This window comes from Pagrus pagrus (assembly GCF_965226575.1).
Source record: "Pagrus pagrus genome assembly, chromosome: 13".
NCBI lineage: Eukaryota > Metazoa > Chordata > Actinopteri > Spariformes > Sparidae > Pagrus > Pagrus pagrus.
The window spans coordinates 23,517,241-23,569,191 of record NC_140197.1 but is presented as its reverse complement, the minus strand read 5'-3'; the positions used below and the strand labels follow the sequence as shown (position 1 = coordinate 23,569,191).

Here is a 51,951-nt window from a genome sequence, read left to right as displayed (position 1 = left end):
TTAGGAATTACAAGCAGTAATTGTGTCGTACAGTCTTGTATTGCATAATTAAATTAATCTTGAATCTTAAATAAAAATGATATATAAAAAAAAGCCTGGATCTGTTCCTTTATTTCAGATCCACACCAAAAGTTATTGGGGTCTATTCTGGGCCCAGACCCATCGTCCATCCAAGTTTTGTGGACATCGGTTTTGTATTTTTTGTGTAATCCTGCTGACAAACCAACCAACCAACACATTTAGACAGGTGAAAACATAAACTCCATGGCGGAGGTAATAGCAGGAGTCTCACAGCCTGAGGAAAAAAGCTGCTCTGTAGTCTGGCGGCGGGGCAGCGGATACTCCTGTATCTCTCGCCAGGTGGCAGCAGTTGAACAGACTGACGCTAGGGTGGCTGTTGGTGGCATGCAATCTCATTTCCTACCCAGGTTTCTGTTGACTGCCCCACGTATCCTGCATTTCAGATGAAAGAGAAAGAAGCAATAAGGTTGTGTTCACAGTCACTGATTTTTGTATTAACGTGATGACGGTAAAAGACAGGGAGAGTCATGAGTAGTATTTTAAATTAGGTTCTACACTAATTCAAAGTGTGACACCGGGAAGAAAGACTTCTCAGTGTGACTGAGGGCTTTTTTTCTGTCTGCACTGCGTTATTTCACCTAACCAAACATCAAAGTTTGCTCTAAGCTGTCAGAAAGTCTTTTGGCGTGGGTGTGTTTGAGAAAAGAGGCAAGACAAAGAGAGAGAGAGAGAGAGAGAGAGAGAGAGAGAGAGCTTTTGTTATTACATTAATTATTGCTTCACTCAGAGCCAGGGCACAGCAGATAGCACAGTGACTGCTGAAGGGAACAAAAGCCAAGTCAAAAGTTTTTCTGGTGTGTAGCTGCGGCTCTGCTGTCAAAAATAAACAGAAACACAATGTCTTCGTGGGGCGGTGTGTGCAGTGAGCTGTGATCTGATCCGTCTGTCTCCCAACACAGAAAACACAGAACAGTTGAGAGGATTGCTGAAGGAGGGAACACACACACACACACACACACACACACCCATACATTCAAATGTCTCCCTCTGAGCCACCCACCTTTCATCCTCCATGTGATACCCCAGGTGCTGGTACACTGCTGCTAAAAATGAACACTAAAACTGGAGAGGAAACACATTGATCTCTCTGTGATTTAGAGACAGGGGGAACGACGGGAGGATGAGACGAAGAAAATGAGTCCCATGCGGCATGAGACAGTTCCCAGCCGTGACAGCGGTCGTCATGGTGCAGTCACAGGACCAGACCTCCTTTCACCCTCCACAGAAATTGATCCTGATTGTTCATATGTGGTTTCGCCTCACAGATATACAGACACTTGAATGCAGGCAGTTTCCCATGAAACGTCTATCATGTCTCATACCCACAAAAAAGCCACAATAAAACCACACACGCACATCTGATAAAGGCTCAAATGAATTTTCCACCTAAATATCAATAGTTTTGGTCAATGTCAACTAGATTTATTTAAATCAGATTGCTGAAGTTTCTTATTATTCTCAGATAAACCTTCAAAAGTAATTTTGCACAGAAAGAGGACTGTTGATTTCATTCATATCACTTACATTGGAAGTGTGATAGGAAGTGATCTCTTCCTACGTCAATGTACATCCCAATGTGCACTTAACTATTGTTTAAAGAGCAGGAAACACTGTATTTAAGCCTCTAAAGTTTGATTTAAGTTACTGTCAAGAACCTCTTTTCACGGTTCCAGTAAAAGTGAGGAACTTTGCCCTGGTGAACTGAAGGAAAAAGAAAGAAATCACAACATCTGATATAACATTTAAAGCAATTTTTACAAACACTGCAAAGTGGTGTTTTGAAAGAAAAGTGGAAATAATCCAACACAGAAAGAAATAACGCTTGGACTGACCGTAAAATAACTGAAAAAGAAAAAATACAGCTCTTTTCCTTCTCATGTCCACAACGAGCAGCTGCAGAAGAGCTTCGTCCAGGTGTTTTAATGTCAAATGTTTCCAGTGTTGGACTTTAGTAGGAAAAGAACAGCTGTTAAGAATAAAGTTAAAGCAGCTACAAGAAATGTATTGTTAGTTGACTTTTGCTACCCCTGTGGACAAAAGTGGTATAAACACCACTGCCAGCTGTATTAAGATCTTGATCTGGCTTGCACGTGTATTAGACTCAAACATATTTATTAATGCTATTTTACGTTTATAAACAGCTGTTTGCAGGATGCAGGGCGCTGGGGTAATGTATCTATTTGTGGCTCTGCGAGATCAGTTACTGTAACATGACAACACAACATTTTGTTTTCAGAATCTTACCCGGCAGTGGCACTGATGTAAAAGTAACCAAAAGACATACATTTTTCTGATTATCGAAATCAGACTGCAGATAAAATAAATCAATTAAGTGACTAAGTTATCAAATAGCTGGAGTGGAGTGAAATTTAAAAAAAATATTTGCCTCCAAACTGAGTGGAAGTAAAGTAGCAGAAAATGGAAATACTCAAATACAAGCACTGATGGAATGTAACAAAGTACATTTGATCGAGTACTATACATAAGTACAATTTTGAGGTACTTGTACTTTACTTGACCGTTTTCATTTTAAGGTAAGGTTTTGGAGGCAAATATTGTACTTTTTACTCGACTTCATTAATTTAATAGCTCTAGTTACTGGTTACTTTTCAGATTACATGCTGCATCAGAGCAAAATGAATACATGGTTAAATTAACTTAATTCCAGTAATCAGACAAATGCTGAATATCAGATCTGATAATTGGCCAGGCCAATAATCAATAGACCCATAGTATACAGTATATACATACATGTAAAGTTACAAGTACCTCAAACTAGTACTTAAGTGGTGACAGGCATTAAGAAACAGCCAGTCATCATGCTGATGGTCCTGTTTGCTTATATAGGTCATAAACAGGCATCAGTATTAAATTCAGACTGTTTCATAAACAGTCAACAGTTCCTTGTAATGATCGCTGACTTTCAGTTTAGCTGCTTGTGCTCACTGTCACACTTTAATGGTTTACTGGGACACTTGAATGCAGCAGAGCAATCACTAATGTTAATAGTAACACCTGTGCCTTTCCTGCAGTGTAGCCCAATTTACTTAAATTATTCAGAATATGGATTACAGGCCTGAGTTGCTTTGTGTTTGGAAAAGGCTGAAGTCTTACAGGAGAACAAGCGATTCCTTCAATCTTCTGATTCCTTTCATAAAAAAATAATCAATGTATTCCAGCCTGGGAGCTGGTAGTTTGCCCTTTTTGCTTCTGACTGAAGAAAATCAATTAGTCTCACTGAACAGCTGATAGGTCCTGAAAGCTGCAACCAGCTGAGCTCTGGGATCAGAGGGAGGACTCATTACAGCTGGCTCAATGCTGCCATCTGCTGCACCAACAATGCTTCACAACCGTTACCCAGCAAAGTTTAACACCAGAGAGAAAACCAGACAAGTCTTAATAATATAGGTATATATTTATTCATACGTACATATTCATTTATATCGGTTAATTGTAAAAAAAAAAAAAAAAAAAAAAAAAAAGAAAAGAAAAAAAAGGAAAAGATTTACAGTAATTATATGAACTACAGTCATTGTCAAAATTGTTTTTGAAATTTCTCAGGTGTCAATCTACCATGTACACACTGTAGATTCACCTCTTGCCCTCCGTCCTAATCCTCAACCTTACTCCAGTGTGTGGGACCGAACATGTACGAAACAAAGTGGTCTGGAGCGTCGTAGCTCCACTTCTGTGTAAACTGGTGGGAGGTCAGACAGGAAGGACACAAAGGTGTTTGATACTGTGAGGAAAAAAAAAGCTGACTTTGCTTTGTAGAGCCTGTAGTGTATTTTGTACCATGAAAAGACTGATGACAGGTTATTTCTTTTGTACGTATAAAACCATCAGGAGCAGGTTGAGTATTATTACCTGTAATCCATTCAAAGTGTTGGCCTTAAAAGCACATGTTGATAGCTGCACTGGTGACTCAGTGCATGAAGAGGGCAAGCAGGTGTTACAACCTGGCTCACAGTCTAAATCCTACGACTTTTCCTTTTTCCTCCAGTTAAACGTCTTAACCCGCGAGCACAGTGACAGAGTACATTAGATATCTCCGCCATTTTGACTCTTAGTTGTTCCCTAATCCCTCAGAAACCCCCAGTCAAACAAAACAGATCAGACTGGATTACACTGGATTCATCTCAGCTCGTATTATCCTGCCTGCCGTAACTGTCAAATCACAAACTGAACGGATTCATCGCTCAGCGTTTTGCCTGTTGGCGTGCGTCTTAAACCAGAACGGGGACATTTGAGAGTGATCAACATTCCACGCTGGGTTTACCCATTTCTGTCTCGTTTGATGTGTTTGGGCAGGCTGCGTTATGGGGAGGGGGGATTTGGAAAGGCAAGGCATAAAAATTAAGGAGGGGAAAGCAGGGAAAAATCTGATTCTGCTAAACAGCCATCCTGAGGACTTATCCTTGATGGAAACATTCAATAAGTAGAACCTACATCATACATACATGTCAACATGAACTCCTCCTTAACTCACATAAAAAAAAAAGAAAAAAAAAAAATCCAACTCAAATTTGAACATTTATTACAATTGCACTGGCGCCAAACACTTCCCCTGGACAAAGGCTACACTCTGGACATTTAGTAACAATAAACTCTTAATAAAAACACAAACACCATCAGATCAAAACCGAGGACTGGAAGAGGACTCAAACTCAACTTGGAGACACTGAACTCGTGACTTCAAACACAAAGCAGGCGCAATCCAAACCACACCAAAACAGAAAAGCAAAAGAAGAGAAAAGGTCTGAGTTCCAGAGAAAATCAGAAAGAAAAGCAGTAAAAGACACATTTATAAAATGAAATGGGGAAGAAAAAGAGACACAGAATAAAGCAGGTGCAAGTGCAGGAGAAGATAATCCATAAGAAAAGGCTTCAATACTTCATAGGGCGGGGCTGTAGTCCATTATAGCCCTCCGTTGTGACAAAAATGTCCATCATATCTGTCAGCAGGCCAGAATTGTGCACTCCAGATTCGGTTGACTTCCTTTTGCAGTGACTCCACCAGTCTGATCCAGACTTTACCACCGGCAGCGTCGCTGGTCCCAGACAGACAGAGGAGGTCACAGGTGGCAAGGGTGCAAACATGCTGCCGCTATGTCCCCTGCAAGGCCTCGTAGGAGTTGAGGAGTCGCCGATGTCCTCTCACCGCCGCACTTGGTTCACCAGTTCCGCGTCATCAGAACCGTCACCGATGCGAAAAACAAGAGCAACTAAATGAAATCAAACTAACTGAAAAATAGACGTACTTTGATTGTTTTCAGTTGGCTTTTTCTTTCCATTGTCCAGGTCTGACAGCATGAATTCACGTAGTGATGTCAGACTTTTTTTTTTCCTTCTTCTTCTTCTTCTTCTTCTGTCAATTGAGTGTCTTAACAACTTTTCTGTTTGTTGACATGAGGCTTCACAGGCCAGCATCAGTTCTGCCATCAAACTCCAGATCAAGTCCCGGCTCGTTTTGACCGTCCAAAGCTCCAGCACATATTTTAAACACACAAGCATGTGTGAGCTTCGCCATAATTCCCTCAGAAAGACAGCGATGTCTGCCCCATCTCATCTCCTCCTCTGTTGTTTAGCTGGCTTCGACTCTTGGACTCCACAGTCCTCACATATTTACAATTAGATTTTAAAAAACTAGAGGTGTTACATGCAACATTTGGCATCTTCTCGAGTCCCCACGTGTGAGTCTTAATTGGTGTCCATTTTTTAGAAAAATATTAAACTTTGTCTTTTTTTTTTTTCTTCGGTACGTTGAAGCTTCTGATTGTAACAGAGAGACAGAGAGAGGTGAGGGTACAGGTGTCGCAAGCTCAGTGTGTGCATGTGAGTGAAGGTTTGTATCTATGTTGTTAGTGAAATGCCAGCCTTAAATTCTGATGGCCGTTTTTGTAAAGTGTCTCATCATTGCTTGACTGTAAGTGCAAATAGCTGCAGGTTTACTTAAAAAAATGTTTAAAAAAAAAATCATCACAAAATGGGCTTTCTGCTGCTTGTGTTGGGGGTGTCGGCAGTTTACTGGTTGCATTGCTGCCCCCTTTTTTATTTTAAATAAACAGCCTGCAGAACAAAGCTAACACAGGTCTCACTCAAGTGCAGTTGCCATCTAGAGGTAGCTGTTAAGTGACCTTCAATATGGAGGGAAGTATGTGTGAGACGTTAAGAGGAATTTTCCAGCCTTTTCGATTTTCAGTTTCGAGGCTATAACTGTAATCTGTGTCAAAATGCTATGCAAGTAAAGAGTACAGCTCCCCTCGTTTGATATTAACGTGTATTTCAATTGATGAAGATTTAACAGTGCTGATCACATCCGATTTATTTTATCCACCGAACACAGACCAGGAATGTTCTGACATTCAAGAGTCAACCTGTGTGTGTGAGCTTTTCTGTGCATGTACTGTTTGGTGTGGTGGAGAGATTCGGGAATGTTTTCTGGGAGAAGTTACCCCGAGTTCCTGTAGCGTTATTTGGCTCTCTCCCTCTCTCTGCAGCTCCAAAGGGTGGGGGGGGGGACACACAAACCAGCATGTACTCTGTGACAGGGGGCCGGAAGGGGGACAGCAGGTCTGGGGTCAAGTGACGGGCTGTGGGGAACGTGTACGAGGGGAAACGGGGGGGAGGAGAGGTGGGGGTTGTTGTCTTTACATCATAGCAGGACACAGCAGCGGCAAAACCTCTGACGGCTCCCCCCGACTGAGGGGGGTGGAGTGACGGGAGCGAAGTATGCATGCACTTTGATGTTAGGCAGATGGGTCTGTGGAGAGGAAAGAAGGGAAAATACACAGAAATGTGTTAATAGATCATACTAATACATAAGTGGCTATAATTTGCTGAAACGTGCAAGTTTTACTGAAAATGTCATGAAATCATGTCACATGTCAATAAATGCAAGTCACTGACAACAAACTCATGAACCCGGTCAGACTGTGCTAGATGAAACACGTTCTCTCTGTTCACTCGCTGTTGTCGAGCAGTCAGTTTGTATTTTCACACCTTTGTTTTGATTCATCACTTCTTGTGGGTGGAGTTGTGACATTAATTTGGCCAAAATGTATGAATCTTTGACATCTTTCCAGAAAATCCTCCTCTCATGCTTCCTTAAATTGGGCTAATAGGACATATGCACTCCCTGTTTTGATTTAAAAAGCCTCAGAGCTACAGTACTACTGGGGGGCCAAAAGCTACACTGCAACAGTCAAGGGGCTCTTCTCATTTCACTATTTTTTGCCTGCTTTGTCTCCTTTCTACTGCCTTTGACCCAGAAATCAATTAGCATGCCATATTGACGGATGTTTCAATACCTAAAATGCATCTGACAAAGAGAGGAGCGAGAACAGAAGGAGGCTCGCCAGAGGAGCTATGAGCGAGAATGCTTAAGGTGTATCCTTTGCAGAAGCCTTTTCGGCACATGTGACATGTTATGTGTTGAAAACTTGTATGTTGAAGTAAATGTAATATATATCTAATATATACTGTCATGAACACTGTTACATTCATCTGTCAGATAGCATAGCAGTAGGCAATAACAAGACAGATGATGCAGCTGGTCCACATCATATTCAAAATGAAGTTTCTTTAAAATTTGGCTCCGAAGCACAGATGTTATTTTGTTAAATGCCCGTTGTCTTGACTCTATCCTCCATTTCCTTCCATGTGGTAAGGACTAAGACACTAGGAGAGGAGGTGAGGAAAGGAATCGAGGATATACAAACGAGAAGAGGTCGAGCTTGTACACAAGTATTGTTGTAAGCAAGTGGCAGCACCGTTACACCATGTGAAATCTAATGTGAGGTTCAATTTAAAACCCCTTGGACTCCTCAGAAAGTTTGTTAATTTACAGCCACGTGACATCTAACATCACTGTGGTGAGTTTGTATTTTCAACAGACTTCCATTAAGGACCTAAAGGTGCCTTGTGGAGTTTTCTCCAAAAGAAAAATAAAGTTTTGTTTACATTCCGAGTTCACCAGAACGCATTGTGTGTGTCCGTGACGTTGAACAAACACACTGAATTAATCATCTTCCTTGTGACGTTTGCAAAACTGATTTTTACAAAATTTGAAAGCTGCATTGTTCACATCTGTGATATCTGGCTCACAGTATTCTTCTGTATTTCTCTGCATTTTACCGCCACCTGTTGGCATCAGTGTGATAGCATAAGACAATAGGCAGCAATATGTATTGTGTTACCCCTCTATATAAGGAGTGACGAGCTGTTTTGAGGTAAAGGTCTAGTTTGCTTTAATAACATTTCACACATCTAGCCTCCGGTGTCATTCGTGATCCATGAACACAGTTTTGCACAAAAAAGGCATATTCTAAGTGAACAAAATGGATGTTTACAGCTCATTCTTCAAATGAATCACTGCTTACTCACTGTTGTCAGCCTACACAACTCACCCTTAGTCTCTTGATGCCGGCGCGGGTGATCTGCTGGCAGTCGTAGAGCTCGATGCGATCCAGACTATGGCAGCTCTTCAGGTGCTCCAATGAGGCATCTGTGATCAGGGGGCAGTTGTCCAGCTCGATCACCTCCAGACGGTCGTGAGCACAGGGGCCGCTGCCGAGGTGTCTGATGCCATCATCAGTGATCAGCTCACAGTGAGACAGGCTCTACAGTAACACAGTAGTAGCTCCATTACTCCGCTGTCGGCTACATCACGCTGCTGCTTCGTGCTTGTAAATGCTACAGGAGAAGAATATGTTCAAGTGGCAGGCACACACTCACCAGGACTTGCAAACGAGGGCAGTGGATAGACAGCTGGATGAGCGTCCCATCTGTGATCTGATGCAAAAATAAAAACAGACAAATGTCATAACCGCAGTCTCCACACAACAGTATTTTTCCGTAGCTGTGATTGTTTATTTACCTGCACACATTCTTCTAAATCCATTTTCTCAAGCTCATGACAATTCTGAAAGAGACAATAAACAGAACTATGTGATCTATTGTGGGTGAGTGGAGAAATATTTTGTTTTTCAACATGTTTCGGGATGAAAAAACGTGATCGCATGCAGCCAAGAGGCAGATGCCACACTCACCCTTGCTAATGTAGTGAAGCCCACGTCTGTAAGCTGAGAGCAACGGGCCACTTCTAATATTCTGAAAGGAGACAGGAAGGAGCAGAGACTTAGATGATAGCACCAATTACAGTTGGTCACTGGATGAAAGTTGAACTAAATCTACAGTAGCAAAGTGTGAGGTAACATGTATTAATTTCTCTCTGACAATCTTCATTATTTACCTAATGTTTACTGCAAGATTAAATTGAATTATTTAAATCACAATATGGAGTCTTACAATCTAGTTGTACAAGAAATCAAAAATGTGTGTGAGAACAACATTTGTTTCCAATTAAGTCTGCATTTGACCAATTTCAGAAGAAGTCTAAAAACAAGGTGCAACATCTGTCTGCCAGAATGAAGACAGTCAATCAATCAGAGAACTTGAATCCAAGTTAAATACATTGCTCAGGATGAGGTAGATAACGAATCGCAGTAATTAATCTTCATGTTCAGACAAAATGGAGAGTTGAGGGTTTGCGGGGTCTATGAAGTGGTGCACAGTGAATTTCAGAGTGAGGATGTGTGTGTGCAGGTGTGTAAACTCACCTGAGGCGAGGACAGTTCTGTCCTAGGGCGTGCAGGATGGCGTCTGTGATATTGGCACAGCCCGACACACACAGGGACTGCAGGCGGTGACAACCCCGGCAAATTGTGATGAGGCCCTCATCTGTGATCTGCTGCTCACAGAGAAGAGAAAGTGTGTGTTTGGAGAAGATAACGTGTACTCTGAAAAGGAAAAGTGAAACCTTTGACCAGGTTTCCTGAATGTTTTACCAAAGGGAATGTTAATTTTTCCAGGTACATCTGATTAATCGGGGAAAAAACACGATCACTGATTTGCTCTTTGCTCTCACCAGATACGGAATAGATGTATTATTTTTGTGGGTAGATTAGATTAATCAATGATTAAATAGCACAGAGTCTTTTTGAAGGTGAAAATGTGTTGCTTGCTTTAAAATATGTTTTAAATTGAGGTGTGCACTTTTTTTGTTTTCTGTCTTTTCTTGGATATATAAGCTTATACTTTAGATGTAACTTTGAGTAAGATTAGTCTCATCTTATCACTATGTTTGAAGGGAATTAACATACTGTTAATAAAAAAAGAAAGTGTGTATTAGAGTGTGTGTGGTTTCCACGTTCAATTATTCACGTATCACTATGATGCTCAGCTAATGAGATCAATTTCTTGTCCCTGGATTTTCTGTTTTTAGTGTTTACTTTGTGGGGATCAGACCAAGAAAGAAGGGGCGAGAAGGAGCTGGCAAGAGAAAAGTAAGAGGAGACATCGGCAGTGTTACAAAGAGGAGGAACAACTCGGACAAGATGAGAAGTTAAGTTCCTGAGGTTTGAGAAGATGAAGAGATGGAGATGGTGGATGAAAATTTATTTCATTTTATTCATTTGGAGAAAAAAATCTGCATTGTGTGAGCAGACTTCACAGACTATTGGCTATTTATGCTGGGCATCCACAGTGGACCTTGAGCTGAAGAGCACAATGTGTACTTGCTGCTTACTAGCCTGGAAAGTAACCCACTGTGTGTGTATACTTTTATACCAGAAGTCCAGATTCAGGAGGTTTATCATGTTTACACAGAGACATTCCACTTAAACCAAATGAAATGTGCCCACAAAGTGTCTTTAAAATTGCACAACATTAACCTCATCTCCCAGCCTTGTTTTTTACTTACTGAGCATGTCTGCAAGTTGAGTGTGACCAGCTCTGGACAGTGAGCCCCGATATGTTTCAAAGCCTCATCCTCGAGCTGCGGAGGAGATTGACAGAGGAAAGAAAACAATCATCTGATATCAAGCTACACTCATCACATGTATCTGTGACATCATGCTTGTGTTTTAACACTATACAGTTGACTGATGATGCAACAGGATGGTGTTTTAAGACGACTTTTACATGTACGGTGTCTGGCACGTCTTTCCACAGAGACGTTGTAAAGGAAATCATGCATTTTAAGGTTGTGGTCGCAGCAGCTGTGCTCTATTTTCAAAGAAAAGAAGAGGAACTTGGTAGTTCCTATGAAGAGTGATGCAAGAAAACACTGCCAACTGCATAAGTGCAGCGTTGAGCAATAAGAAATGTGCACTTGAGAAAATTAAGTTGCTTTCAGGTTTATCCAATTAAGACTAAATAATCTGCAACTCATTCACTAAGCACTTACACCATCAACATCTCCAGCTCATACTAAGGTGTTAACTGTACCTGTGTGCATCCCTTGAGGAAAAGGCCTTTGAGTCCAGGACAGGAGCGCACCAGCGCCTGGATACCATCCTTGGTGACCTGATCACACCAGGAGATGTTGAGCTGCTCCAGCAGAGGACAACCCTCACTGACAGGAGGAAAATTGGACATGGATGAGTGAGAGGTGGGGGGAAAAAATACAAAAAACACTGAAGTACGCCATAATTGAAAGAAGAACACAGCAATGTAAGAGAGTAAATCAGAGAGTGATAATAGCTGGCATCTGAGGGTGCTAAGTAAGGATCCTTTACCTGAGAGCTTTGAGTGACAGGTTGGTGATTGAGGTACAGGAGGCAAGGTCCAGGTGCTTCAGCTTTGGACAGAACTTACTGAGGCTATTACACGTGCTGCAGAAGAGAGAGACAATGAGGGTTTTGAAGGTTTCGGAGAGGCCTTCTGATAGACTGGCATCCCAGAACTATGCACGTACCTATCTGTGATCTTGGTGCAGCCGTTCAAACTAAGAAGCTCGATGTTTCTGCAGTTCTGCGAGAAAGTCCTACAGAAAAAATTAACATTAATATGATATTAGTCACTGAACTTGCACGTCTCTCACTGACCCAGGGTCTGAACAAGAAGTAGAGTTTCTACGAGGTCACTTCCTCACCTCAGGGCGCTATCACCCACACCCAGGCAACCCCGCAGACTCAGCTTCCTAAGGAACCCCCCGCATCGCTTTGAGATGTTCTCCACCACTCGGCCCTGCAACAGAAACAATCCACTCAACCTGCTGTATTTGCATCTACACCTTGATCTAAAGCAATGACGGCTGAGGAGTTAGGTGTAAGGGGAAGGGAGACACCCTTTACTCACCTCGATGTCCCTCTGAAAGTCAAAGAGGTCGATTCGTTGCCAGTTGCTGCCGTCCAACGCAAGAACATTCCAGGACTGAGAGCAGGGAGGAAGAAGGAGGAAGAAGCAGACGTTTAGAGTCAAATTTTTCTCAGATAAACAACATACACACACTTAAACACACAGACAAACATGTACAGTCACGCACACATGCATACACACGCCTTGTGAACACAGACTCACCCGTGAGACCTGGGCACAGCGACAGAGTGTCACCACATCCAGAAAGGAGAAGATTCTGGAAGACAGACAGGGATGGTTTAGAGACCCTGATCCCCGCTGCCAGAAGCTTCCTCTTTACATTAAACTTTGCCCTCAACTCAGTCCTGCGCCTGCCTCCACTCACAGCACAGGGGTGCGAGTACATCAGCTAATATTGTCTTTGACTGTCAGCAGGATAGATGTGTTTACTCTGTTTGCGGGATAGTCGTGTTTACTCAAAGTGGGGTCCTAGTGAGGAAGACACGCAATCAGCGTCTACGGAGCAGAGCTGGAAACTCACTATAAGTTGCCTCAATGCAGCAAAGATTGTATTAGGGTTGAAGCTGGGATGCAGCGCAGCCTGCCAGCCTCACAAATCAGGGGGCTGAACCTGGCCAAGCAGCAAAGAGTCAGCAGCCGCAGCACAGACAGCTCGGCTGGCAAGGCCGGGGCATGAGTTATGGCCTTCATTTTCTGTTTGCTCAGGGGCTCTTTAATTTTTTTTTTGCCTGAAATCAATTTGAATGCTTTATAGCCTCAGGCATCTGTTTTTAATTACAGTTTTAGCAGGAACAGAGTAGGGTGGGGAACGAGGGGAAATTGGCATCCTTGTGGTTAGTTTAGTTTAGTTGAACTATTTGCTAAAGGGCAAGTGAGCGTATAAGCGTATGATCGTGAGATACTCAATGTGTGTGTTTGCTGGTAGCAAAGGTAAGGAGGGTGGTGCAAGGCCAACTGTGCCTTTGTGTATGATTGAAAGTGCTGATCAGGAGCGAAGGCGGGGAGGTGAATGTTGAGTGTGCAACATGCCATTTTTGCTTGCAAAAAAAAAAAAGCCCTGCAGACAGTCTGATTGAAGTGTTTTGAAATGTCACTCACCGTAGCAACAGCTCCTTAGGCAGCTTCTTATTGATGACCGCCTCATCGCTGTTTGTGAACATCTGAAAGGGTGCAGAGGATAATATTAGTCCTGGCAGCCCGTTTCAACTGGGCCTCCCCCTTCATCCACTCACCTCACTCAAGGACGGCCCCAGCATATAAGCAAGGATAAATGATCGTAATCTCATCAGCTGAGATGGATTCAATGTCAAGTCATTCAAGAAGATAAAGCAGCGCACGAGACTGGATTTTGTGTCTTCTGAGCAAAATAAGCAGGATAGGACTTTGTACTGAGCAGTTGTGTTATCTTTTCCGCATGCATATTCTCTCTTTACTTCCTGTGTTGTTGTTTTCACTGATTAATTCACATCAGTACCGAGAACGAACACAGGAATAAGTTACAGTATCTCGTGACGAATCGCTTCGGCTTCTGCAAACAGCTAATGGATTTCCACACAAGTAATTGCATGCTGTGTGAGTGCAAATTCTAGCCTCAGCACACAAAGAGACAATAAATGAGCATTTATTAAGATCCAGCTACTTAGATACACACACACACATATACACACACTTATCGACTCCAGGGTTCCCATAATTTGTGGGAAGTCATACTCTGCTAAATTATAAAATGCATTGTGTTTGGCGAATGAAGCAACATCTGGCCCAAACCATTTCCCTCCATAGATTTAGAAAGATAAATCTGGACCAGGGACAGGGTAATTGAGGGGTGGGGGCTTTAGCATGTAAATAAAAAGTGCAGGAAGGCACATGTTATTTACAAGAGGCAAACATCTGTGACAAGATCAACAAGGAATTTGCAAGTCCTTATTTTCACTTCCTTACAGGTACAAACACTGAAGCCTCTACAATCCCGAAATAACTGAAACGTTTATGTGCTGCATTTAAACAAAAGAAGTGGAGGATAAGGGAGTATGCTATGTGCTATTTTGATTATGGCTGTCCATCCCTAAAACCACATCCATGGTGGCTTTTTAGGTCAATAGATTTTGAGGGACTTATACACTTAAGCAAACCTATTCATCAGCTCACAAAAACAAACTGACAGGTCTGCCTGTTTAAAAATCCAGTCAGCTCTGGGTCAAAGCCTCTCTATGTCTCTCTGATAAACATACAAACTCCACACACACACAAACACACACACACAGCTGTCTATGCAGGGGCTGCCTGCCAGCGCAGACGTGTAAAATTTTGAGGGAGTAAGAAGGGACAGACATTTCGCATTTGGATTTGGGGCAAATTGACTCTGACAGCTCGCCTTCAACGGCGTTACTTTCTGGCCAAATAATCCAGGGCCATTTCCAAAGAACCAGATGCGCATGGTCAACGGGCATACACTGTCCCCTTTTGTGCTCGAACATAAAATGAACCTGATGCTGCATGAATGTGAGCATTATGTTTTCTCCACTGGTCAGCTATAGTCAGTGAAGCAGGCCTGGCAGGAGGTAAAAGCCGGGTGAGCTGTAACCTCCAGCTAGAGATTATTGTAAGGCAAAACAAAAAGCCATAATATTTTTAGAAAACTTTTTTTTTTTAAATGTCGTTCCCTAAAAAAGACCGGACCCTCTGATTAATTTTGGCTTAGCTTGGCACTTGTAACTTGGATGTATTAATTAGTCTAAATCAGTGTAGGGTATTTATTTTAAACTGGGATAACTGAGATTTGTAGTACAAAAGAAACAAGCCAGGTATTAACTGATTATTGTGTTGCCTTCAGTTTAAACAGCTTCAACAACTCTTACATCACAACACCCAATTATAGTGATAATGTCAACCACAACATAGTTATTATTTAAATATTCATTTTAATTGGGAAATAGAATTAGGGGTCATTAATGCTTGTCTACTTTTCAGAGTGCTGTGGTCTTTTGTTTGGAGCTGGTATACAACAGATCACTATCTACTGCAGAGCAGTAAAGCCAGACAGCATCTGAGAGAACATTTGTGGCGAGGCCTGTCAAAGTAAAACTCACTTACAGGCGACGCAGCAACTCAGCTTGAAAGCTGTGCATTTCTGATGACCCAGAGTAACCATTTCATCTTTGGTCTCAGGTTTCTTACAATTAGCCTTCTGGTCCAACTCTGGGTTTTGTAGATAAATCAATGTGAGTGTATTAACATTTGGAAGTAAGCTAATAACCTGTATGGTGTTTTTTATCCTATATCATTTCTTTGTAACTCTGACTGCACGATAGGGTTAAAAACATAATCATATTGCGACTGTTTGACAGATGATTGCGATATGAGTCATGACAAGTGGAAATGGACATTACTGCATCACAAACTTCCAGAATGAGCATTAGGAATACGATACATAGGCTATTGACTTTTGACTTCCAGTATCTTTATGTCTTGAAGAATTTCTGGTGTGAAACGGGTGATGACTCTGTAAATCTATATACAGTGTCAAACTTAGCTGTAACTAACGATTATTTTTATTGTAATCTTTCAATTATTTTCTCGATTAAGCTAGTTTAGTCTTCAAACTGTTTGAAAATAGTGAAAAATATCAAATGTGTTTCACAAAGCCCAAAGATGACATCTTTAACTATCTTGTGTTGTTCACAGCCCGGAGATATTCAGTTTACTGTAACAGAGGAGTAAAGAAACCAGGAAATGTTCACATTAAAGGAGCTGGCTTTTGCTTCCTCAAAAAATGCTCAAACGAATTAGTAATTAATTAATGAATTATTGATTATCAAAACAGTTGGTGATACATTTGGTAGTTGACATCTAATCAATTATTAATATGTTGCACCTGTTGTCAAAATATACACAAATAAACCCAATTTGAAATAAAACTTGTGATAGACAACTTGAAAGGATAACTGGTAATAATTCCCTTTTAAGTTAAAAGATGTAGCACAGGTAGATACACGATCTGTCTATATTACAGTTTGATTCATTTAAATCACTACTGTTAACCAGCCTTTCCCAGTGTAATATTTATACAGAACTGTATTCTTCTGATATATCTTATATTTTCTATCTTTCTATCTTCTGCACTATTATAGTCTTAGATTCTGCTTTCCTCACTTTCACTTTACCTCAGTGATTTCTCTTTCGTCCATATTGTTTGGACATTGTCGGAGGCGGCCTCAGAACAAGAGTTTCATTGCCAACGACTGCATTACCGTTATTGGTCTGCATATGACAAATAACCCACTTACCCACTCAACAAGCCCCCCCCGCCCCCCCCCAAAAAACAAAACGTTCACTTTTATTTTGAAGGCAATATCACGCCACTTCCGGCATCCTCCCGTCCAAAAACCCCGTTAGCTTGACGAGCAGCTCTCCCGCAGCTGTCGGGCCAGAAGGTAACGGCTTGAATCTTTTGAGTCGTCAGCTGTTGCACCGTTAAAAATAAATAAAACCACACACAAATCCCACGCTATCTGGGGATTAAACAACACCGAGTGCTCAGGCTACACGGCCCAATGTCACCGGCGATATGTAACATCTGAGAGCAAGTTTTCACCAAAATATTGAGCTCCGCTCGCGGCTGCGACACAAAGTTTATGCTAAATGCTGCAGAGCAACAACACCTGAATCTCCTGTATGTACATGCGGGCCTCCTGCTGTCAGTACAGGACACGGTGTGTGTCACATTATGGCAGCTCGGGCCTATTTGTTGATAGTTCCGTGCTAATACGGGGGGGGGGTGCATGTAGCAGTCACAACCCGAGGCCCCCGCAGCCGCAGCGGCCGTGGATATGCACAACAACCCGGCTCGTCAGGCAACCAAACAAAAGTGGTGTTGAGGAAAAAAAAAAAAACAGCCCAGCAGATATGAGGTCGATCATAAAACAGCTGTAGCTTCTTCATACAGAGAAGTCGATACAGTCCCGTTGCTGATAGATATGCTAATGTGAGCCCGAGCTGTCCTCGGCGTGCTGCATGTAGCCTCTTTGTTTTGACGGCGCAAAGGGAAACGGGGACAACACTTTAGGACCTTTAACGAAACCTCAGGTTATTGACGAACAGCCGCGACAGACTTAGTGGAAAAATATCGACTTGTTTCCTCAACGAAACAAGCGCCAGGCCCGGGCTATAGGTTGTCTGAACAAAACAACAGCGTTTGACCTAATCCCAAACACTGACTGCGGAAGCTGCATCAACAGCCTCACCATAAGCGCAGTTTTACAATAAATACAGCGACAGACACCACGCAGGCCCGCGTCCTAACGATGTTAACAGTTACGTTGAATGTCTGACATTAACTGTCAAGTTATTATTGGTGGTTAACTCACCTCAAACCGGCTCCGCGACACACCGTTTACCTCCTTCCCCATGTCGGACGCTGGTTACCGACTCAATGAATCCGGTGTAGGCGAAGTAAAATGCAGATACGGGCCCTCTTCCTGCCGATTCCTCTCCTCGACTATCATGCTACCGTCCTCTCGGTAGCTCCTGCGGGTGCGATGTCGTTGTTTTTCGCCCTGTAACACAAACGGCAAGACCTCTTGTTTCTGATTAAAAAAAAAAAATGTGGGCTACAGGCAGCAGCCAGCCAATAAGCCAGGTCTCTTATCTGCTCCGCTCGGTTCGCCCTCACCTCCTCCTCCTCCTCCCCCTGTACAGCTTTCCATCCATCCACACAATAGCCCGACAGGAATAGGATCTGGCAGCCTAAAATGGAGCTGGTACGACGCCTACATCACTTAGAAATAATAAATATAACGAAATTATGCTGAGGCATGTATTGTCCAAACATAAACGACGGCCTTGGGCTGCTTAGGCCTACTTGTTGGCTGGTCCTTTAACCAAAGACAACCCAAATATCAAAGTGGGGTGTCATCTTTTGACCTGTCTTCACGGCTGGATATTAAATGTATTTTAAAAAAAGTTTGAGGCCAGGTTATGGGAGATTTTGACACCGCCAAATAAGATATGTGAGTGTAGATATACTTGTCGCTTCCCTCTTATATCCTACTGAAACAACACATATCCTAGCCTGTCTTAGCTGCATGTCTCTTGAGTTGTTGCCACTTGAAGGCCCTGTCATTGAAATGTGGGCCAAAACCGTTCATAATTACTCGTAACAGTAAGATTCGTGTAACATAACAGCCACACAAGTGGAGGCGATCCCCTTTTATGACACGTTAACCATTTAAATGCGCATTAATTGTATTTTATAGCATTTAAAATGCTCAAACATATGTTGTAACTTTGTTAGTGCTGTAGGAAACGCCACTTCCTTGTTTTTCGTTGACCACGCCCCAGTTAGACAGCGGATCCAATCAGAATCCAGGACAGCTGTTCGTCATACTGCGTAATCATAATGGGAACAAGCTCGACAGAAGTCAGTTTAATGTATTAAATATAAATTCAGTGTCTCTGGAATGCAATGTATTTTTTTCATGTATTCATTGGATTCAGCTGACACGTCTCATTGAAATCCATCAAACAGCCAATTTGGATGTTGTCACCATGTTGTTTATTTATTTGCCTTCTACAGTCTTAAAAATGACTTTTCCATAGGCAAGCAGTTAGCTGGTGAATCCAGTGCATAGTAAGATGTCATACACTTCATATCCTTTTGGCTGGCTATTGTATATTCCTTGTTCAACTAATCTATGTTTTAGTGCATGAAAAAAAAAAAATTATGAATTTGATATTACACTATTTATCACCTTAATGTCAAGTCTGACTTAAACCTCCTGACTTGTGTCTCAATATTTGATACCAGCTGAAGGAGATGTTTTTGTCACATAAAAGTAGCCTCTATATACGGCTGGATTAAGGTGCTATAGGATGCCAGGATACAAATGGAAATGTAGGCCCTTTATAAACCAACACTCCTATTCTGCTATCTGCATTAATAATTAGCTGGCCCCAGATTTGCTGTGGCATAATTGTATCACATAATTTGGGAACATGCAATGTGATCAAATAAGTCACATTTAGACACAGGGGTCCTTCTCGAAACAGCTCTCAGATTGACGTAGTAAAGCAGGACCTACTGTAAAAGCCCAGCTGATATTGTGCTTTTGTGTTGCATATTCCGAAATAAATGTCAATTTAATTAGCCACATGACACACAGCAAACACGGGGCCTTCAAGGCCCTGAGGCAGTTGGCCACTTTGCCTGTTAGTGATCCAGCTTTGCCTCCTCGATGCTTGAAATTAAAAATCCACCATGATCCCGAAACTTCCTTATTTTGTCAGACGTACGGTTTGTGTTTATACTAATTTTAAGGTGTCATACTGTGATACCTGACTGGTTAAAACCAATGTTTTTCCTTGTGCAGATTGATGCAGCTCTCAGTTTGCGTCCTGGCGCGCTACCACGAGTGCAGTAGGCGGGCTTTGTCCTGTGATAGGTCGTTGCTAAGATACGTCCAAGATTGACAGCGTTCCGGTTTCCGGTTCATTCGGCTGTGCGCAGTAGTTGCTAGTCACAGGAGCCACAATGGCGTTTGTAGTCTCCTTCAGATAGGGCTGTGGATGATATTAAATCCACTAGCATCGCCCTAAATATAGGCCTGGTTGATTCCCAGAGCCATTGATAATAAACTGGAACATCTACTGCACACGAAAATACTATGATTTCTAATCATCATTGAATTTATAGGGGATAAAACTTACATTAAAGGGAACATGTAAACAGTACCAACCGGGTCAAGTTTTCATTTTGTTCGAGAAACGAGCGTCTTTTAATGAAGGCATTTGCTTGTTTCTGAATGCTAAGACCGTAATTCTGTGGAATAAAAGCACCTTTACTTAACTTGGCACTGGACAAGGACACCTTTCACAAAGGGACTTTTTTCTTTTTCACGAGTCAGCTCGCTAGCCGCCGAGCATTAGCTAGCGGTGCTAGCTAAATTGAGACGGAGACGACACCACAATGCTCCGGTGTTCGGTTGGGACCTTTTCCATTAACTGACGAATTCTAAGTACATACTCTACAGCACGGGGACCCCCGCGTGGCGTTGTTCTGCTTTGACGAACTATGTTGGCGATCTCAATGGAATGAATCGGCATTGAGGAGGACTGGACGTGAGCGGCCTGGTGTGTTTATTTTGTGTATTTTCTCGCCCTGTTTCTGCTTAGTAACACATTTGCTCTGGCATTTGGAGTAGCTACTGTTTTCCTGTGAATGAATTGCCTGGACCTCCGAGGCCCAGCCGCAGGAGAGGTACCGACGCCGGCGTGAGGGATGCCTGGGTCGGACCGACACCATGGGACCAAGAGGAAGCCGGAATCTAGCAACAGTGGTATGCCACACCAGACCCAGGCCCCGAGTCATACCTCTGCGGGAGACAAGACGAGCAAAGACGGTAAAGTGCAGTTAAAATCTTCAATGTCCTCTTCGTCTTCAAAACGTAAACGGCATAAATCAACCAAACATAATCGAGAATCCTCGGCGGCACTGGGCCCCGAATATTTTACCCTCGGCGATACGGCGCCACCTGGCGTCAACACGGTGAAGCCTCTGGTGGAGTACGATGATATCAGCTCGGACTCGGACACTTTCTCGGACCCGCCGTCCTCCAGGCCCTCCGAGAGGGGGGGTGGGGACCGACTGGAGCCATCACCCGACTACGATGGGGACGATATCGACAGAGAGGCAGGCGGGAGAGAGAACAAGGGGCACAGGCACTCCCGAAAAAAGTCCAAGGACCCTAACAAAGTTAGAGACTCTGGGAATGGGGAACGTGGGTACAAGAAAAAGAGCAGCAAAGACCGCGAGAAAGGGACTGCTGGAAAGAGCAAGGAGAAGGCTGCCTCATCAGGCCAATCATCCAAGGTCCAGCCGGAGGCTGACTCTAAACGTGGGGAGCTTGTGCTCTCCTCACAGGTACAGCCTGCAGCCAGTGTAGGTAGCACTACTTCCTCCACATCTTCATCTCGCAGCAAGGAGAGCAGCCGCTCAGGGAAGTCTCGCAAAGACAGGCAGCAGCGGAGAGACGGCCGAGGTGAGGGCGGCCGCAGCTCCTCTCAAAGGAGCCGAACAGACAGGAGCCACCGCAGGTCCTCCAAGAGCCACAAGTCGAGCCCTAAAGGCAAGTCTTCAAGTAGAGGCAGCCCCCGCAGGAAAGGCACCAGCTCAGCCCTCTCGCCCAGTCCCAGAAGAGGAGCTGGCAGCGAGAGTCCACAGGGCAGTGGGTGTGGGCAGCAGGGGGATGACAGCTACTCCAGGCGCAGGGCGGCCCAGCAGAGCCCCAGTCCCTATGGGGACATGTCTCGCCGCAGCAGACAGAGATCAGACAGCCCCTACGGTAGCAGACACAGGTCCTCCAGCTATGAGCGGGACAGCAGCCCTTACTCAAGGAGACGCTCCATCAGCCCTTATGGGAACCGCAGGTCCTCCAGCACCAGCCCCATGTCTCGGTGAGTCTATGCTTCAGGGCGCCCTTAATATCTTGGAAAGTCTTTTGGGGGATATGTTCTGAGATGTTAGATAGCTTACACCCACATACTAGCAGAGGTGGTGTTAAATATCAGAAGAGAATAATAATTTATCATCAAGCTATCTATGGTAGTTATTTTTGTGTGTCCTGACAACAAATCCTGATTTTTATGATCCTGGTTATTATCTATTTGGCTATTAAATTAAACAAACATAAGACATCTGTATTGTCAGTTAAAATAAGTCACACCTGTTGAACTTGAAGAGCCCTTCTCCAGTCAGCTGGCTGTAGGAGACAGGATGTAGATGTTCTCCATCTTGAGTTTCCATTGCATAACATAGAGAAAAACCTGTGGCTAGGAAACTTAAAGCATTGGGATAATGTCACGACCTTTAGTGATTGAAAAACTGCCAGCATTGGCTACCATAAAGTGGGTCAGGCACAGCAGCCCTGGTATGAGCCTTTCATGTAATTGGATACTTTTGCATGGTTGATTTAAATGTGAGTTGCACAAATGTAGATATAAGCCACTGTTCTCTTCAAAGGCAAATTAAACTGTGGTGGTGAGAGCATATAACATGACATTATAGATACCATAAGTTATATTTTCATCTTTGCCATGTTAGGTTGAAAGAATAGGATTGCACCTGATGAGTTAAAAAATAAACTGCAGGTGGCAGATTATATAAGCAGAACCTTGTAAAGTCTGTGGAATTGTCTTCAGAAGCGGATAAATTATTTTGGTTAAATGGTCTGACTATTCTAGTTGTTCTTGTATTTATTTTGAGGAAAACTTGGTGTCCATCTGTGACTGGAATGAAGTCAATGCCAATGTAAACTAGGAAAGACAAGGAACAGGTTGTATCCAATCAGATCGAAAGTTTTAGATCCAATTTGTCCCTTAGTTTCAAGAGCAAAAGTTGTTGTCACTGCTGGTGTACGTATTTTTCTATATTAACTGCTGTTTCATTTCAAATCAGAAAGCCCACATGGTTTTGTTTCAATTCTACACTACTCAAAATTAGTTAGGGATATTGGGATATGGGTGCATATGGGCATTGATGTACATTAAAAGTCAAATTAAATGTGTCACATTATTTTTGGGGACCAAAAATGTTCACAAAATAAAAATTCAGGTATGTCACAGAATAAACAATCAAGTGAAACACTAAAATATCTCTAACTGAGTTTGAGTAGTGAAATGTGATCAGCGGCCATTTTCTTTTGTGATACATACGTTTTTTTTCTGCATACTTGTCTCTGTTTACCATGTTTTATCCTCCCTGGCTTCAGGAAGAGGGAGCAGAATCTAAAATGTTCATAGCATTGTTTATTTGCTTTATTTAGACGCTCTGGCCGTTCCAGGAGTCGCTCCCCTCTGCACTACTCATCTTCTCGCCGCTCCTCCTCTCGTTCCCGTAACAAGAGGCATACTTCCTCTAGTGTAGCTGGGGGCAGCTCCCACAGCAGCCGGCCAGCTAGCCGCTCCCCTCCCTCCTCTCGCCTGCCACTTAACTCCAGCCTCGGAGCAGAGCTGAGCCGAAGGAAGAAGGAACGCCAGGCTGCTGAGGCAGCTGCTCGTGCCAGTGGCGGTACTTCTCCTCTTCCACCGGCACGTAAACCTGCCGGTTCCTCTGCACGGCCCTCTAAAGCCGAGGCCCCACAGCCAGAAAGAGACTCTGCAGCAGTAGCAGAGCCTCCACCCCCTCCACCTGTACTGTTACCCCAGGATGCTCCCAGTGGTGAAAATCAGGTTTCTGCACCTCTACCTTCCTCTTCCATCTCTTGTCCGACACCACCTCCTCCTCAGCCCTCTCCTCCCGTGCCACCCGGTCCAGCCACCCAGGTTCCACCACCGCCACCTCAGGCAGAAATAGCTATTCAGCCTCCAATGCCCTCAAACACAACACATGCCAAGTCGCCAGCTCTGCTTCCTACACGCAGCCCCGTCCGCCAGACCCCGCTTCACAAGACGTCGACTCTGCCTCCCCTGCCTTTACCACCCGCACTGCTGGGAAACGCTCAGGACAGGTGAGGACCCTCAACAGGGATACACATTGATAGTATATGTCACATTGCACATTATTCTAAATGCATGTTCACCTTTTGTATGGAGTGAAAGTCACATTAAACTTTCATCCATGCTATTAGTGACTTTTCAATTAGCTTTCACACCAGCATAAATACACCATCTTTAAAGACTTTTCCAAATCAGAGTTAGTGTTGTCAGTTTGCTTACAGTCTGCAATTGGCACAGATTTTCCTTTTGGATTATTGTATGCCAGCTTGTGTATGGCATGCCTCTGTAGTCAACATTACCAAAAAGATATTAGGTAAAAAGCACCTGATAACTTTGATTATAGATTATCACATGTGCAAAGCTCCTTAGGCTCACATTCTTCTGTGTCCTACCCATAGATTTGAATGTTGTTTTCTGCACAGTTGTTTTACAACAAACTGAGCTGGTCAAAAACATGGTGATCTGGGGTAAACAGCCAAGTGAATGTAAAAGTACATGTCTAATTCCTCTTCTGTCTCTTTAATTGAATACAATTTTATCTAAAACATTTTTTTTGATTTCGCAACCTCAGTCCAAAGAAGTCCACCCCGCCTCAGAGGTCATCTAGAAAAGAGAAGGAAATTCGCAGTCGGACATCGATTATCGACCTTCCTTTACCGCCCACCCTGCACGGAGTTGACTCCTCACCCCCACAGTCCCCTATCCGCCAGGCTCCGTCGCTACCGCAGCCAGCCCTTAAGAAGAGACCAAAGTCAGTTTCTTTTTATTTTACTCGCCCACTTCCAATTTTCCTCTTCTTAATCCCACATTAATTCTAATCTGTTTTTATTTTTGATGGTTTACAGGATTTGCTGCCCGCGATATGGCGAGCGCAAACACAACCTGAGTGACTGGGGTAAACGCTGTGTAGATAAATTCGATATAATCGGCATCATAGGTGAAGGCACCTACGGCCAAGTGTACAAGGCCAAGGACAAAGACACAGGTAAGAGAATATTACCTGGACTTCTGTCACTGTAGTTCTCACATGTGTTTTATGTTTAAATAAGCAGAGACTGAATTCGCATTTTGACTGGTTTTCTAAATACTTTCCTCAACTTGCCAGGTGAACTAGTGGCTCTGAAGAAAGTGCGCTTAGACAATGAAAAGGAGGGTTTCCCCATCACAGCCATTAGAGAGATCAAGATATTGCGGCAGCTCAAACACCGCAGTGTTGTCAACATGAAGGAGATCGTCACCGACAAGCAGGATGCACTCGACTTTAAAAAGGACAAAGGTAAGAGGGTTGGAAATTATCTGGACTTGGTAATAGGGGAAAATAATTGTAAGCATATGGAGCACAAAATGTTGCTCCACTGCTATCTGTCTGGAACTTTCTAAGCTGAAAAATACTTTGCACATCTATTACGTAAGACAGGTGCGTAGGAGCGGGAGGAGAAGACCTGAAGTTGCAAGCTTCTCTAGCTTCATGTAACCATATAGTATTTTTACTCTCACCAAGGAAGTTGTTTTATTTAACTAGACCTCTCACAAGATGGCCTCTCTTTTCAACAAACTATTTGCCTGATGAAGATCTAGTACAGAAACATCGCAAGTAAATGTGTTATTGCAAGTGTTGGTGTGCAACTTCTGTAAGAAACTTCAGGCTATAAACAGTGACACAAGGAAATATTGTCCATCAGCTGCGTCATAGATGCTCTGGCCCTCTGTCAGTCAAAACTCATTTAACACAATATATATTTTCTAGAAGTTCTTTTATTGCTTGCAAGCAAGAGGTCACACAGCAGCTGCGCATAGATGTTAACTGAAGAGAGGCAGTCTTTCTTCAGCTTTTATAGTAGTAGACACAATTGTAGCAGTCACAATGTTACATCTGGACTCACTTAAAATGACACTCCCATTATCTCCGCATCCACTTTCTCCACTGATTAACGTAATTTTAACATGCACGTACATCCCAAACGTTTCATACATCAACCTTTGTCAGAACACATATACACAGGAGGGGTTACACAGAAAGGTTACAAAAATACTCTTCAGGATGAACTCCTTGGACAAAAGTCTGTTGTCTTATCTATGTTAGGTTTTTCAACCCTCTCTATCACATATGCTCTGAAACCATATAACTGTCACAGGATGTGAACCATGGGAGGCCCATAGACACAATGTTTTCACTCTTAACACATCTTCTATACTCGTTAAGTTTCATATGCAAGAATAACATATCAAAATAACAGAGGGACATTTGGGAATTTCCCTCACAATTTTAATGTACGGAGAAGCAAATTTGAAGACATGTAAAATTCTCTGATCTGGTCTTGCATAAGTAGCGATCCTCTCGTCACACCACCACTTCTCTAATCCCCAGAAACGCAGTTAATGTGCGTAAAGTTGTTTCTGATTTGTGATTACATGTTCCCTCTGTTTTTAGGTGCTTTTTACCTGGTGTTTGAGTACATGGACCATGACTTGATGGGCCTGCTGGAGTCGGGCCTGGTCCAGTTCTCCCATGAGCACATTCGCAGCTTCATGCGCCAGCTGATGGAGGGTCTGGACTACTGCCATAAGAACAACTTCCTTCACAGAGACATCAAATGCTCTAACATACTGCTCAACAACAGGTAAGCTGTTGATCAGGAACAGTTGTTTTAGGTGAATTTTGATGCGTCTGTATCACCTAAAGGTTGTTTGATCTACTTTTTTATTCATGTGTTTGTTTACTTTAGCAATTCTGATCCACTTAGACAAATCCACATTAACAGCACCAGCTATAATGCAGCATTATTCACATCAACAACTTGGAACATCACTGCAGATGGTTTAAATGCAGCAGTAGTCTGTAAATACTGTAAACTGAAGACCCAAAGCATTCAAACACTAACTTTAATGATCGCAAGGCAAGTGTTTTTCGAGGTGCATCAGCAGCAATGCTAATTACTTTGCTACTAATTTTATTGGGTGCTTCAAATAAGAGCAATGGAGGAGTAAAGCAACTTCTCCCAGATGGTTGCTCAGTATAATTCTGCATTCCAGTCTACAAACAGTATGGAATGCAAGGGAAACTTAGTAATGACTTGGATGCTAATAGAAATGAGCTAAAACTATGGATTTTGCTGTGCGAAGGGGAATTTTGAGCCATGCTGTAGTTTACTCTCACTCACTGCCCTGCTACTGTACAACTGACTGTAAATAGACACTTGAAGTTTGGACTTTAATTACCCCACATGTCCTGACAATTGCTGAATTTTACCAATCACTTCATTGATTTGGCTTTTTCCCTGTCCAGAGTGCATTTTCATTAGGTTACAATGTTGGTGAATTTATGCTTGTATCAGTACTCCTGAATCAGACATAAAAGAAACGATGCATTTGGATGTACCCTGTAATAATTCCAAGTTTCATAATTTGTGTTGTTTAGATGAAAACTAGTTATTACTAGTCACAGGCAGACAAGCAGAGCCACATTTTTGTACTAAAGGTTAGATACCATAGTTCTCAAGAAGTAGTAGTTCTTCATAGAGCATGAAGGACCGCAACCTTTACTATTACTACTGCTATTGTCCTTTTAATCTGTTGATAATTTTCCTAATTAATCAATTAATTGTTTGGTCTTTAAATGGTCAGTAAATGGTGAGAAATGTTAATCTGTGTTTCCCAAAAGCCCAAGATGATGATTTTGTCACCACCCTCAGATATTCATGGAAGAGTAAAGAAACTGGAAAATATTCATATTTAAGAAGTTGGAAACACGGAATTTTGACTTGTTCTTCTTAAAGAACAAGTCAAAATGATTATCAAAGCATTTACCGATTAATTTAATAGGTGAACAACTAATTAATTCTTGCACTTTGAATGCTATCTTACCCCTGATTGTGTTGCTCCTAATCTTGGATGTTTGTTATCTGCTTCTTCCTACAGAGGTCAGATCAAACTGGCTGACTTTGGTTTGGCCCGGCTTTACAATTCAGAGGAAAGGTAAGACGAGAGTGTTTGTCATCAACATATTTTCCTGTGAGACGTATGCAATATATAGGGACCTCCCGCTTGTGTCTGTAATTTAAATGTATGATTAAATATGTTTATGATGATTGACGCAGTAATTAAACTCCACCATGAGTATGGATTTTCCTCTTCAATTACAATGACATGACACTAGATGGCAGTGTCCATCACATTGTTGTTCTGCAGAGAGATCCCACTTAGTGAAAGCTGAAAGCTTGTGTTTGGACACTCGGGGGCGTAGATGCTCTATGAATCTCTACCAAGCCTCACCATCCTCTCTTTCTTCGCCCCCAGTCGGCCGTACACTAACAAAGTAATCACACTATGGTACCGCCCCCCTGAACTCCTGTTGGGAGAGGAGAGATACTCTCCAGCCATTGATGTATGGAGCTGTGGGTGAGTATAACACTGTCACAGTAGCACCTTTTATCTATTCCTACTTATTTCCTCTTTTACATACCCACTCAGGTATTCTGTAATTTTCTCATGTAGAGTAGGTGTCATGAATTCATGTAGATCTGGACTCTTGGTTTTTCCTTTCATTCAGATGTGACTAGTTGCTTTAACACTACATGTTTTTTGGAAATCAGCATTAAATCTCACATTTACATCACTTAATAAATATATAAATAATTAATTTGAAAACATCAGAAGCTAAAAGCTGCCGTCCCACCACTCTGTCTTAATTGACACAAACATTTTATATAGTTTCATGTATCTATCCTTGAATTTATTTTCCTCAAAATGAGTCAAGCTAGTCTAGCGCTATATATAATACATGTATTATTATTATTATTATTATAGTCAAGCAAAAGTCTGACAACACAAATCTTTAAACCTACCAATGAGCCCTAACATTCATTTTACTTTATACCTGCACTTACCTGAATGTAGATTAACCTAACTCACACCAATAACCATATTCTTACATAAAACCTGCAAATGTGTTTCCAACATTATCAGCCAACTGGATGTTTGCAGCACTGAGTCTGTTACATTTGAATCCTGAAGCACCAAGAGACCAATTCAGCTCAGTCAGGCGTGAGATACTCGATGTTCTTTATACATGTGTGCTATGCTACCAAATTTGAACCTGGTTTATCGTAGATAAATAAGATTGTTCATAATTTTCCACATAGCTTCCACACTCCCTTTTTGTATGCTTGTGTCAGAATCAGAGAAAAAACATCTTTTTTTATAGTATGTGTTGTAAATGTATCCTGTTAAAAAAATAGGAGCATTTATGATCACAGTTATAATCCTGTCTGACAGAGATATTCTCCTTCTATTCTGTCATGGCTCAGGTGTATTTTGGGAGAGCTCTTTACCAAGAGGCCTATATTCCAGGCTAACCAGGAGCTTCTACAGTTGGAGCTTATCAGGTAGGCTGCCCTTTCCTAAACACAACACCTCAAGTATAACCACTGCTGCAACCTCCACACCCCCATTTCTGTTTTTTCATCACTGACCCCATCTTTGCCTCCCTCTGTCATTTCCTCCAGCCGTCTGTGTGGGAGTCCCTGTCCTGCAGTCTGGCCTGATGTCATTAAACTTCCTCTCTTCAACACCATGAAACCCAAGAAGCAGTACAGACGTCGCCTGCGGGAAGAATTTGCTGTGTATGTTGTCATGTTGCACTTATCCCAGAGTAGCTGTGCTCATCCCTTTGTATGTTCCTACAGTTGAAACGTCTCTCTCCTTCTACGCAGTTTACCTGCTTCTGCTCTGGACTTGCTGGACAGAATGCTGACCCTCGATCCTGCACGACGCTGTACAGCTGAGCACGCTCTCAACAGTGACTTCCTGTGTGACGTCGAGCCCAGCAGGATGCAGCCGCCAGAGTCAGTAGCCCCATGGCCTCTGCTTGTACCCTTCATCTATAATAGTACAAGATATCAATCTCTTGTTGTTGTGAGAGAGTTTTAAATGCACAATGTGAATGTTTTTTAATGCTCTTAGATCTTAATTGTGAAAAAAGGTCCAGTGTTTTGGATTTAGGGGCAGAAATTGAAATAAAATATTCATAAATGTTTTTATTAGTGTATAATGATCTGAAACATAGAATTGTTGTGTTTAACTTCTGTTTGATTACAGATTTGTAATTCATGGTTGTGCTATAATTATCACTGCCCTCTGCCTCTCCAGTCTTCCTCACCACCAGGACTGCCATGAGCTGTGGAGTAAGAAGAGGCGGCGTGCGCGTCAGAGTGGGGTGCCCGAGGATGTGCCTGTTCCCAAAGTGCCCCGAAAGGAAGTGACAGGGACCTCCAGTGGTGAGAACAGCCGGCCCCAAACCAGCCCGGCTGGAGCCCCGCCTCCTCCTCCAGGAAAACCGCCTTCCACAGCCAACTTAGAGCGTGAGTTGTCAGGTAACAGCTGCCTCACACACGCACTGGAGCAGAAACTCACATGAACATAAGGAGGGTTTTGTGTAAAATGTTTAAATATTGTGTGTGAATGTGTGTGTTCAGGCCTGGGAGTTGCTGCAGAACAGTTGAACCAGGCAGAGTTGGCAGTGCTGCTGAACCTCCTCCAAGGACAGACGGACCTCAGCCTTCCCCAGGTTGCCCAGCTCCTCAACCTCTCCAACCCAGAGACTCTCAGCCAGTCGTTGTCTGCCCTCAGTGAGGCCTCTGACCACCAGGGGGCTCCAGATGACCAGGCCCAGTCGGCTCCCAGGTCCCAGCCCCCAGAGCCGCCTCCTGAACCCCAGGAACTCTCACCGACACCCGGAGACCCGCCACTTAGCCAGGAAGACCAGGCCAACCTGCTGGCTCTCATTTTAGGCCACATCATCAAGCCCCAAACCGAGGAGCAAGGCGATGAGAGCAATGGCGTCCAATCAGAGGAGGCACTCACACGCGATTCGTCTGCCTCTACTACTGATCGCAAGGGCAAGTCCGGGTTTAGTCTCTAGAGGGTGGAAAAAAGGTGGAACTAGGTTCAGGTGGAAATCACTGGGGACTGCGAGAATGAGGAGAGCAGGGCAGAGAACAAATGGATGCTGACTGAGTTTTGGTACTCAAAATTCCTGTATACTCAATTTAATTAAACTTTAGACTGCCTGATAAAATCAACAAAATTATCAAATTAATTAAATAAATTAGGCTATTAGATGTATCATGCGTCCCCCTCCCTTTCCTCAATCCCTGACATTCCTTAAACACAAACTCACCATCCTCCTACTGGAAAATGCAAAAGCAAAACCCTACAAAATGTCTCTGGAGCGTTCTTCGTCATGTGACTCTGGTAACCACCAGGCAAAGGTTTGTTGCACGTGGACATCTCTCACTGGTGTACTCGATAAACCAGAAGGAAGTTTAGTATTTTTCATTTCAGTAAAAGAAAAAGGTTCACACTGTATTCCCTTCCACGTTTCTCCCTCTTCCTTGTTTCTTTCTCACAGTCTTTGTTTCTGTATCTGTCTCATCTCCACATATGTTTTTTCTTCCTCACTTCATTTTTCATTTTAAAGCAGGTGTCATGAATTCTTCACAGCAAGTGATGTTGCTTTAAACAGTCTGTAATGTCAGCCTTTTTATGAAGAAAGTCTAATAAATTATCAAGTGGAAAATAAATGTTTTGAATCTTTAGACCTCACCTGCATGTGTTTCTTTTAAGTTTGGTTTGTCACACATTTCTTTTTGATTTTAACTGTTCACACTGACTCAGATATTAGTTCAAAAATGTGATTAGCAAGTTGAATAAAACTGTTCACAATGCTGCTGACGCTGAAATGGTAATAGTCCTGTTTTCTTCTGGTTATTTCTTCAGTCAAGGCCACTGAAAACCTTATTGCCTTGGTTTGCCTTACGCTACTGTAGATTGGAAAACTAAAACAACAACCTGGTTCAGTAATTTTGTCCTGACTATTGTAATTCTTAAAATTCTCCTCAATAAGTCACCCTATCTGTTCATCCAACTGTACATGCCCTTTCCAAGTGTTTTCTCACCTAGTTCCTGCATTTTTCCTTTTGTTCAATGTGGTTGTTTTGAGGAAAAACAAATACAGCTGCATCCATTTTGCATACATTACATTAGTTAACAGAACTGGTTAAAAAAAGCAGTATTTAATACACATTCTTTACAGTGACAACTATTTAAATAAAACCATTTTTACCCTTTTCTAAGGCTAACCATTTACTGTACCTGAACAGGTACATGATTGTAGATTTTTCACAGGCCAGGAATATCTTTGTTTGAAGAAGTATTTGCTGTACCTTATCTACGCAATTCCCTTAGGTTAACAAAGTTAACTTAATTGCAACAATACTGACATAAATGCTGATGTAATGATATGGAAATATACCGGTTACCCTTAAAGATACACAAGTGTTCTGCCTCCCCCTAGTGGTGACAGTAGGAACGTTAACATTGTGTAACTCCATGTCAGGCCCATGAGACGGGCACTTTCTGTAACAGCACATGAGATGTACAGAAGCAGATGATAAATGAGATTACGGGGTAATTTTATAGACAGTCACATGTTTAACATTATATTCCAAATATGCCTTGTTAGCTAACGTTTTGTCCTGTGTCCTGTCTGGCCCCCTCAGATGGTGCAGCATCAAAAAGAAAACAACTTGGGGACAACCAGGTGCCCCCGTCTGGTGAGCAGCGTCCACCCTCTCCACCGGGGCCACCTCCATCAGCTCTCCTCCTAGGAAATGCCCAGCAGGCCGGGTCTGAAACCCAACCCAGCCAGGACATCAGCCCTGCCGTGGCAGCCGCCTTGCTCCAGCTCATCTCTCAGCAGGATTCGGAAGCTGGGGCCCCTCAGCGCAGCAAGGACCCCTCTCCTGCTGTGGATGCTCCGGCTCGAGGACAGCCCCCTCCACCTTGGGTTGCAGACTCCCCGCCTAAACCCTCAGCTGCAGCTGAGGCCCCAGCAGGACTGGTGACTACTGCTTCTACCACTGCAGCACAGTTCCCGAAGGATCAGGACCTCCGTTTTTCCCACGGAGCTGCCCGCTGACCCTCAATCCCCAGAGACAGACCTAGGTATTGTGGGATGGCTCCACCTTCCTGGCCTGAAGGGAAAGGTAGAGGAAGAATGCAGAGGAACACCTGCAGATTAGGACTCACTGGACCATGAGCAGGTAGCTAAAGATGAATCAAAGATATTGAAAATGAATGTCTGAAAGAAAGAGATTAAGGGCCTTTTCAGGTCATGAACATCACTAACCACTGAACAAGCTGTCGTGTTCTCTTAGATGGAGTGTTTGGACCTTTACCAGTCCAATTAGGGACAGTCACCACCTGCAATCCCTTGCTCCTCCCTGTCGACTGAAGGTCCTGACTTGAATGAAGTTTAGCTTCCAAAGTGAGTGCCAGCAACTGACGCTCAATTTAGAAAGCCGCTGTGATCTTTTCTTTCCAAAACAAACGATTGTCATGTCCACTGCAGTGCCCACTTCTAATTATCAGTGTTTTGGTGAATGACGTCCTCCACTCTGTCATGGAGAGGAGGTGGAAGATTACCTGAAGCTAAAATATTATGTGTGGGTATATTTGAGGCAATGAGTGCACTGATAAGAACACTACAGGATCATGAGTTTCTTATTAAACCTTCCATGCTGGTTAGTCCCCCCTGTTTTCAGCCTTGTGCCTCTTTCGTGACTCCAGCGACCCCTGAATGATCCCGTGGGTTACGCTTTTGCTTTGGATGGCACCTACAACAGTGTACATCTGCTGGACTGAATTTTCTTAATTTCACCCAAAGGCTGTTCCATATTCTGTCAGCCCAACTGAACTGCGATGTGCTATCGACTCACATGAAGGTTTCCCTTCCTTTACATAAAGCAAATCTCTGTGTCGTAACAAGCCTAAGCCTGTACTGCTCACCTTCCTGTCTCAAATATGGATTAACCACTACGTTATGATCGACTGCTCCATAATCCACATGCTATTCTGCTAGTTCAAGTATAAGGCTCGAAAACATATACCCAATCGGACTTTTCTGGCTTTTTCTGGTGGGCTCTCTAAGCCTCGTCTAATGTTGTCGCCTCCCTGCCAACTTGTGCAACAAGAGCTTTTTCTTTGTTTTTGGTGCAGTTATTTTCTACATAAAGAAAATGATACACGCTTGAAGAAAAATAATGGTCCATGGTTCTGTTTCCATTTTTTGCTTTGGAAAAGGAAAGGGAGGAGAAAATGGTTTAATGTGTCTGTAAAAAGGAAAAAAAATATTTTGTAATATGTGTTTTCTTGGTTCAGTTTATTAAAGGAAGTTATGCGACCAGTTGAATTGTCTCTCCTGGCATTTCTGGTTGTGTCACTGTGGTGGCCACTAGATGGTAGGCATTCACTCATGCTGCAGCTCAAACTACAGGAAGTCCTCACAGTTGGGCCTCGGCAGGGCCTGATCGAAGTTGAGAAGTGCAGAATGGGCTCAATTACAGCAGGTTTCTAGTGTGTCTTATTGCTGTTATGATCTGGAAACTGTTTGTTCATTTTTATTCTACTTTGAATAGAAAGATATCAAGCAAGGGAAGTAAAATGGCAAAAATGGAATTAAAAGCACCCCCAATTTACAATCTGGAATAAAAAACGCCAAGATTGAAAAAACCTCAAGCTAAACAAAATATGCAGAACTGTATCTTAAACATGGAAAAGATTTGATAAGGTTAGACATTTTTGAGTGTTTGTTTTGTTTGTTGTTTGTCAGCCCTGTCGTTTAATCCTTTGGTTGTGTCCAAAGTAGAGCTACAACGATTAATCAATCAGTTGTCTGTTAAACTGTTTAATTACTCACTATTTTGATAGTCGGTTAATCAGTTTGGCAATTTTTAAAGACAAAAAAGGTCAAAATTCTCAGATTCCAGCTTCTCAAATGTAAACATTTTCCAGTTTAAACAGAATATCTTCAGGTGTTCGACAAAACAAGCAAAATGGGGACATCTTGGGCTTTGGTACATTTTTCACCATGTTCTCACATTTTCTGACCAAACAACTAACCGATTAAATAAGAAAATAATCAACATATTAATCTACAATGGATATGAATGTTAGTTGCAGCCATAATCCAAAATGTTTTTTCATTATTTAATAATTTGTCATTGGTTATATCAGGGATGCACGACATGGATTTTTTTCAGCCGATACAGATGACCGACAATTACCAGCTTCTCATGGCAAATACCGATAAGCTAACCAATAATTTCATATGATTATTTTTACAAAACGTTTTGCTAACCTGTAGTTAATATGTAGCTGAGGGCGAGGAAGGTTCAGATGTAGTGGATGATTTAAAATTGTTTGGCTCTCTAGACTACGCTGTGTCCACTGTGTGGCTGCAGTTTGATGTCAAGAGCGCAACAACATTTTGCTGCACTTCGTCTTCTTTTTTCTTTATTTATTGACAAAATGCAAACCAATTTTAACAAGGAGCATGCTGTCACTCATATATTGGAGTGCATAGATGCCTTACCTATGATATGTTAACCGATACCAATGATATAAATTTATTACATCAGATAACAGTGTCCAGTTTAATTTTCACTGTGAATCACAATAGATTTTATATAATTAATTGCCCTATATGTGATATGAGTTTGACCCAGACAGACATTTACGTGAAGTGCTCCCTTATGCACCATTCTTATTTATGTGTTGATTCCTTTACCACTTGGGTTGATCTCTTTATGAAGATCTTGACAGGCAGACAAGGATCATAAACTGCAGATTGGCAAAGGCAGAAGCCTGCGAGGTTCATGCAGACTGGCTGTGTGTGCGCACATTCGGACGTGTTTGTGTGTGTGTTAGGCTTGGCCTCATGCATACCCAGACCAGTTCCTCACTTGGCAGGCATACAGAGCCGCTTACCCCTCTGGCCCACCAAGCAGCTGAGCCCTCTGGGTGAGAGATCCTTTCAGAGTGGAGGCAGTGGGAGGCTCACCTGCCCTCTAGCACAGGCCCAGTGTGAGTGAGATGAGACGGTGCCGTGTGTGTGTACGAGGGTGTGTACGTGTATGTTTCTGTCTGATGCGTTCGCCCATCGGGACTCCAAATAATAGTGAATGTGCCCACAGGGAGTTTCCACAGGAGAAGTAGTGGGCAATGCCAGTGCCAAGTCACAGAGACTAGACGAATAAATCAGGACTGAAGAGAGGGAGGTGCACGAGGCTGTGCCATCAATCAGAAAGGCACCTTATGGGGAATGCCCATAAATGTGCCATGCTGCCAGTCTGAAGCACGTACTCGGCATGGCAGAGACAGGCGATGGCGGCATTCAAAATGGAGCCTCCATTTTGGATGCCGCCGCTTCACTGTCAGCTACAGTGATTTTGGTGGACTTCCAGACAAATAGTGCATTGATTGACAGCCAATTTCAGTCAATTCATACCAAATTTTATTAATGCAATTGTATTTTTTGCATCACGGCTTGCTCCAATTTTCCTCGGTCCCTGTGCAAGCTGTTTGTCAAAGCACAAATTTGGCATCTGCATCAAACTTTACTATAATCTCAGCAGTTAGATATCCTGTATCCACCGTGTGAAATCTGGCAACCTTGAACAAATAGCAGCTCCTTCTAAATTAATGTAAAATGACAAACCCAGATCTCGCATCACACATGTGCCAAGAACCCTGACTGACTACAAAGAGCACTTAGGGATGTGTTTCCCTCTGCTTAAATGCACACCAGAAAAAAACGCTGATGAATTTTGGGCAAAGGAAATATTTCTAATCTATCAGCCAAAATTTAAGCGGTGGATCATATTGTACAATTGTTTTGGTGTAGAAAGTGTGGATTCAGTCACCTTTCAGATGCCGCTTTCAAGCTTGAACTTTCTTTCGCCACAAAGTTCATTATAATTTTTCAGCCAGCCACTACAAACACTGCATTTAAAACGCTGGCAAATCGGTCTGTCTGAACTGGTGCTACATTTTAATTTGGCAGCAAACTCAGTGAGGAAGCAAGAAGAAGAAGAAGAAGAGGGCAAACTGGGATGAAGGAGCCTCTGGAGGGATAAAAAGTAAGCAATTCAGTATTTTGTGTTAGCTATTTTACACTTTCATACAGCATATAGATAAGCCTCCTGGCTGTGTTGACACTCTTTTTTTAGATTCAGATTGAGATTTATTAACTCGAGACCATGTTAACATTCAGAAGTGCACAGTTTGAGATGTGACCGACGCTGGCTTCTCCAGAAGAAAAACATAACTATGAATTTCTGCAGCTGAAGCACTCCATAAATTCGCTCGTTTTTTTATCGCTTTTACCGGTTACTGTAATAAATCCCAGATGAAATTCAAAGGTGAAAAATAGGAACTGCCCCAGCAAAAGTCTCTTAACTGACTCTTAAAAACAAGATAATTTCTCTTGCACTAAACATCCAGGTATTCCACACGCATGTCTGTCTTTCTTCTTTTCTCGGTGTGTGTGCGCGGTTGTGTGTGAATTCTTGCATGCATATGTGTGTGGTAGCTCCTTTGTGTAGTGTAAATCTGGGCCGCTGTTGTCTCTCTGTGCCCTGCTATGGTTTGATGTCGAGTTTGATGACTGAAGCTGTTTGATCAGTGACTGTGTAAACTCAGCGAGGGGAGAAAGGGACTCCCACAGTCTCACATCTAAGACACACACACACACACACACATACACACACATACAGAGTGATGAGCAAAGAACAGCTAATATAAAGCACGAAGAAAACGTAAAAATTGATATCAACTGCTTCAGAAAATACTTGTTTTGAGCTTAAAGTTGAGCAACAGAATTTTGTTTAAAATTATGAATGCATCTTGGGTCGCGAGCGAATTGTGCTGTCTTCATCAGATCCCTTCTTTGTCTTCTATCAAACTAAATTTAATGCCAGTCATTTCGTTTATGGCTACATCTTTATTTATGTGATATTTCGGAAAAATTGATTGACTTTATCCCGGCAGTGATATATGCTTTAGTGCTGCAACAGCAATGCTTTATTGATGCCATAACACCATCTCCATTTCTTCTCAGTTTATAGTTTTGTGAGAAACTGCTGTCACACACACTCGTTATTTCTTTATCGCTCAACAGCAGCGAGACCAACCGAAGAGATTTTTTTAGGAGGGTTTGGGATCGGCCAGATGATCCAGATGTGTGTTGATTTTATGTACAGTCACTGGTGCCAGGTCATAAAACCATAATAATCTGGAATCACGTTCACCCCTTTGATATAAATTCCACCTACGCTGAAGTATTTGCTTTTATCTGCTCCATCAATAACCAATAATGGAAATAAGCTCAAACTGAAGGAGACACTAGCTTTTTTAAAAATCTTTCTCTGACCTTTTCACAGTGATCTCCACTTCAGCCAAAGACACATCACCCTCTCTGCATGATGCTGCATTTCTGCGAACCAAAGTACTTTAGCAAGGTCTCAGCCCCTCATTACCAATTCAATTCAAAGAGCTTCATGGGCTAGGCAAGATCATTGTCTCTCTCCTTCTGTGTGTGTGTGGATGCTGCCGCTTTAAGGGCAGAGGGGATGCTGGGAAAGCAGTCAGTGAGGGTGGTAGAGAAGAGGAGGAGGAGGAGGAGGAGGGAGGTGGTGAAGGTGGTGTAGAGGGGGTGGGGGGGTGGGGACGGGCCCTGCAGGACCATTTGTGCTGAAGCTCATTTGCGCAGCGACACTTAATTGGCTACAACAATTAATTAATGTGTTGGAAAGTTGGCACAAAAAGTTCATTTAAGAGGGTTTTAATAAGCAATTAGAGGAAAAGCAGTGAAGAGGGGGAATTACTGGAGAGGAAAGAGAAAAAGCAGAGATGGAGCGAATGTCTGGCCACTAGGAGTGAGTACGCCCTACTGTAGCTGGGTGCAGTGCTTTGTCTCCATCTCTGACCCTTCAGTTTTGAAGAGCTGATGAAGGATTAGGCGTCATTATGATGCCATTATATCACTGTCTGAGGCTCTTCCTGCTGTTCTTAAGTGGACTTGAAAGCCACGATGCCCTTATATTGTATACATATCAACCCCGGTGGCCCCTGCTGCCCCTCCCTTCTCTACCTCTTGTCCCAGCGCCCAGTGTAAAATATCGCATGACTAATGAGTGGAGCAGGTTGGAATCCTGGGGAAGATGTCCTTGGAAGACGAATGCATTTTCAGCAGAATAATTAACTTAATTAACAAATTCGCATGCATATTCATCAGCCTATTAATGTCTGCTCCGCGCTGCTTGATGAGCAATGCAATAATAACCGTTTCATTTGCATATTTGCATTCACACTCACACCCTTCTCCAAATAATTAAAAAAAAAAAGACACAGAGTGTAGGAAACTCAGAAGACAAGCGAGTCACTGGGTCTCACACTGTGTTTTGAAGGCACTTTTCCACCTGCAGCTGCACACAGATATCTATCTCTGGAGTGTGTTTTCCATCTATGCCAGTTTAACTTGAAGGAGATTAGAAGTGTGTGTGACAGTCTCTTTCTCCCTGCCTGCCACCTCCAGCCTCCCTCCAAAAAGCACTGCAGCTCCCTCTCTGCTTCCTCTCTAACTGCTGCACGCTCCCTATCTCCTTCCTGTTTTCGTCTCTCTCCTCTTGTTATTTATTCATCCCTATCAGACTCGTCCTTAATTTATTTATTTCTCGCTTTTGAAGTTTGGCTCGTCTGCCTGTCAGTGTATGTATGTTTTGCTGGGGAACTTGTATGCGTTCGGCTGGCTGCGTGAGCGCCGCTGACAGTTGTGTTATTATGCTGGTTTGGAGCAGCTAGTAGGGATCGAAATAAACAAATAAGTGTGGGATGTTCATGTCCTTTTACTTCCTTGATTTCTGTTCATGTTTTAAGGGCTCATCATGGGTGTGTGTGTTTTCTTTCACACTGGATTTGTATTCTGAGTAGCAGAGATGCTGTCTCTGTGTCTCTCAGCTACTGTCACTGATGAAATGTGTGTGTGTGTCTGGGAGTGAGTGCGAATTTCCTGGGAGGCTTTAAGCATTCTCAGTCTTTCATCACTGTGCGTTGTGTGTGTTTGTATTTATCTCTTTGAATTCAACTTGTACTGTGTCATTGATGTCCCTTGTATGTGTTTGTGAATTCCTCTCCAATATTTCCGATGACAGTGATGTGAAAGAGAAGCGTGTGTGTTGCGTTTAAACCGGACGTGGGGCGACTGTGTGGGTGTCTTTCATCGGCTGTTTGGGAGGGGGTTCACCGTTGCATTGGTGAAACCAAGAATGTGTGTGTGCGTGTGTGTGCGTGTATGTGCTGCCAGCTTGTGTTCAGACAGCAGCAGTTTGCAGAGCGAGAATTAAAAGTAGGGAGAGGTGCCAAGTGAGTCCCTGGAGACAGATACAGGGGACAGAGAGAGAAGAAAGAGGAAATAAAAAAGGATTTCTCTCACACAAAACCACACACACATGCAGTCACTTACACAAAGAAACCTACCCGACTACTAGCCGGTTATATCCCCACACAGCAGCACACTCACGCACATTTAGAAAGGTTTTTCAGCAGTTTGATGTCTGTTTTCTGGAATCTTCTCATGTTTAGCTTCATCACAGTAACATAATGGATTCTTTAATTCTGACTTAACCCATCTATTTCTCAATTAAACCCAAGATGTAACCCTCAAGTAGCCTCATAAAAAAGGAAGGACGATCCAAAATGTCCTCACTTTCCATAAATGTCCTCACCTCAAGGTCTAAAACTCAAGTCCTCACAAAGATACAAGCATCAGATCACACACACACACACACACACACACACACACACACACACACACACGATGCTTGAGTTAGATCTCTCACCTTTTTCTCTGACTCCCTGTCCACTTTCTCTCTCTCTCTCTCTGTTTCTCTCTCTCTCCCAGCCTGGTGAGGTGACACCCTGTGTGCAGTGTGACACTGAGCTGTCACCTCCCACTCCCTGCATCACACCTCTGCCCCCTGCTGGGCCAACCCCGTCACGGCACCCAGACACCCAGACAACCCAGCCAGCCTCTCCTCCTCCGCTGGCACGAAAACTGGCAGCAGTGAACATCACTTTCCGTTCTCTCACTCACTCACTTCGACTTTTCTATATGCAACTACTTTTTAAAAGCTCCTTGTTTTTTTATATCGGCAATTTATCTAAAAAGCCTCCAACAGGATTTTCTCAGATGAAAGTAGCCCCCAGATAGACCCATCAGTATGAAGGTGGTTGAAATCTAGATTAGTAATATGCAACCTCCTTCTCTCTGGACCCCTTAAAGTAAGGAAGTGTTTACTTGCAACCCAGACAAACAATTTGGATTTTCCCTTCTCACATTGTTTTATTTGAATATGATGGGAAAAGGTAAAAATAAGTGTATGTCTTAGAGCTTAAAGAGATTAAAGCATCCATCATATCACACAAACACCTTCAAGACCAGGGCATTTTTTTCTGAATGGTGTTGATAAAAAACCTTAGAAAAAATCTCAAAATGCTTTTCTCACCACGACATTTGAAAAGAATTGACCTGCATGGTTAAAACCATTTTGACTGCCACGCTTGCTCTCTGACACAACCCAAGTTCCCACTTTTTGGCATCTGTGATTCAGCGTTGGTGTCAAAGTCTGAACCCATTTTATAATTTAAAACATACACCAAAGATCATGCCAGAATGCAAAACACATTTTTCTTAGACAAAATGAAAAAAAAATATATATATATTTTCTCTTTTGTTTCCAATCTTGGCCTTTTTTTCATTTACTGCAGTGGTTTTCAACCTTTTTCAGTCGCAACCCTCCAGAAAATTCAGGTTGGTGTTCACAGTACTGGGACTTATAACTCACAACATCGCAAATGTTTCAGATTCAGAGTAGCTTTATTGGCAGGACAATGAGGATTTGTGTTGCCAAAGCATTTCAAAGTTACAAAATAAAAACATCATTATTTTTGTGTGCCTCCAATCACAACTCATATGCCTACATATGCACACTTTGACTCCAACAAATGGCCTCACTAAAATCTATTTTAAATGATATAGGCATTCACAAGAAAAAGCTATTTCCCAGTATAAAAAATATGTTAATTCATTTTTTTTCTCCACAAGGATATGGCGTCCCCCTGGAAATGATCTTGCAACCGCCAGGTTGAGAAACACTGATTTACTAGATAATGTATCCTGCTCGGGCCTCTAAAGATGACTTATATGAAACAACTGAAGAAGGAGCATGTTGATGAACTGAAGAAGGAAAACATCACTCTGTAGACAAATACAGCCTGTCATTAATGGTGGAAAGTAGATAGTCTCATTTTAAGAACCACTGCTCTCAGGGGACGTTTAAGTCACTGGTAAGTTTCACAAGTCATTGTGGAGCACAACCTCGCAGTTTGGACATTTTCAGCAGCAATTGTTTTACCTACAGGAATGTAACCGCTCAGATTGCCTTGAAGCAACACACTCGACTCTTCAAGCCTGGTTAGTTATTTGCAGACTGAGCAGAAGAACAATCCAAGTCTGATATGTGAACAGCAGTGTGTCTGAGTGTGATATATCGAAGTGATGTCTGTCGTGCTCAGCTGCTTGTTTTTTGTACCTGCGTGTGCTTTCATGTCAGCACGACTCTTAGCCTTTTGAGTCACTAGGTGTGTGTGTCCAGCCAGGCAGGCCAGTGGCGAGCGGGGACGGAGCGATTGAGATATAGAGCATTAGTTGGTGTCAGGAGTAAATTAGAGGCCAGATCTGTTTTCTAATCAGAGCACAAGCACCGTGTTAGAGGAATTAGGGCGACAGCTGCTGGGAGCTTTTTATTCCTCTCTCTCTCAGCCAGAGACAGGCAGACCCCAGCTCAGGGACCACCTCTTTACCACAGCCACCTGTCAACACCGGTGCGTGTATGTGTGTGTGCACATGCATGTTTCCCTCCCCCCCCCTGTTGACATGCACATCCACATACATGTGAGCACACATATACTACCATGCGAGCCTGCACACATGCTTGCACACAAACACACAAACACCGTCTGGTACACTGACCTCCCTCCATCTCTGAAATTAATGACAGTGCAGGTTCTGTGTGCATGCAGCCATTTGTGGTGCGCTTATGTTTTCCGGCAAGTGTGAAAGGCCCTTATGAGATATCAAATTTAGATAAGGTGGAGCGGTGGGCGGTCTTGCATATGTCTGTTTACTATGAATCCCAGCGAAGGCCTTATCGAGCCATTCATTCACCACACCGGCTTTGCATGCGAGCAGATACTGCAAAGGAGACTTTGACAGATGCATCGGTGAAAAGTCAAATCAAGTCAATATTTTTTTTTTAAATTAGCTCAATACCACAAATTACACGTTAGCCTCAAGGGACTTCACAATCTGTACAACATACCAGTCCATCTATCTTTAGACCCTTAGTGCGGAGACGGAAAAACTCCCCCAAAAACCCATATAACAGGGAAAAGATGGGAACACCTCAGGAAGAGCAACAGAGGAGGGAGCCCTCTCCTGGGACAGACAGGCATGCAAAAGATTGCCATGTGTGAAGGCCAAAATAGTAAAATTAGAGTATGGACAACTAGGATGACAAGATTATAGACTGATTATAAACATATATGATGAATATGGATCTGGGAGGACGTCATGTGTCGCAAACAATCCTTATTTGTTGGTTACACTTTATGAAGACACGAGAAGATAAAATTAGGTTCAATTTAGTTCAGATAATTAAGAGTAAACATGTAAAGCATTGTAAGCGAATAATAATTGACATAAAAACAGGGACAGTTACATCCTAAAAAGTCGACAATCCTCCAAGAAGAAATGCGCTTACAAATTATCTTATTTATCGATATTGTAACTGATGTTTTTAAAAAAAAGACTGCCGATTCTACGGATGATTGATGATACCAGGGATGAACAAATGAATGTCGTGAGCTGCTTGCACTGATTTCGCCCAGCAGAGATCTCTTGTGGGCAGGATCGTAGGAGGGTGAGAGGTGTGGGAGGTGGCATCGAGATTCACGCCGTGTCACACACTTGCTTCGGAAATGTCACCTATTTTTTTCAGCTTTTTCAGCTGAAACCAAAGTGTGTGGAGGGTTTTCAGGTAATGTGAAGGGAACAAATTTGGGAAAATTGTTGTTGAGATCATATGTAGTCTGCATTTTAAAAAAAAACCCGTATTTTATATGTTGTAAAATTACAAATAACTGGCATTTCTACACAATTGTCCAACCTCTTTCAGTGTAGGTCGAGCTGGATCATTTTGTAGATAAAGTGGGACAGCATCGTTTTAGGATTTAAACCTATTATTCTGAATATGATCAAAAAACAGTTTAAAATATTTATTAGAGTTGGTCAACAAAAATATTTTGCTGCATCGATCCTTTTCCTCTAAAAAACACATGACACCACTTATCCTTGCATATCGATATACTAGATTTTGCATATTTATACACGTCATGGGAAAAAGGTAATTGACCTTGGAGGTCACCTGGCTGCCGTTCCGCTCTGTTTCTCCTTAAATCCCTCTGATTTAAAGAGAGGCATGATGAAAACCTCTCTCTGCTCCTTGGATTTGTCCGTCCTTTTTTTCCTCTCTCTTTGCATCCCTTTCCTCCTGTTTGTGATCGCTGCGTTCTGTGTAATTCAATGAAGAAGAAAGCTACCACTTCAACTAAAGGCCTATAAGGGGGAGAGCACAGATAGGAATCTAAATTACATCATGAAATTATTTAAGAGGAACATTTAGATTTTGAAACCACAATTGACCATTTATCAGTCGTATTATTTTAAAAAGCATTTTCAGCATCTTTACCAGGAGCTTTGAGAAAAAATCTCATCACACCCACTGCTATTACATCACACTAAACACAACCTGAAAGTCCAGTCGACATTCAGCTAATAACACAATAACATAATATTGTAATTGGCTGTCGACTGAGTGTCCCACACACCACACTATTACAAACCACGCTGTGTGAATAGTAAGTTAAATAATCCAGTCTTACACTGAGAAATCTGGAGGAAGAATCAGGGTTTGTAACGCACGTCTCCCTTTCTAACTTCAATTTAGGCGACAGTCTTGTGGCTTTGGAGGCTAATTTGCTATTGGCTGAAGTCTAATAGGGAAACACATGCACGTACACACACACACACACACACACACACACACACTGTCCTCCTCTCACTCTTGCACATCCCACACATGTGCGCCGCCACACAGTGTCATAAATAGACAGACAGTGCCAATCTGAGGCCTGGATGGGAGCCAGCTCTGCAGCAGCTCAGTAGTTAAATTATTAACACCAACTGGGAGAGAGACAAAGAGAGGAGCGGATCAGGCAGCTCAGCGGAGAGGAGATCTGGAGAGGAGAAAAGAGGAGGTGAATCGAGACAAGCCAGACATCAGAGGGACTGGGGAGGTTAGCTGTTTAGGTGGGTGAAGGTGTGTAAAGGTGGAGAGAGAGACCCAACAAGCATGTCGAATATAAAAATATCTTTTTGATTTTGGATGGAGTGGGAGAGTTTGGGATGAAGAGAGAATCTTGGTGTGAGTGAGAGGAAGGTAGAGAGGTGGATGTTGAGGTTTTTCATGGATGGCAGTGGAATACTAATGGTGTATATATGTGTGTGTGTGTGTGTGTTGGTGTGTGTATTTAGCAGAGTGAGGGGCGGGGAAGAGAGATGGAGAGAGATCTGGGGATGTTGGTTCTGATCCAGAGAGTTAATGTTGCGCTCATTGATGGATAGAGTGCCAGCCATGAGGCTCCATACCCACACAAGATGGATGGAGCACTGCTCTCTCTCCCTCCCTCTCTCTCTCTCTCATGTTCCTGCTATAGTTTGATGTCTCTCATCTTATCTCTCTCTTTTTTTCCACAGCTAAACGGGGATCAGAGAGCTCTGCCACAAAGCCACTATAAGATCCCAAGCAGCAGCAGCAGCAGCAGCAGCAGCAGCGTGTGTGTGTGTTTCCATAGAGAGGCTTTATGATTCACTGTCATGTCAGCTACCTCTGTGGCTTGGCGTCAGCAAAGTATTGTGTGTGGGAAGGGAAGAAGGGAAGAATATGTTTAAACATACCTGTATTTTATAATTATTGATCTTTGAATAGGCAAATACATGTATGTTATTTGTATTTGCATCTGATTTTGATATAAGTTTGTTTCCAAAAGAAAAACAGCCACAAAACTAATATTTTCAATCCTGATCTGTAAAGACACAGATATCAAAATCAGAAAAAAATGAATTACACACATGTATGTGTTATTAAAGGCACAATCCCTGATCCAAAAGCAAATGAAAAGGATGACCCGACACCTGAACTGAATACACGAGTTGACTTTGAAGAGATAAATACATGCATGTTATTTGTATTTGTATCTGGTTTTGATAGAAAATATTACCTGTTGTAAACAGACTAATATTTTCAATTCTCATCTGTAAAGAAACTTAAAATTTACATGTCAAACTTTTTCTATATCAGTGTGAAGCATTCATTTGCAAAAACTCCATTTTGTTTAATTTCCTAAATTATGTTTTTTTTTAAATGTGCACTCAGCTTTTCAAATGAACTCTTTGTCCAGAACAATACAGTTTGGCACTTTAAGAAAGCAGCCAAAGAGTAGTAGCCTACTTGTGTATAAGCTATGTGTTTATGTGTGTGTTTGCGGCTTGGGCAGTAACAGAATACATGCAACAGGGTTATGTAATTAGGGTACCAACAAAATGTAACTGTGTCTTAGTTAAAGAGAAAAGACGTAATAAGAATACAGATACATTCAGTAAAATTGGGGATTACTAACAGGCACATGCACGTCACAAGCCTCACACAACATCACTCAAGTGTGTTAAGATTAAGTGAAAATCATGTTATTGACATTTCTTTTCTCTTTATTTGCATATGTTTGGTATTGCGATAATCTAAAAGTAGCAGAAAGTAAACAAGTTACATACTTTAATGTTGTGATTCTTGGATTATGTCACTGACTACATTTTTTAACAGGTAATTAGCAATTGTAAGTGAATGCATTTTTAAAGGTAACCCTCCCAGTCCTGAGAATATGTCTGAGAAAGAGAGAGGTGTGTGTGAGCATGCGCAACAACCACAAACTTCAGGTAACTTCTGATTGCAAATGTTCAGCAAGAAACTGAAAAAATGAAATATTGGTACCATGTGATTTAATCTGAGTGCATGCATGTACGGTATGTGTGTTGTTTTTATTCACACACACAACTAAAAGCTTGAATATCTTGTCTGTGAGGCCCCCGCTGCCTCCACCACACACACGCAAGCACACACTTTCCCCAGCATCCTCCTTTCTGGCGGGGGCATCGGGGGGTGAAGTGATCTGTGCGAAAGCCTCCTGTTCTATGCGCCGCGCGGCTGAGGCAGAGGGGGATTGTGGGTAGCTGCTGTCTGCAGGGGTGGGGGGGCAGAGTTAGCGAGGAGGGGAGGGGTGGATGGGTTGCCGGGGCGGGCGGCAGCAGATGGCGTGCCACACTGTGAGGGCCGTCGGCTGGCATCCAGAGGAGGAGGAGGAGGGAGGGGAGGGGAGGATGGGAGGAGGAGGTTGGGTGGGGTGGTGGAGGTGGAGGGGGTACAGGGATTGGAGGGGCACTGCTCCCAAAGTGCCAGCAGGCATCAGGAGAGAGAGAGAAGGAGAGAGAGACAGAGGTGAGGGGCTTTTGGTGGGAGACAGGCTGGTAGACAGGCAGACTGGAAGGAACCCACAGACTCTGAGATTAGAGCTTAAGCGTGGCTTGGGAGCAGGATTTCGCTGCTAATTGCATCCACTGAAGAAGAACCAAAACGACAGATTTGTCTTTGAACCCTAATTCACTAGCGACTTTTGACCTTTTCCACTTCCATACAGTGTGTCCCCCGGTGCCCGCAGCCGAGGGATTAGCACGCTGGGCCAAGCAGAGGTCCACCGTTGGCATATTGTTGTCTGAGGATTGCCACCGATGTAGCATGAGGTTGGCATGTGGAGGGCATTGGGTTGGCATATGTACTGTGAAGAGTTGACACAGGGTCTGCTCTGATGTGACATAAGTTTGGCAGGCTGGGCGTCAAGGTGGCATAAGACTGGCACCGGGTTAGTGAGGGGTGCCGAATGGATAGTGTCTGTCAAAGAGGTCGAGGATGTGTGTGTGCGCAGCTTGTGTATGTACCTCTGATACAGACAAGCAGGGCTGGAAGAAGTATAAACTCTACAAACTTGCCTTCACTTAATCGCTAAATATGTCACTTCTGCCGCTCAAAGGCAGAGTTTGATGACGTTGTGGAGTGGCGTGGGATCATGGGAGATGCTGTCTTCGTTGCCGTCACGTTCGCCAACTTCCTTCCTCACTCTCTGATATTCTTCCAGAAATGACAGGTCGACCAAATAAAACTCACCATTACTTTGAGGAAACTTGTGGCTCTCTCTCGGATATTCAGCTTAATGTACACACATCTCATCAAAGTATACAACAGCATGATATATTTAAGGTAGTATTATGCTTTATTTAATTGCATTTGTAATTATTAACCAAAGCTGCACATTTTCTCTCTAAGACGTTGAGGAGTAGCAGTGTAAACAAGCATAAAATGGAGTGTTGTATACGTACCTCAGATTAGTACCATACTTGAGAAAACATACTTTTCACCACTGATGAGTCCCCGAGCTGTGCATGCTTGCGCTTTGAAACTCTTGTCGCTCTCGCTCAGGAGACGGCACACAGGACTTAAATATTTCATTTCAAAAATCTTTGTCATTCCACATTCATAAGTGCACATGGCATGCTAATGCTAACCCACATCTCTCTTGCGCTGACTTCTTCAAATCTGTGCTAGAAGACCGTGCTAAATGCACTCGGGCGTACCGGCACTAGCTAGGACACACTCCTGGGCCATTTAGCTTGACCTACTTGGTTCGTATGTTGCCCTGCTTCAGCCACAGTTCTTATTCTTCCTGTTTTGTTTTATGAGTTTTTTTTGTATCTCTGACAGGACGACCTGCTACATGCATTATAGTTCTGATCACAGGCGTCGAACCCGAGATGTAATTTGGGTCACAGTCCTGGAAGCAGAGGAGGCGTCGCAGCTTTTGGAGGTGAATGGGTCTCTTTCTGTATTCACCGCCAGCGCCTCACATTACCTGCAAGTATTGTTGAAAATGAGTCTCTGTCTCCTTCTAATTAAGGTGCGGGTAACAACCAGCACCTTCAGCAGAGCATGCACATATGCAGACAGACACAAACACTCCTAACACACAGATACACGTATGCGCTCGTACGCACACACAAACATGTCCACGCACACGTACACACAGACATCACAACCCGCTGCTGCTACCACAGAGAAGGGTTGAACAGATGTTGAGGAATTTAAGATGCAAAAGGGAACTGGGACTCCCCCCCCCACCCCACATACACACACATACACACACCCTGTGCCCCACCTCTCTCACATACACACATGCACTCACACAACCAGCTTTACACTCTAACACACACATGAATCTCCATATATTACACACAAAACTTGAAGACACATCTTTCTTGTCTTTACACCTTTTTTGTACGGCACGTATGAATGGTCATGCATGCACACGTACGTACACGTGCTTGCACAAAAGCAGACACATATACACACACGCCTACATGCATTGTGGCCCACATCCCCCTCCAGGCTGGCCCTGCTCATAAGGGGCACCATGTGGCACTCTATTCCCTCTGGCACGAGGCACCGACTCTGCCAGCTCTGCATTGTCCTCTGCCCGCTGGAGAGCACGCGCCCAAACCATGGCCCCTCTCTTCCTCTGTCTTTATCCCTCTCTTTCTCTCTCTTTCATTGCCTTTCCCACTTGTTTACCGCACATGAACTGAGATGGATGTTCCGGTCTCCAAAGTGCACCGAAACTTAAGATGAATGGGTGTCTGTTTGTGATGGAACACTTTTGGGAAATCTTGTTCCCGCGCCTCATTGTCTGCCTTTGTGTCCCGCCAAATTTCCAACCTTCGTCCAACTGAAGTGGTAAATATTGTTGTAAAGCGCAGGCGTAAGCGGTTGATTGCTTGGATCGCTGTCAAATAAAAGCCTAAAATTACACCCCAAACCAGTGAATAACAGCCTCTCTAACGGCTAGATACAGTATCTTTTCTGTGCTCCAATGATTGATTGGTTGGCTATCACCTTTTCATGGCACGTCCGTGTTGATGGATTCATTCAGGAGAGTTATGTTCTTCTCACAGTGCGATGTAGTAAAGGTCCTGCATAAAGATTTTTAACAGAGGAAAATTTAGGAAACATGAGTTCAGTCATATTTTTAGATAAAAACATGAACTTTTTAAAATGATCCAACTGTACTTTACATCAATTTGTTAACTTATTATATGACATGATATATCCTCTCTACAGCACAAAAAAGCATTACATTTTTTGCAAATTATAGTTCACAGTTGACGTTGCTCTGCTGAGTGGATCAGTGCAAACGGCCACTGAGATTAGATGGACCCTGATCACTAACAGCATGATTCATGTTATCATCGCTGAGGATTGCAGTTCACAACAAGGATCGCTCTGATTTCTGTTATTTTGCCAGTTCAATTTAATTTGATTAGATTCATCTTAAAAAAGCTTTCACGATCATTTGATGATATTTCAAATCGGCAAAATCAATATTTGTGTGCTGCAAATCTTCTGACATAAGGACACTGAGATTGTGAAGAAGGGAACGATATTAATAAAAATATATTTGACAGTTTGTGATAGACACAGAATCAACTAAAGTTTGTCTATGTGTGCACTACTAGTGACCTGTACTAATTTGCAAAAAGTCATCAATGCCAAAGGGAAATACAATGGTGTAAGTGATGCTTTGATTTCTCCCTCTTTTCCTCCGGTTCCTCAGAGAGGAGCAGCTCCGTCCCTCCCTCCACCACACACAGCTGCTCTGAGGAGAGAGGGGCTCGGCGGGGCTCTGGGTTGCCTTAGCTCTCTGTGCTTGGGTGAGAATTAGCCAGCTTTAGCACTCGCCTTGCCTGGTAATCCCTTAATCTGGCGAGGCTGAGGAGGAAGGCTTTGGAGAAGAGATGGTGTGTCAATCCATGTCTTCACATCTCTCTTGGCACAGTGAGGCACACACAGAAAACATGGAAAAGTTTGCAGTCTAGAGTTGTGTGCCAGTGCCTTAATGAATAGGCGTGTTATTCTGTATGAGATATTTCACATTTCTTAACAAGGTGGTGCATTTTTAAAGATCAATTTAACTGCCAACTTTATTGCAGTACCTTGGTATATTTATAAAAATGAGGCAATGGTTTCTAACCATGGTACTTGTAGCATTTCCTAAATTAAAGACCACAATTTCTAAACATCCTGTTGCTTCCTGGGGGAACAGGATGTTCGTGTTAAACCTGCAATTACTAATTTATATATTTTTTGGAAATTAGCTGCAGTGGAGACAAGTTGTGAACACAACATTGTCATTTCACATTTTAAGCAAACTTGTTTGCAGACAGTTAGCTTCATCCAGCAGTCACAGAGCAGCATTAACATGTATTTGTAGTCCTGTTTGTGTCAATAAGTTATAAGTCAAATAATAACTGTTCATTCACAATTTTGCTCTATTTTAGCCTGTTCCATCTCTTCAGGGAAGTTACTTGTTGTTCAGCTGTTAAATGCTCGACTGCGTTCATCAGCTAGTTGCTAACCTTGTCTGTCTTCCAGTCGGAAATGTTCAGGTAGTACACATCGAGTTTTACATCTTTTTACTGGAAAACAGATCCCTGTTGTGGTCGTTAACAACGCCACGAGCAATCATAGATTTCAATTTAAGACATTATTTAACTGAAACTGATATTTAATTATTTCTTCTTGCTTTTTTATTTTATTTTAATTTAATTGAAAAATAGGAGTCATGAAAAAAACACAAGCATGTCATCCATTGTACAAGGAAGAAGAAATCAGGAGTAAAAAAAAATCAGATTTCTACAGTAGACAGAGCCACTCTTTAATTTTCTGCTCAGTTTCTTTCTTTGGCTCACTGTGTTTGTAATTGGCAATGGTGACTTGTTCCATTCCAATTTTCATTTATATAATCACAAATATTTGCCCAAACAAGTCTTAAACCATGTTACATACACAGATTTTTTCTGCTGGCTCTGGTGTTCAGTCGTTGTGCATAATCTGTCTCAGAAAAAATCTAAAAAACAAAAAATCAAGCCCAGTAACAGTAGCCCTCTGACCTTCAGAGCCAAAGCGTGACCAACTTGTGTTGGAACGCTGCATGTTTGGTGCCACAGAGCAGTCCTGTAGACTTCTGACATGATGGTGCACAAAA

The 51,951-nt window shown here is 42.7% G+C and overlaps 2 protein-coding genes across 2 annotated transcripts; one reads left to right on the top strand and one right to left on the bottom strand.

The window, feature by feature from the left end:
- Positions 1 to 3,477: 3,477 nt before the first annotated feature.
- On the bottom strand, positions 3,478 to 17,904 carry fbxl20 (F-box and leucine-rich repeat protein 20). Its single transcript, XM_084371697.1, has 15 exons — positions 17,610 to 17,904; positions 13,342 to 13,403; positions 12,445 to 12,499; positions 12,223 to 12,297; positions 12,017 to 12,111; positions 11,840 to 11,908; positions 11,661 to 11,756; positions 11,371 to 11,497; positions 10,844 to 10,918; positions 9,702 to 9,832; positions 9,132 to 9,192; positions 8,960 to 9,004; positions 8,818 to 8,874; positions 8,490 to 8,702; positions 3,478 to 6,844 (listed from the first exon to the last, which is right to left on the bottom strand). Exons 1-15 carry the CDS (start codon positions 17,649 to 17,651, stop codon positions 6,737 to 6,739), a joined length of 1,311 nt encoding a protein of 436 aa, XP_084227823.1. The 5' UTR covers positions 17,652 to 17,904; the 3' UTR covers positions 3,478 to 6,736.
- Positions 17,905 to 19,581: 1,677 nt separating this feature from the next.
- Positions 19,582 to 33,982, top strand: cdk12 (cyclin dependent kinase 12). The gene is made up of 14 exons (XM_084371696.1): positions 19,582 to 21,693; positions 23,061 to 23,744; positions 24,305 to 24,484; positions 24,579 to 24,718; positions 24,839 to 25,009; positions 26,165 to 26,354; positions 27,652 to 27,708; positions 28,030 to 28,131; positions 29,040 to 29,117; positions 29,238 to 29,354; positions 29,445 to 29,576; positions 29,881 to 30,104; positions 30,207 to 30,629; positions 32,292 to 33,982. The coding sequence occupies exons 1-14, from the start codon at positions 20,519 to 20,521 to the stop codon at positions 32,708 to 32,710; spliced, it is 4,092 nt and encodes a 1,363-aa protein (XP_084227822.1). The 5' UTR covers positions 19,582 to 20,518; the 3' UTR covers positions 32,711 to 33,982.
- The last annotated feature ends 17,969 nt before the right edge of the window (positions 33,983 to 51,951 follow it).

Coding starts and splice junctions, on each gene's coding strand:
- fbxl20 (XM_084371697.1), bottom strand. CDS start 17,651: ATGGGGAAGGAGGTAAACGGTGTGTCGCGGAGCCGGTTTGAG. Junction 13,404..17,609: donor TGTCGCGGAGCCGGTTTGAG/GTGAGTTAACCA, acceptor GCACCCTTTCAG/ATGTTCACAAACAGCGATGA. Junction 11,498..11,660: donor CTGTCACTCAAAGCTCTCAG/GTAAAGGATCCT, acceptor TCCTCCTGTCAG/TGAGGGTTGTCCTCTGCTGG.
- cdk12 (XM_084371696.1), top strand. CDS start 20,519: ATGCCTGGGTCGGACCGACACCATGGGACCAAGAGGAAGCCGGAATCT. Junction 24,485..24,578: donor GCCCTTAAGAAGAGACCAAA/GTCAGTTTCTTT, acceptor GATGGTTTACAG/GATTTGCTGCCCGCGATATG. Junction 24,719..24,838: donor GGCCAAGGACAAAGACACAG/GTAAGAGAATAT, acceptor TCAACTTGCCAG/GTGAACTAGTGGCTCTGAAG.